Below are 72,089 nucleotides of genomic sequence, written 5' to 3'. Positions count from 1 at the left end.
CAGAAAGATTAATTTGATTCCTGGATAGTGAAAGAACCTCAAAGTAAATAACTTGTAGTGATGAGTGAAAAGGCTTTTCTTTTTCTTTTGCTCATCTGGGTATCAACCAGAGAAGGTGTTAAACAGGAGAAAGGTAGAAGGATATACCCATGCATCTAAAGTTAAGCCCGTCATCTTATTTGGATTAAGTGTTTTTCAGAGTAAATAATTGCCTATATAGATAGACAAAGCAGATTGTTCACGGCAGTACACATCAATAATGGAACCCAAACCAAGGTGTTAAGGAGTATTCTTTTGGGTGGGTTGTCTTGTATCTTACTGGTAGGTTTTGGATTGGATAGAGGAAAAGCTTACTTGCCTACATCACAGCTTGTAGTAGTTCTGGATAAATTAATTGCTTGCTTTTATTGGGGAAAAGTGGTAACTTCTGACACCAAATTCTTTCATAGTTTGGTTGCAAATAATGTCAAGTCATGATAACAATCACAAAATGCAACAACAGTGAATGAATTATGAATGCTTATTAAGCGCAGTAATGGTCATAGTTCATGGTACCTTTTTCTACCTTTTCTCCTTTTCTCTGTTCTTTTTTCTCCTCTTGATATGCACCAGTGTGAACTTTACTTTCTCACTGGGTAAATAAGTTTAAGCTGTATTCACTCACAGCCAGTAAGACCTTATTTGAAAGGCTTATGATCACACCAAAAGTTTGGAAGCTGGTAATGTGAAGACTGAATGTTGGGTGCACTCTAAGGACGCTGCTTCATTTACTTTCTGAACAGACTGATTGAAACATGACTAGAAGAACTACTGGAGAAGCAGTTGTAGTAATGGTTCATCCAAACTAAGAGCTTCATACAGGAAGTTTTTGCTATCAATGGGACCTGTCAGTATTTTAGTATAATTGAGGTTGTAGGCTGGCTGTAATAATTGAAAGAGAGAGGGAGGGAGTGTATGTCTATCTATATCTATTAAAAAAGAAAATAACAACTTAAAAAAAGGGTATGGTGGGAGAGGCACAGCTGTTGCCCTTTGCTTTTATCCTTCAAAATGAAGGAGTTAAGTAGAAAGGATTGCTTGCCACAGTGTCCCACTACTTTGTGTGTTTCTCAAGAGGCATTCTTTCCCATCCAATCTTACCGTATAACATCAGCTTAATATTGGAAAGATATTTTAATATTCATTGACTTTTGAGAAACAATACCAAACCACGTAATTTGTGAGGCTTATATTTCACATGAGCCATTTGCTTCTATTCAGTTTGCCTTTGTTCTTTTTTATGTCTTAGCTTGGTGTGAAAATTGCCAAAGCTGCTGCTTGCCGCAACTTTGTGAAAGCCAAACAAGAAGCAGAGGCTGCCCAAGAAGCTCGAAAGAAAAAGAAGCTTGCTTGGGGGTAAGTTATTTGAGTATGGAATTAAGCATTTGTCGTTTCAATGGCACTCAGTATATGCAATGCAGTATCAGTTAAATGCTTCCTTGGCTGAAATAAGCTTGGGTTGATCTTATTTGTTTAGTTTAACCTTCTCTTTTTGTTTGATTTTTGTTTAATTTTTTATTTCTTTTTTTCTTCTAAGCAGTGTTTGAGAATAAGGCCGCTTGACCAAGATTAATGTATTTGTCATATAGTAAAAATTGCCTTCATTACGTTAGTAAAAATAAATTTTGATTTTTATTGTTACTGCTAACAAATAATAGAGTTAAATACCTCGAGTTTGAGTCTCCATGTGATTTTGTTCTCTTTTTCAGGTTTGAAGCTAAGAAAAGATGGGAAACAAAAAGCAACATGGGATACATGTAGTCCATCCTGTTTTCATGAGGAGTCAAATGTAACTCGAAGAATTTTTGTGGGTGACTAAACACACATACAACCCCCCCAAAAAAACAACATTCAGAGAAAACCTTAAACATGAAGAAAATCAACCAAAATAAGCAACAACAAAAAAAGCAATACATCAAATCCCTTGTGTTTCCTCTTAATCCTGGCAGCTTACACTAGGTTGGTTTGTTGTTGTTAACAGTGTAGCAAAAATGCTTTCTAAAAATCAATACTATGTTAAGATAGTATGTGTCTCCAAAATGTACATATTGCTGTAATGCATTGCAGAATGCATTCAGAGTCTGGTAGAGAGCTGTCTAAAGATGGAATAAAATACTCGTTCCAGATGTGTTCTCTGTGCTGTATTGTTATATACCCATTGTGTGGGTACAAGGAAAGAGATAAGTTTTGCTGTTTTTTTTTCCTACTCTCCTGTACTTAAAGAATTACTTTATTTTTTGTCAGCTTGAGAGTTTTGCGTGGTGTATGGGCTGAATAAGAGAGGAAAAAGAAGGGACAGAACCACAAATGTTCTACTTGTTTAAAGCTGTTGTTATTTATGCATTCACGGGCTTAGTAAATATAAAGTGAGGTTGGCCTATAAAGTCCATTCTCGCTCTTCTAGGAGGGTCTGATGCTATTCATCATGTTCAGGTGCCATGCTGCTTGGAATGCTTCAAATTCCCTTGATCCCTTGATCCTTTCCTTCTGAAGAACTCAAATTTTTAAAGTCTCATTGAGTCTTTGAGTAGATCAAGAATAGAGTTGAAAAATATCTGGATCTGTTATGTTACACAGTAAGCTGCACCCAAGAAGATGGGATTTTACTTAAAGTTAAATGTTCTCATAGATAAATTAGGGCTTGAATGCTTATAAGAATTATAACAAGAACTGATGGCTGTGTTTTTTCAAAGTTGTTTTCAGTGAAAAGGACCCATTTGAGACAAGCAGGTTCTCTCCCTGAAGCCTTTGCATGTATGTGTATTCACTGCATTGCCTGAATTGAATCGGTAAAATAAATGTCAGGTATTTTTAACCAAGATTGATATGTTTCAGGCCAAAGGTATGGTATTAGCGTAATGATGATTTACTGTGTAAATACTTGAGGCTAAAACAACTTGCCAATAAACAGTAATCTGAAGTTTTATGGCACCAATTTGAAGAGTTTAGATTCACAGTCTGACACAGAATAGTGCATTTTTGTTCATTAGCCATCAGGATGTTTGGTGGGCTTTTAGGTTGAGTTTGTTTATTTTTTTTAGGCATATTTCTTTCACGAAGATGTTTGCAATGTGGTATCTGCAGTTAGCTGTAATTGGTTACGATGACGGAGTTACGCACAATTCAGGACTGTAAATCAGAGGCTAAACAGGTTTCTGCAGAATAACATCATAAATCTCACACTATGGTTTCCAAATGTGTCAGCTGTAGAAACTCTTCTGCGGATAGAAGCCATGATATCTGCTGGCGATTGCAAAGGTAGGTTGCATGGTCAGTGTTAGAACCAAACTAGACGAGACCATGAGCATTCATTCATCTTGATTTTTTCAGCCACAGTTTGTGCAAAATGCTCTTGTCCCAGACTTACAGGATGCAAATTTCCATAGTTTGTTACTATTCTTAAACACCTGCAGATGAGTATTAGATACAGTGGATCTTTCTGCTGCTTATATACTGAGGAGCAAAACGATGCTTATACTTTTGCACCAAAAATATCTGTATTTGAACATCCGTTATTTATACATGTAAAAATAGTGTAGATTAAGCATGCTATGCTTCTGCTCATAATAAGATCTTTAATAGTAACACTTGATATTGCTCAAATATAGATGTTTATCTGATCATAAGCATCAGCACTGTTGTTTCATTTGAAAACATTAAAGAACACCAAATGTTCAGAAAACTCCCACTGTCTGGGAACTCAACGCTTCATATTTGTCACAGCATTGCTGACCCTTAAGTAATATTTATCACTTTCACTTAACTAATTAGTTTTATGTTAGACTATTAATAATGTAATTATTAGGAAGTACGCAAAACATTTGCTTGGAGTTACTTAGGTGATTAATTGAGAACGGTACCATTCCAAGTACTTTGGAATACCTAAACTACTCTCTTAGCATGTTTACTGAATTCCTAGAATTATACTGTCTTCAAAAGAAAGCTGATTAACAGGGAAAACATAAAAGCCTAATGCGGCTGTATAGAGATAATTTAAATGCATAATAAATGAATGCATAATTACACCTTTTATAAATGCTCTAAATTACTCATCTTAGATGTTCTACATACCTGAGTTCTTTTTGTAGAGTCCTCTTACTCTGCGCTGTGAATTTTGACCAAGTAAAACTGCCCTCTGAGATCTAATATTTCCTGGTTTTGAACTGTTAGAACAGTCCAAATGCGAACTGAAACCCCTCTTATCAGCTTAACTATATAATCTACTGAACTAAATTTGAGATTCTTTCAGTAATTGAAAACATTTAACGCTCTCTCTCAGTCTGACTGGAATTATACATCCATAGGAATGTACTTAAATTATTAATTTCTGTGCAAGCATGTTGTGTTGACAAAGCCAAATATTGCTTATATGAGTTGATGATATCTTGGGATGGGCAATAGATAAGCAGATTTGTCTATGCTTCTTCCTATATCAGAAGCCTCAGGAAACCTAAATCCGTGCACCAATTCTTTACTCACCAATTTGCTTTATTCGAACTACAGTCTTGATATTCTCATGGATAGCCCAAGTAGCTTGTATCCTTTAAAGGGAAAAGCAAGTGCAGTTTTATTGTGAGCTACCTGACCTGATCAGAGCTGTGTTAGCTGTCCAACTTGCCAGTAAGGCTTCTTAACTAACTTATTATTGCAGATAAAGTGATACTGTGAGGTTGTTTGGGTTTTACAGTAGATTTGTTCAGTGTCAATGACACCCCCCACTTTTTTAATGCAGTGTCAGATGCTCTTTGTAAGTTTCTCACTCCCATGGATGTCATAGTTTTTCATTTGTCCGCACTCACGTTCCTGCAATTCCATTGTGTTCAAAGGCCTGAACAATTAAGAAATTGTTTATCAACTCCTATGAGAAAATACTGTCTGAAGTTTGACAACGGCATGCTAATAAAATAATTAATATCTCTAAATACCACATTCCTGAGCTCCTAAACCGAAGAGTGGCTGCAGGGACAGTTTGACAGATAAAAACATATATATAGTTGTTAGTTTTAATAGTTTTTTTGCCTGCAACCATAATCTGTATCATTATTTTTCAGTTTAATTCTGCTGGACAAGTTTCAAAGATAAATATGGTGTGTAATAAGCCTTTGCAACCTCTAATTTGTGAAGGAGTGTCTGTCCAGTTAATACTTGTTCATTGAAGCAAGGGGTTTTGAAATAGCTGAAGTACAAACTGTAATTACTGATGTCTGTTTCCTATACACCTATGGGTTCTGGCATTTGGTCAAAAAATGTAATTATTGCTTAATCTCGGAGCATTTCCCATTTTCAAGGGGAAAAAAAAACCAACTCACTAAAAACTTGCTTTGAGAATTGCACAGTGCTGAACAACCTCAGCAAGACCAGGGCTGGTTTTTATTTGGTATTGATCATATAGAGTTAATCCAACAAAGTCTTTTTCCCAGTTATTTCGGAATGTTGCTAGTTCAGATAGGTATCTATTTTTAATGTAGCTCCAGTGCGAGTTCAGAACATGGAAAAAATAATTAAATATATTAGTTGGGTTTTCTTTGTACTTTATAAATGTGATTTCTAAAAAAGAAGAATAAACATTTATTCAAGGGCAAACTGCAGCTGGCAGTGAAGGGGCAAATGGACACTCTTACGCTCTTCCATGTGCTGTGCAGAGTTTGTTGTAGCTGGAAGTGACTTGAAAGAAGTCTTCAGTAAATGAGGTGGGTGCCTAAATCTCTTTAGAAGTCAATGGGAGGTAAGTACCTGTCTGAGCTACTGAGAGGGCAAGAAACTGGAACACTGGATGTGACTGTTCCAAATGTCCCAAGAGTTAAAGGAAGCACCAATTTCTTTCAAGAAAACTTGTCATCCATGTCTAAAAATGACTGCATTTCTTTGTATCTGCCTACAGCTGTGTTTACTTCACCATCAAATCTTGTTTTTCCAGTTTCCTTAGAAACAGGTAACAGAGTTAGAAGGTTTTTTTTCTATTTCCTTGCTTAGAATCAGATTTGGAATAAAACACTTTGTTCTTAAAAAGCGTGGGAATTGGCTGTTCACATTTATTAGCATCTAACTTCATTATGAAGTGAGCTGTTCTGCACACGATGGCTCTTACCAAGCTCATTCTTGGATTATAGTTGATAAATGCAGACACCGTTTGAGTAAAAGAAAGCTATCTGTGATGAAAAGACGGCCTCAAGCCTAGATGGTGGTGGAGTTCCAACTCACAGAGTAATGTGTCAGGTATTGTATAATCATATTTGCTTAAATAGAGTGTTCATTGCTCTTGGATTTTCCCACTTAGACTGAACTGCGTATGGAGTGACTTCAGGTCAATATTAAGTAACTGCAGAATGAACTGAGCAGTTGTATTTCTTGTTTTATGTTTGGGAATGAACTGGCTTCTCACAACTTAATTTTTGCTGTAACTGAGTAATTTCACATGATGCAACAGAAAAGTTAGATAGGAAAGTAGGGACTGTTAAATGAGAACCAACTGCAAAGACTAAGTTTTGCTCGTCCTTTCTGATGAGCTACTGGAAATGACCAATATGTCTAGATGTGCTGCTTGTGGTATATTGACTAAAACATAATACTGTCTGTAGAGTTACTTAGCCAGAAGGTATGCATGGTATTTTAAGTCCTTCCGTTTAGAGAGTTGACTGATGACCTTGTGGGGTTGTGCTTAATACTAGTTAGCGTGAAAAATAGCTGGTGTGGTACAATACACCAGTATAAGCCACACATCCGAAGAACATTGGCATGTTGGCAGAGTGCATGATTCAGCTCGCAGAGGATTGAGAATCAAGCTTTTATTTTTCCTAGAGCTAATGAAGAGTAAATTAAGAGCAGCCTGCTGTCCTCTGTTGTCTGCTGATGGAGTACACAAGCTGCAAACAAGTGAGTCAGCTGAATGGACGTTTCCAAATTGAATACTTTGCTCTTTATAGAAATAGATTTAGAAAATATCCATAGTGGTGCAGAAGGCCTTTCTTGTGGCAGCATGTACATCACACGATGGTTTTGTTGTTAAGAATGATTTCCTTTGCTCCTCTGGCTCTGCTCTTTGTTTATTCACACAAACATCATTTTAAAATATGCTTTTCTTCAGATGAATTTTTAGAGAACTAGAAGAATGATCTTTCTATCTAAGAGGAAAGAGGGAGGGATGCAACTCGTCCTGATGTTTCATTAGGGTATATTGCACTTAGGGGCCCCATGCTTAGTCTGACAGTGCTCCTGTGGTAATCAACCTTCATGGGTTTTTGATAGCTGTTGGTAATGCTGGATGTTGTCAAATGTGGTTGTGGATTGGAGGGTGGAATGATTTGGTGTATATAATTTTTTGTTTTCTGGTTCATTCATGCTCTAGGAATACATTGCCACATTGTGCAAGTGGCACAGCTTAGCCACAGACAGGGCTCTGTACAATCACTGGGGATTGTATTCCCCATCTTCTGCTGCCCTCAGTCAAAAGGAGCAGTGCCCTTACTTCAGAACTTGTCACACTGGAGCAAATAAAGATGACAAAATTCGAATGAAAGCATACTAGGCTGGGAGTGAGTGCCTGCATTTGTTAAGGGGAGCAGATATTAGCTCCTATTTCTATGCTGAGTGGAGACGGGTTTATAAATCTTTGATCTCTGAAGGGAACTGTTAGGCAGAGAAAATGAAGCAGGCGCTGTAATGTTTGGTGCTGCTAAACCTGCTGTAGCACTGAAACGGCTCTCCTGCATGTTAGCTGCCTTGCACTTACCTGAGCTCCATTCTTCAGTATTAACATCATTGATTTTAGCATGTGAATGTTGCCAGAGTTCTATTGGGGATTTTCAAAATCTCAGAATGTAATTCCCATTGGAATTAAAGGGCTCCTAATATATCTGCATCTTGGTCTAAGAGTGTTAAGAATATTGTCTTAAGTAAGGTGAGGTGGAACAGATGATAAGAGTTTTTAACTAACAGCTGTAAGAAAATGCTTATGAAATGTCCAGATCTGGTTTCTTTGATGCAAGGAATACAGTACGCTGAATCATTACAGGAGTAATGGACATCAAATTAGGCTGAAGGAACAGAGATAGGGGAGAGTGGGTGGAAACACTTCCAGATCCACCGATGTCAATGTTGGGGTTGTTTTTTTAATACACAGAAACTAATACAAATGCCTTACATAGCAAGTCATGTGCTCTTAATCTAGGTACAGGGATATCTTGAATACTCAAGGATGCCTCGATACTGTTTCTCCTTCAGCACATGAGCTGTGTAAAATTCAGCTCACCTACTACTTGTAGTAATGAAAAAGACCTTCCCAGAAATGAGAAATGTTTGTGTGTTGTTTAATGAGAGTTCGTTGCAGCAGGCATTTCCCTTTCATTGCCCTCACACCAGAGGTATACACCAAAGGTGTACGAGTCACCATCCATAGCACTGTAGATAGGCTGGTAAGAATCAATGTAAGAAACAAGAAGACCACATAAGACAAATTTTCAGTGCCATTTGGAAGTGCACACACCTTCATCTTCAGAGTTTCTTAGCTTAAAAGTGAGGAGGAACCTCCTGGACAATGGGAGCAGAGGCACCAGCAAGTGTATTTCAGGGAGAATGTTTCTGTAATCTTCAATGTCTTTTCAAAGTATCTCCCTCTGGTCATGCAATGGGGAAATTAAAGCCACACTGTAATTTCTGCTTGTCATATCTGAGCTCCCTCTGGGGTAGATTGAACATGCACTGCTTGCAGAGATGTGAACAAAATATGACTCGAGTAGCAATTTTACTTTCATTGCCACTTAGTGAAATGTTGTTTCCTATTGCACTGGCTGTTTGCAATACTCTCAGCAGTGCTGACTTGTAAGGGCCCAAGTATGAGCATAAACACGCTTTTTCCCCCTGCCCCAGTAAAAGTGTAAGCGGGTTAGGAGTGTTGGCTGATGCCACGGGGAGTATGACTCAAAATACAGAGACCTGATCTCACATGAATTGTAACAAGAACAGGCAACCTGACGCTTGACTTTTATACAGTAAGAACCTGGCAGCAACCTTTGTGATTCACAAGTAATCTGTTATAAGTCCCTGCTTCCTACTTTTGGTAACCTCTAGGCCTTCCGTGTTTTGTGTTTGTCCCAGACTGAATACTTTCAACTCAGTTGAAACTGTCATAAGCAAATATTAACTAGAAATTTAGATCTGATGATCATATACGGGATTTTGGAAATGATTTTTAGAGAATTGACCTGCTTTCCATATTATTTGTTGTGAAATTTATTCATTTTGATGACATATCAAAGGCCGTCTCCTCAGGGTGCTAATTTGCTGGTGTGATGTCCCATTGACTAAAGATCTTCTGTACCAATCTGAACAGAAGCTTGGTTTTATTTCTTTTTATTTTCATTTATTTCTATTTATTTCTATTTATTTTGTGTAGTTGTTTCAGGCTAGTGTTTCAGATTTAGCTAAATGACATTACAAATGTTAATGTACCTCACCTGGTATTTACAGCACTGCTTAGCAGTGCGGTTCATCATGGATTTCTACTAGAAGAAAAGGAGTGTAAGTACTTAGATCACACACACACTGAAAAAAAAGAGATGTCCATCTAATAATAAATTTTAAAAAGTGGATTTATCCTGAGCATAAGTGTGTACAGCTCTATTGAAACAAGTGGTCTTTTCATGTAAGTGGAGCTGCACATGTTTTCTCCAGGGATCACTTCAGTTTACTTTGCCTTTGTGTTCTGCACTGAAATTCTTTAAGATAGGAAAAACTTGCAGAGTATTTGGATGTACTAAGTGCCTGGCATAGATCAGAGTCTTTATTTCTCACTTTTGCTAGCAGTACAATCATTTAAAATTAAAGAAAAAATAAATCAAGTAATTAATCCTGTATGAATGTTCAAACATTCTGTTACTAAGAGTTATTTTCTCCCCCTAGACCTTGGACTTCCTCTGTGTACGATCCAAGTAGGCTAGTGAAAGTTCTTTCCAGGAAAATACAATTTTCAAGCACTGTGACTGTGCTATGATACTTACTCTACCTGAATCTTTTTAGATAACAGGCGTCATGCTGTCTTTGCTTTATTTATCTCTGATCGAAGAGCAGGGGAACACAGAAGCAGCAGTCAAGGAGCATATAAGGGGTGTACACACCGTTTGTGATAGTAAGATCAAGCAGAACTTGTGAGAAGGAGAATTTGCTTCATCTAGAAATTGGGCTTCGCTCATTATAAGATCTACCCTCATGAAGGGAAAAGATCAACCTGGAAAATCTCTCTTTTCCCCAGGAGGACAGCCTGATGTTGGTTTAAAGGTGTGGGGATGGGACTCTGGATATTTTTCCATGGTCTTTTTGGATCAGTTCAAGTAATCACGCCATCCACAATCCATGCTGGCTAGAAAACAGCTTGCTCCAATCCCAAATCTGTGCAGTTCTATTAGTGTAGAGCTGCATTCACTCTATTAAACCTTCCAAAAGTCCCTAAGCTTTGTTCGCAAATGTCTGGATGGACGTTCCTCAGAAGATATTAGTTCAATATCCAGCACTGGCACCATTTCACTGTGAGACCCTGGAAAAAGTGCCTTGAGCCAGATTTTTAAACACAGGGAGACATCCCAGAGCCCTCTGTTGAAATGCTGCTGATCTTTTAAAAGACACTGCTCAGTTGCAATCTATGTTTTTGCCAGAGGATATATATATAAAGCCACTCAAACTTTGACACTGCCTCTTGGGGAGGCTGTGAATGTATTTGTGCATTAACCCCGAAGTACAGGCACACTCTTTCTGATCCAGTAGAGATGTAATTATTTATACAAACTGACATGACACAATTAGGAACAATGAATCAAGCTCAAGATACTCAGTGTCTCAGTGGCTGGGATACTTCCCCAGCGGTGGGAAAGGTATCCTCCATTCCAAAAGAGTGTTCTATGCAAGAGCCTCCCCTGACTGCAATATATCTTTGAATATGACTTCAACCAACACCTCAGCTCTCAACATTTTCAAAGTACTCGTGGATAGAGCTCTGTGCTGTTAGAAGAATAAAGGCTTTTACTACAGTGAAAGCAATTGTAGCTGCTTTTACCTCCTCCCACTGGACAATTCACTTCTTAGCAATTTGTTTCTGTTTGTTTTATTTCTCCAGACCAGCTCTCTGAACCCAGCTCTTTAAGTCTGGCCAAACCAAGCAGCCCAGTTCCTTTGGCAAACATTGTTTGTTGGTGCCTGCTACTGATTACTTTTCCCAGGACAGTAAGTAGACTTCATCTTCTTTCTTTCAGGTTTCTCAAATGGTGGGCAGCAGCCTTGCTTGTGTTTAGTATACTGAAAGCAGTCACAAGGGGTTATAAGGCCAAAAGAGATAAAGATACATGGGGAATTTGCCATGAGTTGGATAGAATGCTGTGTAAGAAAGGGGTACGCAGTCTGTTTCATATGGGCAGGTAGTTAAAGGTATATGGAAAGCTTGATTTTGAATTCCTTTTTGGAGGAAGTCTAAGAAGGTTTCTTCCAAGACCCAACTTCTTTAACTTCCAAATTTATCCTAATTTTTTCTTTCCTCGTGTGGGAAACGTGCAAGGAGTACCAAAGAGATCTGCAGTGGGTTCAAAGAAGCATATATATATTCATAGGGAGTACTTCCAAATAGTGTTATGAGCTGCATGTGAAGTTTGAACTGATTCTAAGATAAGAACCAACAAAATAATTGTTTACAGAAGGTGTTGGACAGTCTCATTCAAATACTCACCTGATCTCTGCATACTACTGTAACAAAAGGTATACTCATGGTTTAAGGAGATGAAGAAGCCTTTGGGGTGACCTGCTGTTGTGAAAGGAAGGAAACAAAATGATTTGGCTTTTCTTCTCCAAGGTACCTATTGTCATTTCTATAGAACTCGACACCTCACACCGAATAGCAGGGAGGCTGTATGTGCTAGAAGGAGGCTGGGATGTAGAAGCAGACAATTTTTTTCTGTTTCAGCATAGCCTGGAAAGCAGCTATGCAATTAGAAACAACTGCTATGGTTGGCCACAGTGTATGAGGATGGCAGCACCCCATGAGCCACTAAGCTCCAGTGCTGCCCCCAGTGCTGGTGCAGAGCGCCTTGCCTGGCTTCCCCCAGCTCACTGCAGCTCTGATATTGTAATTCTGCTACAGTCAAGCTTGCCATCTGAATTCATTTGTCATATTCTGTGAGCTGGAATTCATCAAAGCGTATTCACTGGCCTTTTAATTAGTGTTAGATTAGCATTTAAAGATATGGATAAATTCCCAAGTCTAACCTTGTTTAAAGGTGCATATTCAATACAGTAGCCAGGAAATCATGTATTCTCATGTACTTATTACTTTAGTAATGTAATGCTGTGAGGGAAAAAAGGCAGATAATGCTTCCGACAAATATTAAATGTTATTTGTATAGCTACTGTCTGTGAATTTAAACAGAGAATCTTTCCTCACGTCTTGCCATGAAACACACAAAAATTTCTTTGTGTCTTTCATGTTTCATTAAAGCTTTGTATGTGGGGGAAGAGGGAAATCTAAATTGCTACTTAATTAAAGGGATGCTGTCAGATTAAATATACTGTGAAGAAATGAACTTTGTTTTTTACCTGGGTTGTCAGCAACAACCAGGTTTATTATAAATGAAATATTTTTTACATCTAATGTACTTCTCACCATTTATCAAATCAAGTCTTTTCTTATCTTTGGCTGGTGAAACTGAAACAAGCTCTTGCTCCAGCTTCATTGTCTGGATCCTATTAACTAACCCAGTGCTGAAGGGTCTGAGGTTGTAAATAGCAGGAGATGATACTTACATATAAGCAAAAAACAACCCCCTTTAAAAACAAACAAACAAACCAGAAAACAAACCCACAAAAAATAACAGAAATAGAGGTCTGAATCTTCCAGACTGGTTTTTATCATTGATTTTACAGGAGTTGCAGAAAGCATAGAAGAGGTGTGTATTAATGTTATTGTACTTGGAAATTAGCAACATATTCTGCAGTCACAGAACTCTGCTAAATCAGAGTGCATTATTTACTGACTGGCTCCATCTATGTATAGCAGTGAAGGCCCTTTCTGGAGGTTCCTATTAATGCACTTAGCATCCTCATGAAGCTATCTGATAATACTTCTACATGGAGAGTTAAGCTCCTTAAGCATTGTTCACACCTCCAAGAAAAATAATACAGTTAAGTTCTTCCTTTAAATAAACTTTATAAGCAAGTCTATTAATAGTTATCTGCTATCTCCCACAAGGGGAAACATGTAGACAGTTCTGTACCAAGTTGTAAATCTCGGGCTGCTGAGTATTAGGTAGTAAATTAAATGAGAAGTGAGAGCTGCTTTCAATGGATCCTCCTCTTTCATTTTACCACACGGGAACGTTTAAGTTGAATGCTGAGGAAAAAATCTGTGCCTCTGAGAGATGTTCCTGCGTGCTGTAAAATAAACCTGCCATGTAAAAGGCACTTCAGAATGCTTTTGTGGTAAAGATTTACCACGTCCTAGGAATATAAAAGCTTGCCTTGGTGTCAGACACAGTTGTATTATTTTAACATGGGTATGTGCATAGCAAGTCTGCTCGTAAAATCTGACTTCAAGTATCTGGGGATGTCCACAGGCTTCAATAGCGAACAATAGGCTGCGGTTTGGCTCCTGCCAGAGAGTTGAGCAATTGGAACTCAGTTCCCAGGTCAGCGATTTCCTCTTACTGTGAGCAATTCACTCATCATTCTCTGCTCCACATTTCCCTCTCATAAGGGATGGTGAGAGGAGTGAAGGAGCACAATCCCACCCTTGTGATGGCCAGAGGTGTCTATGGTGCAAACCACACAAGTCATTTGGTGGACAGAGATTCTGGACAGGACCATGGAAGTGAACAGGAAATTCTGCCTGCTCTGAAATACTCTCAGGTCATTAAAAAAAAAACGCAACAAAACAACAAAAAACACACACTCGAAGTAAGGAATGTAATTGTAAGTGAAATTCCATAGATTACACTTTTCATTGGTGCAATGTCTTACCATTTGCCTCCTGTTTGTTGCTCTATGAATTTCCCATAGTGCAGTGGAATTTCATTTGGACGGCAACTAAATAGTAATAATAATAATGATAAACTGCAGGATTTGGATCCTAACCATAGAAGTTAAACAAGCGGAGTTTTATACTATGCCACAGTCAAAAAAATTACGTAAACAGGGAATCAGAGGTGTGCAGGCAACACAGCACGTAGATAATTCCTATTTGGATGAAGCATGTGGCCAGCAGCTGGCAGAACTCTGCAGATCTCTATGAAACCAAATGATAATGTAGACATCCTTTTCTGCATGTTCCTGAGTGACAGAAACTGGTAGGAAAGGAAAGACTGGCCCTTCCAAATCTTCCTTTTATTTATTAGTGAGACTTTTATCACTTTTGTTTCTCTTTTGAAAAGAGCAAGGAGGAAATGTAAAGGCAGAAGCTCCCTGGAAAGTATAAGCCTGTATAAAGGACAATGGGAAATCAGGCTTTTATTTTCTTTCAAAGTCTCTAACTTTCAGCATATGTCAGTATTCTTGCTGATCATGCATCAGAAGGAAAGACTTGTGATGATTATGAGTTCTTTGTATCGCAGTAGGTCCCAAAGATCAGGGTGCTATTATGCTGGTTGTTGGTAATTAGTGATTGTGTACTCCCCAGAGTGGTGTCTATCAAAGAACAAGACAAAGGATGAGAACAAGGAAGTAGCATTGTTCTCCTTTTCTAACCAGCAGACTGAGAAACTGGAAAATTAAGCTATTTGCCCAAGTTCATGCCAGAAATCAGTGGCAGGATTTGGTAAACAAAGGTTCGTGTTCTGTTTGTCTTGTAGGGAAACGTCTGTCATTTAGGTATTAAAAGAGAACACTATTTTAAATGTCAAAATAATGCCAGGTTGTGAAAAGAAATGATTTTTTTTCACCTCTAAATCTATTACAGCCATGTGCATGTGTCGGTTGCTGCGTCTTTTTGGTCTATTGTTTTTCTTTTCAACATCACCAGCTTATTTCCCTCTATATTTCTGTTTAAAAACAGGTTAGAAGGAAAGCTAGGAAAGGAAAGAGCTGAGATATATAGTGAGAAAAGAGATGGAAGAGGCTTTGCTGTGGAATAGGATTAGGTTTAGGAAGCAGGGACCTTCAGAGCTGGAACTCACATCATTGGGGATGTTTCTGTTGTGAGTGGCATGTGGCAATCTTTGATCCCGAGCTCTTGTCCAGCTCTTTTTAAACACACAATTCTGTCTCTTCCATACCTGTGTCGTAGCATCTGAAATGGACTCCCTGTAAGAATTTCCTGCACCTGACAAACCTTCCCTACGTTTGCTGGGCTCTCAGAAGCCCATTTTACTTTTCCAGTTCTTCATGTGATGTGAAGAAGTCCAGAATACAAATTAAGATCTTAATCTTGGTGCTTTTCCACATGAACATATGAAATAGAGATGCTGAATGCAGAACTGGAAGGTCTCTTTTTTTCCCATCCTTTGATCCATCCTCCCTCTCCTCTAGTAAACCGAGGTGATTATACATAATGAACTACAGTTTGTTTCGTTTACCCTTATTTCTTAGTGCCAAGAGCACTGTGGTATGACTGCTGGGCTCATCTTGAGGTCAGGAGGTTCCCCTCAAAGGCAGTGATGTGGATCCTTGGGCATCACCTTGGAATTTCTTACTGCATCATAAACAGGCCCTAAACACATTCCGAGCCCTTCTGGCTCCTCATGAAGCCCACCATTGGTGCAACATTTTGTAACACTTACCATACGAAGTGGAAGGAAAAGTAACCAAATTAACAAAACAAAACCCACCGCTAAACTTAATACTATTTGGAGCACCGAGTTGCCATAACAACTTGATGCAAAAGTCTTTGGCAGCAACTTCGTGCTTGGAGCTATTGAGGCTAAAATAACCTTAACTCTTGTGTTAATACTTTGCCAGCATAGTAAATACTATTGGTTACAGAAAATTAAAACTTTTAAATAGTGAAACTACTTTTACTGAAGTAAAAGAAACCTCTTAAATCTAAGTGTTTTTCTCCTTTTAAAAAAGCATAATTTGTCAGACATTAAAATAACAAAAGGTCTTTGAAAAAGGATTATGGTTTCTGATGTTTCACTACTAGAATGGATTTACTTTATATCCCACTGATGTTGTAATCTTGAATTCTGAGGTAATGTTTTAGCCCTTTCTTTTCACATAAATAAAGATCTCAACGATAGCACTTCATTTCTTCTGTAGACCTTTCCTTTATTTTTTCAAACTACTCATTTTCTCTCGCTTAAACCATTTCATCCGAATAACATACAAATTGGATGCAGTGCTTATTAGGAGGAGGGGGAACGGTTAGAAAGGCAAAGCATTTCAAATCAACGCGCTGCTGGCTGCTAGGTAGATTTTAAATGGAGAATTTCCATATTGGATGTTTTCCTTTCTGGTTTGCTTCTTAAAAAGCCTTGTTTTGAAAATCTACCAGTAAAACATATAGATGTGTATTTTGTTAGTACAGCATGCTGTGCTTATATGTATATATATATTTAATACATGCATATATTTAATATATACATATATATGCATGCATAATGTTTAAATTCATTTGGGCACGTTACTCTGTGGAGCTCAGTTATTTCCCATCAGTACGAAGCGCTGATCTTAAAGAATTAGAAGGTAGATTTTAACACTGCTAATCATCCCTCCTTGATAAACAGAGCCATACATATCTCTTTGGGTAGCATACCTCATAAATAATGCTGAATATCTTTAAAAAGTCAGCAATTAAATCTGCTTTTTACACTCAGTTGTGTTTGTTTTTGTGGAGCCGGTGGGAGGAATTGCTTACAAGAGGGATTTATGGACATGAGAAGCATCCATGGGGTTTCTCATTAGAAAACTGATGACAGGAACACTGGGTTTTGGTTCAAAGCTGTCGGAATTGTTCTCTGGAGGAGAACTGCTTGGTCAGTCTTTCCCCCCCCCCCCCCCTTTCTTTCTGAATGAGGTACTGAACATATGATGAGGTGCTCGTGTGTCTCCAGCAGGACATCACTCTGTGCACTGATAAAGAGCGAGGAAATCAGCCGGTCTTACAGCAGTGGGCGTTGTTGAAGCTGCAGACAAGCTGAGCATAGGATGCTGCAGGTGAGATGGGACAGTGCTCGGCTCTGAGTAGGGGACGGAACGGAGGGAGGCTGTTACCCCAGCCCTCAAGTTGCAATGCCAGCGTCCGGCCAGCAGGGGGCGCGCTCCCCTCGCTGCCTATGGGCACGGCTCGGGTTCTGTGCGGCTCCGAGCGGTGCTGGTGCTGGTTCTGGTTCTGATTCTGGTGCTGGTGCTGGTGCCTGTCTTAGAGTCCAGCTCCAGCCCTGCAGGGCAGAGATGTCCCACCGCAGGAGTCGTTTGAAGGATCTCGCCCCACTCAGTCAGATCTTTGTGCCCTCTTGTAATCTGTGGCAGATTTATTTCTGCTAATTTTTAAATACCAAGTGTATCTAGTGTACTTATTACTCCTAATTAGTGTGAGAATAAAGAATCAAAGAGGGTATTCCTCCAATGACTTGTTTTTGAAGAGTGACAAATTAATCCCCTTGGATGTGGCTGAAGCCAGGAAAGATCTGTTTGTTCCTCAAACCGAATGCAGCCGTTAAGTGATCACAACTCCTCTCGTGATAAACAGATCCTTATTTCCTTGTGTACCCCAGGGCCCAGGGGCTTTACTCCCAAAGCCAGGCCTTCCCTGGGTGATGGAGGCTGAGGAATGCACCTGTGAGATGTTACACACCATGAGATATCTGACTTGGAGCTGTGTGCATCCCTGACCCGCTGCATCCCTTTGTATTATTCTTATGCTCTTTGAGCTTTGGACCAAGCCCTCAATGGTTTGCTTGCACCGTTAGCACTGCCCACCTTCCTTGAAATGACACTGGGAGCATGATAAGGGAAAATCTTACGGCTCAGTATTTATTTTTCTTCATGTGGTTCTCCCTGTAAATGCATCGTAACATTTCAAGGGGATGCTTGTAATCTGCTTTAATAGGGATCAGGTGGCATTTACGAGAACGATGCCAACTTCAAGGCCACAACTTTAAATCTTCCCCCGTTTGCTTTAGCTAGAAAGCGTGAGCGATGCTGAGGCGATAAGCTGGAGATCAGATTGTGACAGATGCCTTTTCCAATGGGATCCTGAGATAAGCGACAGGGAGATTTCCAGCCTCAATTACTCTCCAGGTCCCAGCGCTGGGTTAGGAATGAGCGCGACGGGGAAGGCGTGGAAGCCACCTTTGTGCTCAAGTGATCAAAGCAGGGCACTGACGGCTGTTTAAATGCTATCAGCCCACGACAGACCCCCATGGGACTGCTGCACCTGCCGACCACGCTCCTTTATGGCTGTGCTGCATCCCGCCGTGTGCTTCTCTTACCCTGGGGTGATGCCGAGCTGACTGCACCAGCGGGTGTGTGCTTACAGAGGGGTAATCCTCAGCTGTTTGTTCCAGCAGCTCAGAGAGAACAGCAGCTGCTGGCCCACTGTGGATAAAGGGTGTACAGCTGCAGGCAGCCACGCTCAGGTTGAGCAGGGTTAGATGGTGGTTTTACCCCACACTGTCCTGCTGTGGGCTTCATACAGTGCTCCCACTGCAGGACAAGATAGATGGAGTAAATGGAGACTGTGATGTTTAAAACTTACCCTGACCCTTGCATGGTTCCAAAATTTGTGGCTAGCTGAATATGATAACCTAACAAAATATGCTTTCCAAGGGAACATACTGGTCTCTTGCACACTTAAGGCAAGGAAGATAATGTTTCTATTTCACTTTGGGCAGGACATAATATAGTACAATAAAATCCCTTTGCTGTGCTCAACATCAGAAAAAGTGATATTTTCACATGCTTTTCCTCTTGGATATCAGAATTTTTCCAAATAGAAGCAGGCTGTAAATAGCTGTGAAAATCATTGAGAGGGGGAATTTCTATGAAACAGAGTGTGTGCCACAGGATACTGAATGAATGCATATGAAGTTGTATGGAGTTGATTATTTTTATCTCATATGATACACTTTCAATGTGTTTTTTTCATACCCTCAATAAGTTTTTCAATTGAAATCCATAAAGCAATTTCTGGAATTACTAGAAGGAACAAAGTGGGAAAGAGCAGTTCAGGCGAGGAGGAAAGTGATGTAACTTTAAAATAAAGGAAAATTAATGCCATGGAGCACTAGGCTTGTTTTCAGCAGGAAGATTTGCAATAAAGAGCACAAATAGTCATGGCAGTGTAAGCTAAGGGTATCATACTCAGTGCTGCTGAGACAGACCCGAGGTTTATTCCCTGGGAACCAAGGTGAAGTTTGAGAATAGGTGATATGGCTGTGGGATGGGTGATAAGGCCATGGGATGGGTGATATGGCCATGGTTCTTTGAGCGTGAGACTCAAAAGCTGTGTAACTGGGAGCCTGAGAGCCCAGAAGGGAAGGAAGCCACTTCTCAGACCTAAAGAAATGGATGAGGCCCAGATGGAAGGTCTAATGCTGAGCGCTGCTGGGGGAGCAGTGAGAGATATTGGAGACAAACAGACGTGGAAGGCAGAGTAAGCCCTTTTTTCCCCTAGTGAACCATATTTAAAGAATATAGATTCCAAGACATACGGAAGCAGATTTTTAAGTGAAATGCCAAAATGTTCAAACTTGCAGTACAGTCACTGAAGGTGAGAGTGCTCTTGTTGCAGGATCTAAAGGCAAAACAGACCTGGCTGTAATCTCCTCTTTGCTTTTCCTACTCTGGCTATTGCAGATCCACATCAATTTTCACCCAGATATTATATAGAGAAGGTTGCACAAATGAAGATATTTCTTTGCTTCTTTCCGCTTCTTCCCACCTGTGGCTGCAGTAGTTCACACCGGCCTTGCCTTTCTCTCAGCACAAAATCTTGCTGCTGAAGAACACGGCTAGACTGCAGCGCAGACACTTATCACTTTATTTTCTCCTATGAGCAAGGAGTGGGAATGTCTCATCTGGTGTGTTGAACTCGGATCTAAGTGCTAAAATGTTTACTGCTTTCAGTCCGCCCAGCAGGAGGCTCTGAGTAAAAGTGATGGTTGGCAGCCTGCTGCCGTTGGTACCATCCAAGTCACAGAGGCTCACAGCAAAACTTGCACAGTGTCTGAACTTCAGACTATTGTCTACTGACTATGACTACAGACTGATGTCTATTAACATTTGATCACATCTCAGGATTTGGAATACATTTAGCGAGATTACAGTGTTCATATCTAGGAACTCCTGATCATCTTCCACCTTCCCTAATTCATGCATTCCTGCACTTAATGGCATTCATAGCAACAAATAATCCTTCTTCTCCCCTAATGATACGCACTGCACCCACTACAACGTGGGTAAATACATTTATGTTTTTGTTATTTTAGAAGAAAAATCCTTGTGCTGTGAGTAATGAATTGAAGGTTAAGTGACAATTTTTCTTTATAACCCCTCATGTCTTACAGTCTGTGAACTGAAAACTGGATTAACCTTTAATTACCCCCTGTGATCTCTCAACCCTGGAACAACATTACCACTCCTCCTACTGTTATTTGCATACAGCATTTAATGAGAGAAACATCTGTTTGCATATTTGGTATCATTAATATTATGTAGATGGGCTGAGTATTCATGTTGCAGTGGGCAATTGTGCGGAAATCCCCTTTTCTCTCATTTTTGCTCTATTTCCCCCCTCCTAACAATTCTGACTTGTATTAATTAGAAAAAGAACTGCCTGGTGCCAGTAGTCCTGCATATGTAATGCACAGCTGCTGTGTGATCTGAATGGCAGCACAGCAATATCCCGATGGATTTATAAAATACAGGGTATTCATTTTGATGCTATTAGGAAAACCTGTTGATATTTTTGGGGTTAAACTTACCCATTAATAAAACATATTACTGAACATATAATTAATACAAGTGAGATAGCTAACAGATTCTTTGTTTTCCTCCAAACTTTACTTGATTCTCTCTAGTAAGATAAAGCATTAAGTACCCAGTCTATCAGCCATTTTGTAGGCTAGGTTTTAGTTTAGAGCTTGATACCTGTTTCATTTCTCTCTGACAAACAGAAATATTTCATATTTAGTATGAAAACTGTTTTCCTGAAGTCGTTCATCAGAAAAGTCTAAGCCATTGCTGATATACATCAGCCCCCCTTTGATAAATAAACATGTATATATATGTGTGTCATATATATGTGTGTGTGTGTATATATATGTATATGACATGTATGTATATATATGTCATATGTGTGTGTGTGTGTGTGTATATATATATATATGTCTTCTGAGTTTCCACTAATCCAAAGGTAGGTAATACTTCCCACAGTGAGATTTGTTGTGTTTTCCATGCATCCTAAGTTCTCATCAGAAATGACATCAGTTTGCCCTCTTCTGCTTGAGTTGAACTACCGAATCTGTGTCAGTGACTACTGAAAGTTTGCACAGCTCGAAGTGATTCTTTATCTAGAGTTCCATGTGGATAAAGAGGAGTTTCATTGCCAAAAATTATACCTAAGCTGCATTTATCTGTCCAACCATTCCTTTGTTGAAGACAAATAAGTAGAATGACTCTGTGGTGGCCTTTGTTTATTTTGGTTTTGATAGACAGAGAATTCCTGCTAACTGCTTGGCTTAACCTGCACAAAGGTAACAGTTTGACACACAGTAAGAATTTCAGGCAAGAATGGTATTTACATTCTCTACTTGAATATATTTCTTCCCTGCTGGACTTCAGCTAAAATCAAGACTATCTTGTGGTGATGCTGTCCATCAGAATAACTGCTTGCGAGCAGCTGCTCACCACTATCACCCATCCTTCCCCTGGCTAGCTTAGAAAAAGGGAAATCAAGTTGGTTTTCTGTGTTTGGAAGTAACTTCTATGTGGTAACTGAGGATTCAAATTGTTGCATGTTTGCTAACTTTCAGTGAGGAACTAAACAGAAACTCGAAAAACTCAGGTTTGCCTGCATACCAAAACTGAGTGTATTATGGATGGATGAGGTTATTCTTTAAGATGGACGTTTCCATCTGGATGGCTTCCTTCCAAAATTTCCTTCCCAGCTTTGCCCAAAATGAAAGGAATCCCAGATAAAGCATGAACAAACTCAAGATTAATGATGGCTGATCAGATGAATGCTCAAGTACCACCTCTTTCCAGACCTGCTGCAGAATAATGACATTACTCTGTTCTAATTCATGACTTAAATTTTACATGAGGAGTTTGTGAGTGGTTTTGGTTTTTGGCTGTTTTTATTTTTGCAATGCAGATCATTTTCACGATCAGTTGCACAAACATTCTGTGAGAACATACACTCCTTGAAAGCAGATTTTCATAGTTGAAGAGTTGCTTTTTGTAAGCCAAGCTTGTATATCTAAAGGTCTGACTTGCAGATAGGATTACCGTGGTTTTGTACACAAGTCATTACGTTGGCATCTAGCAGGCAAAAAAATCCTTAATGTATGCAAACGGTTGTGCATGCAAATTATAGTCCTACGTGTGGAATTTAGGCATGCAGGCAAGCACAGTGCTTTGCCATGTAATTGCCTGACTTCTCTACAAAGTGTCTGCCTCCTGCAGTTCTCTGGCCACGTTCTGACTCTGTAACTTGGATTTGCTTGGGTGAACTAGCAGACTTAGTGGGGTTTGGGTGTGTTGGTGTGACAGTTTATTTCTTAAGTCTTTGCACTTTAGGAACTTCTATTTATAAGGAAGGATATCTCCAGTGATCGGAGTCCTGGAGATGTAAATGAAATCTGGGAGAAAGTCATATAAATCTTATCAGAGTTGGGGAATAGAATCTTATTATTCCAAAGTTGTATTTCGTATTTCAGCTACGCCAACAAATTGTAGGTTGCCAATAATTTTTGGATAAAAAGGATTTGAGCCTAACAGGGCAAGTTTTGCTTATGTGATGTTACCTGGGTATTTCAGATGTAAAGCGCATGGTCTTAATTCACTAAAGGGTCCATTTTGGGGGTGAGAACTCTCCTGGGGAAGAATTAGGAAAGCAGAGGGGCCTTTTTTGCATACACCACAAATGCCTTACACATCCCAAGGCTCTGCACATTCCAAAGCAATGTTTCTATTAGCACCGAAAGCAATGTAGTGGCATCGAGAGTGAAGTAAAAGTTGTCGATTGAGCTGGCTAAGAAGGAATATCCTCGATTGTTCACAGGCTTTTGTCAACACAAAGTTAAATACATTTTGGTTGGTATGGATGTCGTTTTACACACCGCAACCAAGAAAAACAAAACCTGTACGAGGTGAGGTCTCTGCTCAGCGCTGATTGAACTACTCTTGCTAAAATAAATGCTTTTAGCAAAGGGATTTAACTAAATGCTTGTGTAATTTTAGTGAAATACATTTTGTTGGCATTTGAGCACACCAATGCTCTCTCTTGCTAGTTTACAAAGACATTTGCTCTGCTTGTGCTTGCAGTGATATCACATTAATATTGGTACTTGAATATGAATGAAATTGTTTTGGAATCAGTGAAACACCTCTCCAGTGAACCACTTCCTTCACTTCATTCAGCGTCTTGCCTCCGTGAAGCAGCTCTGCAGGTTCTGTTTGCGTCTGTGTTCAGAGAACTGCTAAACAAGAAAAACAAGAATAAGATCAGTGTCGTAACTGAGTTTAAATGCAGTGCAATTTGTGTTAATGGAGGCTTTTATAGGCACTATTATACAGTAAATGAAATTATATCTTTATTCTTATATCTAAAATAAATAGTGAGTATGTAATATATCAGTAATAGAAAACCCTTGGCATTTAAGAAAGAATTGTGCTTTAATGTAAGGACGTTTTTATACCTCAGTAATAAATTAACATTTCAAAAGTACTTTAGCCTGCTGAGATGGATCATTCTATGAGTATGGGTAACACCATGGACTCCAATAATTAGTGTAAATTGCCTTTGAATAATACAGAGCTGGGAACAACTTTCAGTGCTTAATGCCCCTTGCAGTACATGATGAAGAGTCCTTAATGGAGCTTGGAAAAACAAGTAATACCTATAAATCAAAGAAGAAAAGCCGTTTTTGATGCATTTGTCTGAGAGTGTGAGTTTTAAACCAAATTGTTAACACTCCTCCCTGCTGAGGGTCATGGATTAGCTAGGGTGGGAGTTTCTTATAGGATCTTTCACACTAACCAGCAGAGGTAGGGGGTTTCAAATACAAGTGTTTTCTTAACCCTAATCCCTGCCTCCCTGACCAGTAGAGCTCTGAATTTCTCTCTAATTAGGTAGAGAATTAGTAGGTGGATAAATGTGTTAGTGGATGAGGATGAAGTGACTAACGTGCCCCAGACTATGATAGTGAGTTCAAGGCGCTACTGAATTCATTTTGTTTCTAATAACTTTCTCCCCATATTCCAGTGTCACTACAACAAAGTACATGAATTTATCTCTCTCTAATCTTACAGCACTGCATTCTGTTGCCTCCTTGCCATAGCTTTATCTCCCATACCTAGGCAGCAGAGCAGTATATTTCCCAATGTGTCAGTTCACATTTATGCATGCTGTTTAATTGTCTGAACAGCTTTGTAACCGAACTGAGACACTGAGTTGCAGTAAAACTGTATATACTGGAACATGAAGGAAGAGTGACATTTCTTACAAGAAAACAAGAATGTTTTCTTCAGGTACTTGCCAGCTGTACTTTAAACACAAACAAAACCTGCTTCCTTGCTGCTGCTCTCTGTTCCATGTGTGGGACATTGCTGTAGTCAAGGACATGCAGTATTGTGGCACTGTGGCTGTACAAGACTAATCTGCAGCAATGACATTTGCTGTATCTTTGCTGATGTGTCCCTGCTTACAGGGCTGGGAGTGATTTGTTGTAATGGAGGGCAGGGACAGGGCTTGGCTGCACCCTGGGATCTTGGTGGGAATCCTCGCTTCTTCACACTGAAGCTGAATCATTCCTGCTCACCTTTATTCCTCTTACTCACTCCTGCAACAGTGACTCAGCTACCTCAGCATGTTCCTGTCGATGTGGTCATTGACTTTCAGTGGCTTACCCAAACCATCGAATTCACTTGACTCCATAGAATAAAGCACGCTGTTTGCAGAGCAGCAGACCTGGCAGCCAGAGGGCAGGTTTCCCAAGGTGGCTCAGCAACACGATTCATGCAAGCTGCCATGTAGAAAAGACCTTTCCTGGAGTGAGTGTATGAGTTTTTCAGGCCAACTCAGAACTAGAGAGTGTGCTAGCAGGTGCCACAAGAGTAGACTGGGAAAACAAACTGAGACTTACAGCTTATGATACTGGATTCTGATATTAACTAATTATTAATGTTATTCAGTGTCTTTCGGAAAAGGATCTGGAGTTTCCTCAGCTTAGGTGTTGAAGGTGTATCAAAAAGGCCATGCGACAAAGCCAGACTTCATGGCTTTTCTAATGGTTTTCTAATCAGAAAAAAAGAGCCAGCTGTACATGAGAAGTAACACTTCATGTCTGTACAAGGTTGATAAAGGCTCGGCTGAAGCACCATGTTCAGAGGCAACGCACTTCTAAAAATGGAGAAAGGAAGCAAGAATGAGTAGAAGCTCAGGAAAAGTGATTAAAGAGGCAATGCTGAAGAGAAAGGGGAAAAAAAAATGGTTCTGGTTTGTCTACAGGAAGAGAGGTGAGGTAGTGCTTATGTGAGCATGCATGTACAAAGCAGAGGGGTGTAAGGAGATAGGCAGTAACTCACCCCCCGTGTCCATGGTGTCTGAGACAAGGAGTAGATTTCTCTTGAAACCCACTCCTTCCTGCCATGTGCATCACAGATGTTCAGCTGAATCAGGGAAGATTCAGTGCTGATAGTAGCTGGAACTTGCTAACAGGAAGATAATGAAGTAATGGACTAACAGACCTAGAGAGGATGGGAAGACAAAAAATAAGAGCAACTTAGAGAATTCTGTTGTTTATAATCTCACGTGATATTTCAGAACATGGTTATTTTCTTTGAAGGCCTGGAGTTTGCTGTACCATTGCAAACCATGCTCTGTGAGAAGCCAGGTCAGAGAGGCTTGGTGGGTCAGCCTGGGTAGCTCGGTTTGCATGATTGAGTCATTAGATCGGGTATTGTGTGTGTATCCAATAACTCAAGCAGGCAGGAAATTTAAAGGGAAGTATACTTTCTATGCAGAGCAATCAAAGTTGCTTATCTCAGTTGCTTGCTCCAGTGAGCATCAAATGCCTGGTTTGATACTTGAGGAGGCTGCTGGGAATGCTGAAGTCTAAAAGGGACCCAGAGCTGATTCCACGGTGGCAGAAGGCAGCCCTGTGGCAGACAGGCACTGCCTTGGAGCTGGGGGGTGCTGCTTCCTCAATAAGGCAAGGAATCTGGGCTTTAAACACAAGGCTGACCTTTAGAACCCAGTTATCTGTTCTAGATAGAACCCTATCTCTGTCCTAGATGCCTGCAGACATCTCCACAGTCTGACTACATCCAGGATATAACAGAAGTAGCATCAGCTTCAGAGATCCTTAGGGGATCTCGAACAGACTGCTCTTCTGTGCTTCTCTTTCCATTTGTCCTTTTAGTCTGTAGAAGCCTCTGCCTAAATGTCTGACTAACAAAACTCACTGAAAAATAAGGCTTTGATGTGCTTGTGTCTGTGCTTTGCACACTGTGTCCTGACAGTTTCTACTGAGCGGATAATGATGAGAGTTGTATGACTCCAGCACGCAGCTCCCTGAGATGTGCGTAAAATGCCTCCTTCCTTTTAGGCAATGACTTGCAAGGTTCAATATGTTCTGTAGGCAAAACCCAAGAATGTAATTTAGGGGCAGCTTTGCCACATAGAGGACAATTCCCCAGCCCAAGCTTCCTCAGATGTCAGGATTGTCTTCCCGATGTTCAACTGCAACACATACAGCATAGAAAAAGTCATTCTGTATTAGCCAAGATTACATTGTTTCTCCATTTTATCAGATTTTGCTCTGCTAACTACAAACTAATCTTGTGTGACATATGCAGCAAGCCAGGTATCTCTGCTGCAAACAAGTGATTCAGTGGCTACAGTCTGAAGTGACTAATGCTGTCTAAAGAATTAATCTTCAGTACAGCTTCATTAATACATTGAAATCAGCTTTTTGTTGGAAAGATAACTTCTTAAATTATTATTATTTTCACAAAAAATGCAAAAGCAGCAGTCAGAGAATTATCTTGTTTTCTTCTCTAACAGTCTCTGCTACCCCTTGAAGTAGTTTTATATATTTAAATGGTCAAGGATATAAATTGTACTTCCAAACTATTAAAACCAATAGCACGCATTATAATATGCTGTGAAGATAGCTTTGGCCAGTAACTCTTAAGCCTAAATGAGTTTCTCCTAAGAGAAGAACAGCTGCTTAAAGTACATATATTTAAAATTAAATTTCTTTATTACAAGTTACTTAGCATAGTTTGGACTTATATGTTCTCTAGCTTAATTTTTCTTTTTCTTTTCTTTAATTGCATGAAGCTGTGGAAAATAATCAGAAGCTCAGTTAGCATTACAAATTGAAAATCAGAAATTATACCAATGTTTTTTCAGGTTCTCAAGTTACATAGGTGTATTAACCCTCATTAGTCATTTTGTGGCAGCGAGAGATTTGCAAACAGAATTCCATTACGGTATTTATGGTCAAAATCTGATACAATCAAATAATAGGTTTCCCAATAGAAATGTCTATGTGCCATGTAGTAAACTTGATAATTTTAAGAATACATTTAATGCAGTAGAACTGAATACCGAACCAGGAGATTAACATTTCTGTTATATAATTACAAGTTCAAGGAGTTCAGCTTCTTATCATGCTACAGTAAGTATAGAAAGTAGAAGTGATCCTCTTTAATTTGTAATTATTTAACTGAAATAGAATGTCTCCTAGTCTTATTCTTACTCTTCTACACTGAAGACATTGGTATGCAGAAACCATGCACTAAGGAATAGTACACTATCAGAGTAGGACATGTTTGAGTATTCTTTAAAACCAACTAAGAGAAGTTAATCTCATTGAACTTCTTTTTATTCAACAAAAGAGTTAGATGTTTCCAAGTCTAATGTGACTATAATGTTCATTAAATGGACTTCTTTACACCTTTAAATGGATTAACTGTACATCTTCACACTCTAATTATTATACATGTCGCTCACAAATCACAGATCTAATTTAAAGCACTGGAGGAGCTCTGTTTATGAGCATTATAAAAGGAGCGTGTGAGTGAGAATGGAGTGTGATTTTCATCTGGGTCATATGAAAGAATAAGCATCGTCCACATTAAAGTAGAACAATGCAAGTACCTTCACTTGTTGACTTTTTCTTCAACGTTGGTCATGTGATGGCCTTCTGTAAAAGTTAAGCTGCAGGCTACGTTGGCACCTACACTCCCTCACTTGTCTGTAACCCCAGTGATCCCTAACAAAGATACCCCCACTTCAGCTGAGCTGTTAGTAATGCCCAAAGATAGTGGTCCGTCAGATAAAGGATGATATACAATTCTTCTAGTATAGCTGGGATATTTGGGAATAACTGTGATTTAGTTTGTTGTCTTAAGCAAGGTTTGCTTATCAGAAGGTACTCAGAACAGGGTTCTGGTGGGCAGATTGGTAAAAGGAGCTTAGTGCTTTACATCACAGTGCAATCCATACATAAACCCTTTCAATTTAAGAAGTTACTGCTCAATTATTTTGCCTCATGAGAACGATTGTTAGTCTGTAAAAGTCAGTGGAGCTAGGCTTGGTTATGTGGGCACGGAGATCAGGGTGATAAATTAGCTGTTAAAAAATCTCCATTTTCTCTATGGGCAGCAAGAGATTATCAGAGGGTGAAAGTACATGCAAGTACAACGCAGTCCTAGGTGAAAATGTTACACCTGTAGAATGAACCAAAAACATTTTGTTTGACTGTATCTGTAGAAGAAAAAGGATCTCAAAATTTAGGTTGACCCTGAAGTTTTTACTATAAGGTGCTATGATAACAAAAGTGTAGTTATTATGCAGCTGTAGTATGAAGTATATTGTCACAGAAATCCAACTGGGCGAAGCTATTGCTCACTGCTTCCAGGTCTGGCAGCAGCTGCAAGTCAGATTGTGTTTAAAATGTAATAAATACTTTGCCTTTTGTCTTAGCCTCAAAACCTTAGATATTCCTGTCACATCTCTTTGTAAAATGTTACAGATTTCTGTGGTGGATGACAGTTTAGATGATTACAATTCCAAAGCTGAAAACTATATAGATAATAGCTCCCTGGGGAGGCTCTCAGGGCCGGCAGCCACTCAGCCTCAGAGCGCTGAGGGGGTAAGTAGAAGAAGCTCCCATGCAAGAAGTACGGGGCAGCTTTCACTGGGAGGGGGGGCATGATGAAAAGTGCAGTTCCTTCCTCAGTCTTCTGTGTGACAAGATGGAAAGTGGCCCTTCTCTCTGCCTCCTGCTTGATTTCCCTTATACACATACCCAGGATAGCTACAGCTGCCTGACCGAAATGGATCATTACAGTTCAGTCCAAAACAAATAACTACAAATAAAACAACACACCCTTGTCTGGCCAGACCACCTGCTTCTATTCCATCCTCTTCCTCACAAAAGGATTTTGCTTCATAAATACTGTTCTTCAGGACTCTCTGCACCATCGGCTTCTCTTCCCCCAGATAGAATCATAGAATTACCCAGGTTGGAAAAGACCTTGAAGATCATCAAGTCCAACCGCAGCCTTAACCATAGTACCCTACGTTTGCTCTGCTTTCCTCTGTGTCCTATGTATGTTGGGTGTTACAAAAACTAAGCGTTCACTCACAATTATTTCCTCATTGCAGACGTGATGGCAGCAACATCTGCCACAGCAGCTCAACAACGATTTACCTGCTACCACCATAACATATTAGCGTGGCATATTTTACAGCAGACAAATGGTGCTCCCAGAGGTAAATTCTGTACCTGTGTAGCAGCATGCAACATATTTGAAAGGTTTTTAGGACCAGGATAAAAACAGAACCCTGGCCAAAATAGATAAAATAGCGCAAAGGTTTTGTGAGCAGGATCTCAGTATAGGGTGGAAAGGATTTTTCATTTAACTACTGTCTACTTGAACAAAAGGCTGGACACAATTCCGACCTGCTGGCTGTTCCCTTGACACCTTCACTGAGGTAAATCTATTTCTTGCTCACTGTGTTCCTCCAGATACACGGTGCGTGGTTGGGACTGGGGTAATTGCAGTGGATTGGATTTGAAATGCATGGGGTTTTGGCATCAGGCACACAAGGCAGGAAAGCAAGCAGCACAAGGAATTAATTTTTAGTGCTCCTGTTCTGTTTCACTCTGCCAGTTCTCTTGACTGTACCCACTTTGAGCAGATGGGTTTAGTTTGGTTTTGTTCAGATTTTGTTATGTTAAGAATATATATATGTATTTAAGAAAAATTGTGCATATATGTATATATATACATATATAAAGTTTCCTACCAGAGCAAATCAAGTTGGAAAAAATTTACCCTCCTGAGTCTGCTGCCTGATTTTCTTTTGTACATTTCCCCCCCTCCCCCCACCACCTATGAGGTACTTCTACCTACAGAGCTAAGTAAGGAAACCAGTCCTCAGGTGAGTAAGTTTGCTCTCTGTGACTAAGCTCACACAAAGAGAAAAGCCAGCAGTAGGATGGGTACTCAAGCAGAGTTTGCTGCTGTTGCTATTTTATTTTCATGGCTTTGTAAGCATTCCAGGTGTAGCAGAAATGCTGTCACAGCTTGAAGCAGTGATTGAGCACCTGGTGGGAAGGCAGGACCAGCCCAGGGGAGCTCAGGTGCATGCAATGCAGCTGAGTGATGGGAAGGGCTGGAGCCAGGATCCACCCCTTCCCAGACCTCATTTAAGGGTTGGCAATGATGGTAAGGCTATTTTGTTGGAGTTTCCTGCATACCTATGGTCTTCTGAAGGTAAGCGGCTTTTTTTATTTATCTATATTTTTCTGGCTGTTGTATTTGATCGTATTCTCAATTGCTGTGGCCTGGAATTTTGCTTCTGTCTTATTGTTGCTGTGTTTTTGGTTATGTTACGGCATTACACCAGGAAAACTGGTGCTCAGTTGAAAGCATAATCTGTTCCACAAACCAAGGTGTAGGAGCACGGAGCGGAGGGCTTGGTGTAACCCAGGGCAGGTGGGGGTTCTTAAATTTTTGGTTAAAAGATAAGAGAAAGCAAGCACCTGTATTTGTCCAGGTTTCAATCCAGGGAGGGAGACACAAATGTGTCAGTGGGTTGAGAGTAATATGAGATGTTTCTTGTGTTTTCTTGCAAGTCAAATAAGGGTCAATTTAAGATGAAATTCTGACTGTGTAACATGTTTACTGTTATAAAACAATACCTATTCTTGAACAATATATGGGAATAGTCTGTTTTCTCTGTTGTTTAGGCCATACTGTATAAATGTGAATCCCAAATCCTTTCTGCTCTATGTGATTCTGGCTTTGTCTCTGGCCAAGTCAACCCAGCTTGTGTCTTTATGATCAAAATTCAACTACAGTTGCACAAACTGTTAAATAACTTTGATCCTACACGTGTAACTGATCTCAATAGAGATGTCAATTCTATTAATATTACATTAGGCTACCCACAAGACTATGTTAGCACAGAACTGGTGCTCCAAGTCAAGCCTGGGCTTGTGTTTTGCTACCTGACAATGCTGAAAAAAGATGAATACTAAAAGCAAAGTAATTCTATTAACTCTTTCTTTCCCTAAAGGCGTATTAAAGTGTTTTGGATATTGTGGGTTCTGCTAGTGAACTCAGCGAGTATTTCAGCTTGACTTGATGTTTCAGAAATAGCTAGGAGTTTTTGGGTATCTCCAATTGCTCCTCAGTCAGTGGGTATTGTGGGAAATTTGTATCTTTACTTGTGCTAGAATTTCATACATTTCACTTGAAATTTCCTATAGCATTGAAGGTGAAGGGGAGAAAAGGGAACTACTTTTCTTCCAGACTCTGATGCTAACGGATTAAGTTTGATAGAGCTATGCGGGTAGAGAAGGGGCAGCGTGTGGAGGAAACCTGGAGAGAGAAGAGCACTTCTTCTGTGTTAGCTAAAACAGGTCCCAGAGCATTTGGCAGTGCTGAGCCACCTGCTCCTGGTGGGGCTTTGCTCCAAGAAGCTTTTTCACTGGTTGTATTGATGTGAATAATCTATTGGATTTTTATTTATTGTAAATACTGAATGTTTTCTTCTCATGTTGTCTGACAAGCAAAAGAGCAACCAGTTCTCCCATTGTGAATGACAGTCTGTGGATCTCAAATTGACTTTTCTTGCTTGTAGATAAGACCTACAGTCTCTGAGTTTGTCTTTAAGATGCTGGAGTGAGTCATTTACTTGACTGAGCATTGTTGGTTCTCATGTTGGCCTGCACGATAAAAGAAAAAGCTGGAAAAGTGGGATGAATGTTCTTAGTTTCAGAGACAGGCAGCAAAAAAAATAAGTCATTTAATTTTGTAGTTCTTACTCATTGCTATAATGTCTTAGGCTTTGTTTAAATCTTTGTAAGACGTGGCTGGCTTAAGACAAGGGTGCTGCTTGAATGTGGCATTAAATATGACTGTGTTAAAGAACAGATGAAACTCAGGAATAATTATTGCTTACATCCAAGATAATGTTGTTCCTATCACCCTTGGTTTTTGTTTTGCAAATAGTAACTAAAGATTGTCAAAAACCCTGTGGATCCTGTTCTCTATGGCCTCTCTCCAACACAGTGACTGGTTAGATACACGTTGTTGGGTTCAGATTTTCATGTTTCTCTTCCGTTTTCTGAATTATGATGAGCTGCCTTCTAGCTGTTTTGTTAATGGTGCGTTTTTCAATAAGGATTTGCATTTTGATAGGCTAATTGTGTTGATAAAATGCTTTATTTTTGGTTGTAACTTGAATATAGCAGAAAAGTAGAAAGACTTAGGTTGAAAGAGACCTTAAAGATCAAATGGTTCTTCCTCCTGCCAGAGGAACTTCTCACTAAAGATGAAAAGTTCTCTTCGGGTGAGAAGAGTTGGTTAAATCCCAGGTTACTGGGGACCCCAGTGTAGGAGTGATTTAAAAGGTCTGGGTTTGGATTTCCTCATTTAATAACTTTCCTATTTTGCAGTGAGTAGGAAGTAAATCTTCTAGTGATTCATGTGTGCCTCAGAAAAGCTTAAGGCTTTGTTTCAGTGTTGCACAGCAGCTTCCTCTGATCCTGTGCTTGCCCAGTTCTTGGAGTTTCAGATATTTTTTGGAAAGGATTTGGGACACTTCAGACTCTCCTACAAGTCTGCAATGTATTTTTTCTAAACAACCTCTGAGTGCCTGCAGATATGCAAAGGCTTTTGTAAATTTACCTTCTGGAATGCCTAGGCCTTCTAGGAAGTTTGATTTATGTCCCCTTAGATGAGGCAGGTTTCCTAATTGTTCCTCGCACAGGCTCCTGAGATTATCTGGGTGCAGGAGAACAGCAGGAGGCACAGGGAGGCAGTGTTGGGGACCTGGGACCAGCCTTACCTAGGGTGGTGGAGAGGCAGCCCTAGAGCATCCTCACTATGCTCTGAACTGTTGTGCTGTGACTGGGGGATCAAACATGCAAGAAAGGGCATAAGCACTGGAAGGACTATAAAGAAAGTTGATGTCTCTCAAGTTTTGGTCCATTAAGGTAATCCTACACTCTGCAATTGAAGCTATGGGTCAGTGAAAACATATTGTAGTTTGCTCCCCAATCAGAAAGATTAAGACACAGGAAGCTACTGAGTGCTGTAGGCACTGGCCTTGACTTTATCACCTGGCCAATTTGTGCTGCCTGTGGGGCTGCACAGCTGTCAGTGAGAAAACAAATCTTATACTGAAACTCCTCTTTGATATCATACTTCCTTCTTTTCACCTTTGCTTCTTGGGGGCTATATATAAGCCCCAAATGCTTATATATATATATATCCAAAATGCAGAGTAAATATATATATATATGCTGCATTAATACGGTATCAGCTGTGAATCCATTTGTTTGTAATTGTTTCTGAGTGTTGAAGAAAGACAAGGAAAAACATCTGAAACGAGGCTAGGAAAATATTGAATATTTGTGGTGACAGGAGGTAAAAACAAGCTCACCTACAGGCTAGACCACCTAATGTCAGCCCTTCTTCTTTAGCATTGATACCCTCAGTATTGATGAGTGACAATAGCAGGCTGATAGGTGTGGGATTTTTCAAAGGAAAAGTCTAATTTGTAAACAATCAACTTCTTAACAAGCTATAAACAGCTGTCTTAACTTCCAGCAGACCTGCTGGCTGATACTTGAAGGGCTAAAAATCACTATGTTTTCCTAAAACCTTCATTAATTTGTAGCCTGGTATTCATTAGGACAACAAGCCTCGGGGGGCTATTTACTGCTTATCTTCCCCCCCACCCTCCCAGTGGCCCAGGTTTTGCTGTTAGGAGGAGGAGTGCTCAGCTTTAGAAATGTGAGTTTAGATATGTTCCCAACACCATGGGTGTGGGGCAAGGTGGGCATGACTGCCTAAAGCAAAAAGTAAAAGAAGTAAGAGCACCAGAAATAAAAGGTTCATTCCTTACTTCCTCAAGAAACAGATCATTCATGAATAATGTTACCTCTTGTGGTTAAGAAAACTCCACACTGATGCTTCTGTCCCATCCATGTGGGAAATCAAGACAAAATAAGGCTTACATGAACCTAGAGAGTTCATGGACTAGCTGGGCTGATCTCAGAAAGTGACAGCAATACATAAACCCTTTACTGGAACACAGACTGGTCCTTGGAGTGGAAGATGATGATGAAATCATTAGGTAGAGAACAATAAGCATCTGTGAGAGTGGCACAAGCCCATTGCTCGCATGGCTTTGAGAGTGGCAGCACGTATCCTGAAGTTGCAGATAGTGCAAGGTGCTGTGAGAGGTTTAGGATGCCTAAAGTTTTCCCTAAGAGGTTGTTTTAGTAAATTATAGAGGGAGAGGAGGCAATCCTGGGTGTGCGTGCTGAAAGGTGAAAACAAAAAGACTGTGGAAAGAAAAATGGGATCGTTTGTTTTTTCCAGCAAGCCTTAGGTAAACAGAAGTTCTCTCAATTAGATTTCTTCTTTCCAATCCATTAGGGTTAATGCAGTTTTAATTAGCACTTCATGTGTATGCAGCCTGTGAGGTATAGTTTAATGTGCCTGTTAGAGATTCCCAACCAAAGTACCACGAGGAACTGAACACAAATGAGCAATTTAAAGTTTTCTTGTAAACATTTTTGTTTGTAAGTGCCTTCCCTGCCAGCTGTCCTTCGTACAAAGGTGACCCTACAACAGAGATCTCAGTTTCTTTGTGGAAGAGATACTCGGTACAAAATACTCCTTAACAACTTGTTGAAAATCTTTATGGTCTGTTCTCATGCACAAGCCTGGTCATGAGCCCCTGGTAGCAGGTGCGCTGCTTGGTCTTATTGCTTTGGCCACTTATCTATCTGCATTGGAGCTGAAGATAGCTTGTTCAGCAGCAGTGACCTTGCACTCGTGTTGAATAATTCCTTCCCACAACTATGCCTTAATTATCAACTTTGCAACTGAATACAGGATTACAGTCCAAGAATTTCTCATGAATGCAAAACACAAGAAATCCAGCATTTGCAATGAGTAAGTCTAAAGTAATCTGCACAGGTGGTTCTTATATTGCACCTGTCATCGTGGTATCTGAGCTCCTGCAAAGGTCTGTGATCGCATCGGTGTTTCAAGTTTGGTTAAGCAGACTCCTGCATTCCTTTTGTACTTCTCAAATATGTGGAAATAACAATGTCCAGGGGGAGCATTTAAAAGGCAAGAGAAAAGCTGTTAGGAAACGAGGACACTCTGTCCCAAATTGCTTTATCTAATTTGTTTTGAATGGGTGTGAATCCACTGATGGAAGTTACCATGGTAAAAATAACTTAAAAACTAAACTTAGTTATTTTGGCAGAAAATTATTGCCCCCAGGGCAAGAGGTAATTTGGAAGTGGAATACAAGGTGTCAGTATCATGTCTGATGCCCTATAGTCACTGTTTCTCCATAGGATCTGTGGGTATCTCAGATCTTTGCAACCTCGGCTCTGTCGATCTATCCTCATCAACCCAGCTGATCCACCTCTGTGAACCCCTCCTCACATCAACCAGTGAGGTCTCCTGATAGAAAGAAGCTCTTCCCCTCTGTGTTCTTGGCACAGGAGTGCATCGTGCAGGTGGAGGACTGAGTGCTTTGCTCCTGCCAGATGGCCACTTGGCTTTCATGTCGATTAGACTTTACTATGGATTACTATGGATTGCTGCTGCTCAGACTGCACAACAGGATCTCGTTAATGTCAGTGGAACTCTGCACAGGCCCAAAGGTCTATCCATGGGGGTCTTGCTAGCTGCAAGATCAGGTCCTATATTTGTAAATAGTGGAAAATGATGAATGAGGCTAAAAGTGATGGGGAATAGCTTCAGGCAAGTAGTTCAGCTGAGCACTTGGCTAAGTATGTCTTGGTCTGATAGAAAACAGTGTACTAGTTTAGGAAAGAACTCCAGTGGATTGAAAAATACACAGAGTGGTTCTCAAAATGTTACATGGTCGTGTTCCTGTTGGGTATGAGAGCCTCTAGGTCCAAGCAAACAAGTAAGTATCCAAAGCCAGCCCTCTGAGCTAATGTGTTAGAGCTGAGATTTGCCACCCATTGTCAGCCACGAGCTGGCCCCTGCAGATGCATAGCAGGGCTTGAAGTCGCTGTTTGTCGCATCACTCCCTCCTTTCCCAATATAAAAGACTTGCAGCAAACACAAAAGCAAGGCGTTGGGTTAGTCAGCGTGCAGGCTTGGGCAGCGGCGGAGCTCAGCGTTCCGAGGTCGAGAGCCGCCTGCACCGCGCTTCGCAGCCACTAGATGGTATTTGGCAACCGCTGCAAAAGCTGCGCCCTGCACCTAAACTGGCCCGGCCGTTGCTGCCGGGAAGAAAACTCTTGATTTTTTATTATATTTTCCCCCCCCATTTATTATGCTTTTATAGGGCTCAGGTGAACAAAGCTGCTGTTGTGGTAAGCAGCTGAAAGAAAGCAAAAGGTCTGGAGAGATTAGATGTGACAGTAGTTGATCTCACTTGAAAAGCACAAAGCATCTTCCCTTTGGCATCTTCCCTTTGGCACTGTTGATGCCAGGCTGTATTTTTCCCTCAGTCATCGTTTTGGTTTGGCCTTCTCTTTCCAGTACAGAAAAGCAGGTCCTACCACACCCAGGGCTTACAGCACTTCCCAGCATTCCACTATTGATGTTAAAAATGGATGCAAGGACAGCTTGGTGGTGTTGAGCAGCACAACGCAGCCCAGTAAGGGGATGTTGGTGGGGAGGCTAATGAGGCAGCCCTGCTGCTGGGATAGCAATGAGAAATGATTCCTGCCTCTGGGAATGGATGTGGACATCTCAAACCACAACTTTTGGGATCCAGCTCTTCATACCTCTGTTTCAGATGAGCGTTTCAAGCTCTCTCTGTTTTTGCTTGTTGTCACTATAGAAGATGGACAGCAACCTGCCTCGAGCGCCCAGACTCTGATCTCTCCTACTTTAATTGGGTGGTTAGTTGTATCTTTTCTTCCCTAAATTATTGGCAGGAAATTGCGATTTAATCCATTGTGCGCTTAAGAAATTTAATCAATCATTAGAAATAACTGCCAATGATAGGGAGGTATGGTAATTCGTGTTATTTCTGCAGACAAAGCGCTGATATAAACAAAACATAATTAAACATGCCCTCCTTATACACTTCATAAAAAGCCACAGTCCTTGGGTATTGTAAATCCAAACTTATTTCTCTGATCTTGGGGCATAAAATGTGTTCTGTGAATTGTGTTACTCCTTGTAGGAAAACACTGATAATATTTGCCTCGCAGGCAGCATAAAACACAAAATGTGAAATAAAAATAAGTTATTAATCAGACTAACGGGCAACTTAAATGGAGAGCTGTCTTCTATGTCACATTAAAAATGATAATGAGCAACATTTCACAAGGCAATATTATTCAAGGAAAAGAGGGAGAGGTGGGGGGGGGGGGGGGAAGAAACCCATGTTACACACAGCCTTCTCAATCCATATCGGTGCTGTCGTCTCCAGGAAGCAAACAAGAAGGACAAGTTTTGTTGCTGGTTACCATGGGTATGTTGCCCGAGGAATACCTGCCTTTCAACATGGCCATACCTAAAACAGGTGTTGCTTTTTTATCTTGCAGCTAACGCAGCCCGCGGCAGCTGTGATCTTGTTTTTCCAAATTTGCATCTTAGTAGAAACAAAGTTTTAGCTCAATTAAATACCTGTCACAGAGGGGAGGAAGGAGTAGGAGTATGTTGTGACGCATAAGAACATGTTGTGTTTGTGAAAGCGGGCTGGTAAGAGCTTTATTTTAATGATCTGTGACCAAAAAAAATACAATGCAGGAAGAAAAATCCTGCCCTAAAGGCCTCTATGTTGCTCACTGCTTCTAACTTGGAAGCTGAGAGATAGAGTTTTAGGGAGAATATAAAAGTGAGGTCTGTGATTTAAATAAAAAAATAAAATACAAATTACAGTAGGTCCCCTAATTCCTCTCGAGGGCCCCTATGTGTTTGTTTTGTTTATTTCTGCAAGATATGGGCCAAACTCCCCATCCATTTGCAGCACAGTTTGAGTTGAAGGTTCAATCACTGACGTTGTTACCCAGAGGAGCTGTGGGTGCCCCATCTGCAGAGGTGCTCAAGGCTGGACTGCATGGGGCCTTGGGCTGCCTGGTCAGCTGGGGGCCTCTCATGTGTCTCCACCTCCCTGTTTAGCTCTGTTTGCTTTTTTATTTATTTGCATTCTCATCTTGTTTCTTTCCAAGCTGAGCTCGTAATACATCAGTTTGGGTGTGTATCCTCCTGGAGGAGTGGAGTTTGGAGAGCATGTTTGCTATGCACGGGGACATAGGTCTGATAAAGCCCTGCTAATTAAGGCTGGAAGCATGTGGAAAGTGGTGGGAAATCCATACGTGAGGATCAGTATCTCAGTATTATTGCACAAACCACTAGAAATGTGTCAGCTGAATGTTCTTACAAGGATGCACGTGGAACCTGAAATACCTCTCACTGCTGCTGAGTTGCCTCTGCAGCCCCACAATGTCCTTGTACTACCTTATGTTTGAGTTTTCTTGGACAACAGTGAAGGTAATAAATGCAGCCCAAATGCTGCCAAAGACATTTTCAGTAAGAGGGTTTATTGTGCTTTCATGGACTGACTATTATAGGTGCATGGTAAGATTATTTGGGAGCTGAAGAGTCACAGAGCATGTTAAGATCACCTTTGCAGGCTCCCACGAGAGCTGGACATTAGCTAGGAACAGGTTTGTGGCTGTACAACTGCCCTGGATCCAGCTGGGCCAGGTGCCTGTAGATCAGCCACCACTGCATCTCTGACCAGGTGGTCTGGAGGTTCAGAAATTTGAGGAGACCTTATTTCTACTGGGGAAAAAATAAATAAATAACAAAGGAATCTCAGAGAAATCAGACAGGGGAAAGGGGCGGGGGAAGAGTTTTGTTGAGTGCCTGGGAGGGAGACAGGATCTGTCTGTGCCTCCGCTCATCAACAAAACAGTTTCTTGTCTCCACCGGTACATTGCAGTGGATATTATATATCATGCAAGCCACTAGTTATCTTTAGGGGAAGGTATGTGAGGAGAACGAGAGTAGCTATTTGGGTGCTTGGTCTGTAAGTGAATGTGATGGCAGGTATAAATTAAGGGTCTGGGGCTGAGTGTTGATTTACACAGTCCTTGAAGGGAATCACTCTGAACGCAGCTTGTAGGAGACGTGCCTCAAATCTGCATTATATTTTGTGTCTCAGACAGGAAGAAATGCTTTGTTTTGTTGCTGATCAAAAAGCCAGACAGGACTAGAATCGACAAAAATGTGTCCTCTAAAATCTTATTTTGAATTGTGATGTATCTTAATGGTCCACGTTTTTAATTGATGAAAAGAATGCATATTTTTAATGAAGGAATAAAGTTGTCTAATCAGCCCATCCCATCTCCCCCACTCCCTGAAATCTGTTTTCAGTTGGGAGATTTGGAACATGGACACACACACACGTGTGTGTGTGTGTGTATACGTCTTGGTTTTCTTCAAGATTTCACATTTCCCAGGCAAATGTAGTAGAAGCTGGTTCTTCTTTCTCTGATACAGGGTCCTGTATTGAGCAACTCTGGAATCAGCTGAGCTGAACACAGAAGAAACTGGCACATGATATCAAGTGCCTACTTCAGATTTAGTGAACAGTCCTTTCATATATATGAATTTGTCAAATGCTGTAAAACGCAGAGGGGAAATGCTAACCCTGATCCCACTTAAATGTACTCATCAAGAGCTAGACAACCAGAATATTGTTATTTTGCTCAAAATAGGTAAAATTAGAAGTGAAGTCTGCAACAAGCCAGGTGGTTAGAATGTACAACTGTGTGCTCAAAGTACTTTCAGTCATGTACTACTTCAACTTTCTCCTCACTTAGCAGAGGTTTCTTATCACAGGTTCTACCTGTATTTTGGGACTTGTCTTTTTGTTTTTCTGAAGAGTGGTATTACAGCCTTTCCTATGTTTTTTTAACACTTTTTGTTCCAAATCAGGAGAAGCACGTTAAAAATTATTAAAGAGAAACAAGTAAAGATGGGGTCTGGATTGAATAGGGAAAGGAGAAAGAAGAGTTTGAGCTATACACGAAATATAGGCTCCATCAGTGACATACCCTATAAATGACTCAGGCCTGACTGATCTGCTGCTGTAGAAATGTACTTCTTGAAATGAAAGAACAGAAGAAACAGGAAGGACATAGGTCCTCATTTAGTTTAGTGATTAAGATGTTCAAGTAAGAACAGAGAACTCTATGGCAATGTAACATCAATAATTTTGAAGCAGTATTTATAATTAATGTTGTTCATGTTTTACTGCATCTTCTTCCAGGCCCTCTTATGTGTGAAAATAGCTGGGACTCATGAGAATAATCTTTTGTATTTAATAGGAAGCAAAAGCAGATAATCTGAAACCAGAGAAAGAAAATCTGAGCCATGTGCTTCCTATTTACACTGTTTGTAAATCTGTATTTGCATGACAAGAAGCATAACTTTTCATTATATCAATCTTTCCACTTTGAGTACTACAAACACACTGCAATTGCTCTTCCTTTTTTGTCTGTTACCAGCCCACCTAGCACTTGGTAAAGTGGAGGAAAAGCCAAAGTTTTCATCTCTAGTTACTTGTAATTGCCATTGGTGTGGAGTGGAAGCTGTTGCTGTGGGAGCTCCAGGCACCCTGCTCTGCCTGGTCAGGTGCTGGTCCTTGTTATTGAGAGCTCATCAACATTGGCTAGATATGTTAATTTTGTTCCTTCAGGAGCATTAGCAAGGCCTTTACTGCCACACCAAGTATCTCTTTTTCAGCTAAGGACCCAGAAATCAGATTATTTTCTTTTTTCCCTTACTATGGAAACGTCTCATTTTGTGTGCTGCTCTGTCTGAGTGTGATTTATAGATCATCTGTAATGTAAGGAGATATTTGGGGCAGATGTAAGGCTAACTCGTGTGTTACAGGACATAGGACATGAGATTAGATCTTGAAAAGAGGTGAAGAGAAAAATAAAATAAGGACATGACATTCATTTCCAGAAATGGAAACTATCCATATGCCAATCAGAACATAGTAAATATCTGTCTTCTTCTACTACAAAGGACTGTATAAGTGCACTATGAAAGGGTTCCCTTGTGCAATGCATACATCGCTTTGTTAGTGCTGCTTACGTGCATCAATATTACACATAGTTGTGCTGATATAATTAAGTAGTACAGAAGAGTGAGACTAGAGGCAGGGGTAAAAGAAGGAATGAAGTAGATCAGACATGCTTTCAGGACAGGATTTTGCCAGAATCACTATTTCCTGTAGCCTTCAGCATTGCAAAGAGTGGAAGAGTATCTCTGAAACTACAATTACCTATAAACTTGATGTTGTCTCCTGTACTAATTCCAGGTTGGGTTAGGAAGAGCTTAATTTCATTCAGACCTAGATTTTGTTGCCTTGGTTTGGGTAGTTTGTGTATTTTTGCAAGGCCTGCATGGCTCCTATCTACAACTGCATAGAAAATGAGACATCATTCCTAAGTGAGATTGTGGTTGATGTATCACAGCTGAAATTTTGTGGTTCTTTGTAAAGGTTTTGGATTTTTTATTGTGGGAGTTTCAGTCAATTGATAGCAGTAGTTTTATGACAGCAAAATTTGAGTAGTTTTGAGTTGAAGATCTGGAGGTTTTGATTTAATGATTTCTTGCTGGGCATTTCTCAACAGCTAATGTAGAAAATTGAGGCAATTGTTAACAAGTAGTTGGGAGGATGTAAAGCCAAACTTACAAAGGTTTGTGTTTTATAGGAGGCAGCTCATTTAGCTCAAAGTCATTCTGACAAAAGAAAAGTAATTGTCCGAGTTGCTGCAATTAAGGAAGCGATCAGTGTTGGTTCTGTGCTGAACAAACCTCCTGCAATGGGCAATGCTTGCTCAGGGTTTACTGGTGTAATCCCCATTTTCCCTCTGGGAAACCAGGAGGATTTTTGAAAACACAGAAGAAATCTTTCAAGTAAAGCTACTTCACATCATATCGGTATAAAAAGCTCTCTTATTGTACAAAAGGTAATATTGTTGTATTGTGCTTTGGAGAGCTGAATAGCTTAAGGACATAGGACTTCTTTCTTCTTCCCTCACTGGTGTAATTCTATTGACAAGCATAATTCTGTCTGATTTCCACCACTCAGGTCCTGATTTGTTTGCACTGAATCATTTCAGTCTCTCCCACTTGTCATTGTGGGTTGGGGAAAACCCACGTTGGGTCCAACCAGAGCCACCCACTCATCATCCAAAGCAATCCCTTGGAGATGGGAGCACTGCCAGCACTTCCCACAGCTATGTCCCATTGAACAATAAAGGGCCCCGTGCTCTAATGATAATTAATTACATTTTCTCATATCTTTCTATCAATCAACTGGAAATGTTTCTTTGTTTAAATAATTGTCTTTTGGTAAATAAATGCGTAAACACTACTTAAAGCATTTTGGGGTCTAATTATACTTATCTGAAAGTTAACAGATTCAAGATGTGATTTGTGTCCTAATTGTTTTAATTTGTGGTAAAACATGGTGTTGGGTGCTGATTTTTCTGAACAAGCTGATCTCTAACATAAGCAAATGAGGAACTACAAATGATTCTCTATCAAGCTCAACTACTTACTGTGCTGGGACATGTTTGGATGGTTACCTAAACCAACAATGCAGTGAGAGGAACAGTTAGTACAAATGTTAAAAACAGCTTAAAGATGCCCAGACCTGGCTGTGGTGCTAAGGATTGTGGACCCAGCATTTCCACACTGTCATTTGGGCTCCAAGCTGGACCCATGGGGCTGCTTTGCTCCTTCCATCCAGTTTTCCATCCCATTTACAGCCTCAGAGATCGCAGCTCATTCTCAGTAAATGACCTGGAGGTGAGACAGATCCCATCTAAACCCTGAGATCTGATTGCTCCAAGCTTTTGGTCATGCTTACCTTAGACTCTTTCATCTGCCTGCTCTCTCTGATAGCAGAGGAGCAGGATGTCACTGTGCTTTGTTATTCTCATTAGTTTCATAACACTGGGGCATGCATGGTTTAGGCAGAGCCTCTGGCCAGTCCTCACAAAGATAAGGTGAACTGCCCCTCACTGCAGATTCAGGGCACATAGAGCAACAGAGGAGACACGGATAAGAGAGTTGGTGGTTTCCTAGAAGGAGGCACCTGAAGAAGAACCGTGTGCTAGGGGGTGCTCTGAGGAACTGTGTACAAGCGAGTGGGGTCTGCTCACACAACTCCGCCTGATCAGATTGAGGACCATCTTAGTTCCAAAGAAGCATCTTGTCTATGGTTGTTGTGTGCATCTCCCCCTCTTTCTTCCCTCTAACACCAAAGTAATGTCACTGCAGTTCAGAGCAGTGTTAGGAGGTTAAAGTTGCAAATCCTGGGAGAGGATCAGGCAGTGCAGAGTAAGGACAGCGATATAAAGAAAGAAAACAGTTTCCTTCCATGAAACATATCTGTGGGATTTTCTGTTAGGCTTTTTTCAAGATAAGGGGAAAAGGAAAGGAAGAAAAATCCTCCCACGCGTTCAAACAGAATTTGCATTCTACTGCATTAAAATTTTTCTTAAATTGCAATTAAGCAATAAATCTTCACCAGTTGCAAAAATAAAGAGAGTGGGGTGGGGGAAATTTATTAGATAATGTAATCTTTCAGGCATTTTTTAATTTCCTTTTAAGATCTAGAATATCAGCCGGAGTCCCAGGTAAAATAGGATTCTAGTTTTCAGCCACAAGTTGCGACTCAACATGCTTAGCTAAATTAAACAGAACAGATGTGAAAAATAAGATGAGAGCTATTCATACAGCTCCCAAGTGCTCTCCCACTGCCCCCATTGAAGAGCCCGGGCTAATTCCCCTGTGTTGACCAAAGCCTGCAATTCGATCCTAAAAGCTTGTCAGAATTAAGTACGATGCTTAATATAAGTTTACATTTTTAACTGTTTTTCTTTGATATTTGACAAGGACATGGGAAGTAGCTCCAGAACTTTCTCCTGGGCCAATTTGCTCAAGGTTGCAGTGAATCATGCTTCCCTTAGGGCTGCTTGCCCCAGGGACTGTGCTTGAGACCCGGCACCTGTTAGCAGGCAGAGCAATTAATAATTAATTAAACAAATAGCCCCCTTTATGTGGCACCGTGAAATCAAAGCCTCAGCGTAAAATAGAATTTTAGCTTTTAGGTTTCCAGGAGTAACCTCTGCCCCAGCACTCGTGTGGGAGGTGGAGGGGCAGATTTCTGCTTTTCCCTCGAAGAGCAGTGACTTTTATTTATAAAAGATATTTTGAAAGAAATACAAATAGAAAGGATTGGAAAGGTCAGTCTTGTTACATCCTTGCTAGTAAACACTGCTCCATTGCAATGCCAGCAGACAGTGTCTGAATATTTAACAGCCACAGAGAAAAAGAAATGCTATACATTCTTGTGGGAAGTGGAAGCTTTCAGCTCACGTTGCTTTATGCACCTTCAGAGACGGAGCATAGCATGTCTTCCTGCTGATATTTTGGTTTCATAGATGACAAGTGCATTGTGGCTTTCTTTCCCCCCCCCAAAAAAAGTAGCTGCACATTAAGGAGATAAGTGGACTTCAAAGGGCTAAATATCAGAAAATGGAAGATGGCCACACATAAAGCTGTGCTACTTCTGCAAACCCCTTTAGTAGCCAGACAAGGTCACTGATCAGGGTAATTTGCAGGAAAAGTCAATTTCTCAAGTACCCAAGGCAGGTGTTGTGCCATTCTGTGACAATTTACTGAAACTAAATTGAGGAAGTTGAAAAAAGCAAAGGTCGTGAACCAGGGGAGAAACGAGGGAAGCAAATCTCTTTGACTGTAGTTTTAACTCCTTTTCAACCGAAGGGTATTTACAAACTACTGAGCCTGTTTCCACTTTATCTAAAATCACACTTGAGTAACTTGGACCTTCTTATAAAGGACTGGGCTAAAATCTGTGTTCATGACAAGGGCTCCTTGTAGGTAACTCTTAGCAAAGTAAAGGCAAAATGAAGAAGCAAACCTTCTCACACTGAAACATTTCTTAATCTTCATGGCAACAAATACCTGTATGAAAGTAGGTGGGATGGAAGCGAAGAGATAAAAACACAATTAAGAGAAGGAAGTCACCAAAATGACTGCAGAAAGAGAGTTAAGGTCTCAGAAGGCATCTGATTGCATCCGTGCTTTAACTGCACACTATAATGCACTTTTCAGTCTTGGTAATTCATTAGAGAACGTAGAATCGTTAAGGTCACAAAAGACTACTGAGATCACCCAGTCCAACCATAATCTGACCCCCAACATGCCCTCTTGAAACAGAGACAGATCCAAACACAACCTCCTCACTTGAACCCTTTCAGACTCTGAGGAGCTAGACAATCTGAGACTGTTAGGTGTGTTAACTCAAAGAAACCCACAAATTATGAGGAACTGCAAAGTCAACATCTGAGAGCTTAATTAAGGTGTTTAGTAATTGTGCTGCTTTAGTCGCTTGGTGTCAGTAGGTTGATACAGCTGTCAAAATAAGGTAGGATAGAGGTGAATAGGGACTGGTTCCTACCTCATTTGAAGTCTGTTTTAAGATAATCCACAGGAGCAAGTTGGGAATAGTTCACAACTGTAAAAATCCAAAAGATCTTGGAGTTACAGACCAAAATCAGATGATTTGTTTCCACTCCCTCAGAGAAGCCTTAATGTTTCCATGTTTCTTCTTATGTTAACACTCCTCAGTCAGGAAAACGTTTAAGGCCATATTTACGCTTAGGCATATCTTAATCCCAGCATCCTTCCAGATCAGTCTGGATTTTCATTTAGACCTGGATCTTGCCCTGAGCTCTGGTTGGGATACACTCTGCGAGAATATTTGTTTCATGCTATAATTTCACAGCTCATTGGTGATGCTTAGCTATGCCTCTTACTATGAAGTCTAGGAATTTTATGGGGTAGCAAAAGACTGTTCTCTCTACTTGTCTTCAGTGGGCAGGCATCCAAATCTAATGAGGATAAACTTCCCCCAATCCTTCCTTGCAGGGAGTATTTCAAACTACTTAAAATTATTTCAATTATCAGGTCCTGCTTTGAATAGGTAGACAAGGAGTTGTTGACATACTTGTGTCAGACCTGTGCAGGCTGAAAAGACAGGGAAGCACTGCTGGCAAACTTGCTTGAGTCTGTATATGTACGCACAAGAGACTGTCCATGTGAACGGCAATGAATAGAAAGTAGTTTTGAATGTCATTTCAGTGCTCTTTTTTTGTGTTTGCGGAGGTGAAAGCAGGAGTCAAGGCAATGCTTGGCTCTGTGGAGGGTGGGTGTGAGCTCAGATGTTCAGCTGCTAATCCTCCAAAGAGGGTCCAGAAACATTTAAAGAACAGTATCTTGGTGGGATGTGCACAGTCCAGGAAAACCACAAAAGAGGAGAAAACTAATCCTACCAGAAACAACCTGCAGAGATGAATCTCAAATGTCAAAGACGAAGATGTTATTTCAGGAGATGGGCATTGAATGGGTGAATACAGTAATTTATAATAGGGTACAATAGTAACTCTGCACTGTAGATACCTGGTGACAATATGAATTTGTAACAGCTGTAGAAATAGCCATGAGAATCTGGGAGATGTCTGTGTTCTGTTAGATATGTAGTCAAGGCTGGACAGAGGGCTAAGAAAAGACAGTGAAAGCTATTGGTGCTAGATGACAGCTGCAAGACTTTGGAAATGAAAGCTGTTGAGTAATCAAAGATTTAGCAACCACATTACAGCAGTTCCTGAAATGGAACTCAATTGTTCCAGCTTCTGCATTTCTAACTGCCTTTTACTCCTTTCCTTATCTGTGGTGACCAGCACGGACCAGCAACATTGAGCTCCCTGCACATGCAGTAGAGGCCAGTAAAAGTCAACCTCTTTTTGTCTGTGGCTCTGCTCAGAAACGATCTGCAGTTAGGAGTGCACTGAGCTGGGAGCGATTGGCCCGTTTCCTGACTTTGTTTCTCTCCCACAGTACAGAGGTCTTAGTAGAAAGATTCGTTTAAATACCAAGAGGATGTAATTAACCTCCCAAATGACTCCAGCCCCAGTGCTGCATCACTTTGGCTGGCTAAAGATCTCTTTATGACAGAGCAGGTAACCGCTTTGTGTGCGCTGGCTATTCCCAAGTGCTGCTGGTCATATCAGCTTCTCGGTCAGACCTGCTAGAAATACAATCTGTGAATTCCTTGTAAGTGCAAGACTATTTTTATTTAGCTATTTCAGGGCCCCACTGCCTGAAAACCAATACAGTTGTTTAACTTTGAGGAAAAGAGCCCTAATCTCTCTAGCTTCTATCCCATGTCTTTTACATCCTGAGACTGGAAACAATCTATATCCTAAACAGTCAGAGTTTCAGGAATGTTAAATCAGAAGGCTCTATCTGCAGTGGGCAAGGGGACATGAGTTAGTTAGTCAGGCAAATAAACAAACACAGTTAAACACACAAATAAAGCCACCACACCTGCAGGAATGTTAGATATGTTAAAAGGGGTTGCATCCCTAGGCGAGCTACACTGGTTCACTTTTCATCACCAATGACCATGTTACACATGCAGCTGGTGACATTACTTAGCCTCCAGCAAGGTCAGAGCACGCCGCAGAGTGAACAGAGGAAGAACTGTTCCCCTGTTTGTAGCAAAAACATGGTCAGAAGTGATTTGAACTCCAGCTGCAACTTGGCCTGCCTAATGATATCTAAGCAATCCCTCTGCTAAGGGCTGACTTCCCTTTCTTGTAGCAGCATCTCACTTCCACAAGGCTGCCTTTAAAACAAAGATACGTTTAAAACATCTTTTTATCTCCTAAAGTTTGTTTTTATAGGTCTTCCTGAAGTGGGCTATAGCAAAATGATTATTTGGTGATGGGTTACAATAGAGGTCTCTGTTACACTTTGCAGTTCTTAGAATAAAGTCACCAGGCTGTGTGGCAGACTGGATTTAAAGGAGTAGGTTTTGAAGATGCTCAGCAGGATGTGGTTCACTCCAGTGCTTATTGGGGCACTCTGAAATGCCTACACACCCTTGCTGAGCCTGTGTGAAGGACAGCTGCCTGACTCTTGAATACAGAATCATAGAATGGCCTAGGTTGAAAAGGACCATAATGACCATCTAGTTTCAACCCTCCTGCTGTGTGCAAGGTTAACATCTAAGTGTTTTCTATATCTGGACAGACATGTTCAGTGATGCCACATTAACTATCAAAGTGAACCTCAAAAAGCAAGAGATCTAAATGAGGAATTGAAACACAGGCTGATATCTTCAACCTGTTTGTGTGAAATAAAGTTCAATATACACAACATACCTTTAGCACAGAGTTTATTTATTTTGATTTCTGCTAATAGAAATGCATAAGAATTATTAAAGCAGTTTGTTGGTTTGCCTGAATCTTAATCAAAGGCACTACCAGAAAAGCTTTGCTACTTCAGAAAAACTTTAAGTTTTGGCAATCGCTAGAGGGGTTAAAAGAGGCTGTGCATGGGGAAGATAACCTAGGTTTAAAAAAACTATAGTCATCATTGTTCATTTATTCTCTTTATTGAGGTAATTTAATTATCATATAGACACAAACATTTGCTCCCATGCTGGGCTCTTCACATCTGTTAGTAGAGATTTGATTAGGTCTACACAAATGTGCTAGATTATACCATCTAGTTGGTGAAATTCAAGCCACCTGGATATTTTAGCAACATCAATAAGAATAATTCTCTTTTTCCAAATCAGTAAATCCAAGATATATTAAAAAGAATTAATTAATGAGTACCAGATAGGCAAAACAAACATTTGACAATGAATCATATTATCAAAGGTTTTGTGGGAGATCCCTCTCAGCTTATGTTTAGATGTCAAATTATATTACCAAAACTAAACAATCTGTTAAACCGATCTCTTAATGCAGTAAGTCTCAGCACCATACTCTCTTTTTTTTCCCCGAAGTCCTCTGTGATAACCAGCAGTGCAGCATTTAAGGACAACAGTAGCCCTAGCAATAACGATGCCTTAACATGTTTTTAGTGTCATGCACTTTTCTTTCCTTTTTTATTTTTATTTTTTGGCTTGTAGGATCTGGTGATGGAAAATGTTAATCACTCAAGGAGCCATTAGGCAAGCAAGTCAAGCCAAAGAGAACTAACAACCTAAGTGTGCATTTCAGGGTTATGCTTTCAGAAAGTGAATGACCAAAAAAAAACTTGCATGGAATTTGTAGTAAATGCAGCTATTAAGATTATGCACAGTGATATTAAGATAAAAAGAGGAGAGAGAAAACTGTGGTTGTTCACTAGGACTTCTCTCAAAAGTAGTTTAGGGGCTTATGCAGATGTGCCGTTCTTCTTTATTCTTTCTTTGGAAATGAACTGCAGGAATTAAGTTAGGTGGAGTATTTGTTTGGAAAAGAGAACTTTAGGCTGAAGTTGGATAGAAGAAGCCTTTGGTCTGGAAGCATTTATGAAGTATTTATGAAAACGCTTTAAGCACTTATGCAACCACAGAAGCCTTTGCATTAAGTTCTAGCAGTTTCTTCAGAATGGGAGAGGTGAAATGCATGGCAGTCGAACTGACGTTTGGGAGCAGGTTCATAGACTGCAGTATTTGTGATACCTGTGGGTTCCTGGGCATGCATATATTGGTTCTGTTCCCAGTGGGCCTGTCACTAAACCTCTGGATGAGCAAATATGCCACTGGTTTGTTTTCATCCTTGCCTGACCAAGACCAATCACGCTGAGCAAGGTTCAGCTTTCTGGATGAAGGTCTCTGAATGAAGGCCCATGGCCATGACCAGGTTGCGCTGTTTGTCTAGGCACAGTCTTGTCAGAAGTGGTGTTAAGGCTTATGCTATAACTTGTCACTGCAAGAGTGAGTTGGAGTAAAAGCTTTCTAAATCCATATAATCGTACGTAATTGTTTACTTAATGAAATTATTTTTAAAAGAGAACAATTGAATGACGATGATTCAGTCATAAGAATTTGCTTCTAAATCTCAAAAGTAGCCTCTTCTGGGAGGATTTATTATCAGATGGATGTGTTTTTACTCTCAGGTGATTAGACGCTTATGAAATGTGCCCAGTATATAATCATACCTAATGCAGAGAACAACAACCATATGGCAAGCGCATCCTCTCACAGCCTTGAGAACCCAAAGGAAGTCACTAGGCTTCCCTTGGCCTGCCATTATTTGGACAGAAATTGGAGTTATGTTTGTGAATGCATGGGCTTTGACCAGTACTAGAGACATTCATGGGGCTGAAAGCTTTGGCAGAAGCTGTTTTCATTGCTGATCAAATGGAACTTGGGAAAGGGGTTAGATTTATGGACAGTGAGATATGCTCTTGGTCTTCTGCTGATAGCAGGCTGGAGTAGAGTCCAACCAGACAGCTGCTTTCTGCTGGTTTTCTGTGAAGTTTCTAGAAGGTCAATGGTTTAAGTAAAGCAGGATTTTTAGAAATGCTCGAGTAATGTAAGCAAAATTTTCTATTTAGAGGATGCTTCACAAACCTTTCTCCAAGTCAGTATTAATATGGTAAGAAACCATAATGCCCATGACTGCTTAATTCCAGTATCAAAAGTGACCTAAAGAATTATCAGTTTGATTCACATATTGCATTTTGAGTTGCATTCCACAACATGGCGAGCTGGGTTTAAGGTTCACAAAATTGCTGGAGCTTTATGGCACCATTTCAGGTTCTTTTTCCAACTTCATTACAGACTGGAAATGACGTGAAATCATATCTTATTAACCTTAGTGCAAATTACATGGGGAGCAGCATTACAGCAGGACTCGGCAATGGAAAGGCAGACCCTCCGGGGTGCTTACAGAGTCTTGCTTTGCTATGTATGGTCGCAAAGTCTTCCCACCCTGTTCAAAACAACAGTCTGTAAGTGTTGAATATGATCACACACATTTCTTGCCTATAGGTGTGTCCTACTGCAGCATTACTGTAATTCCAGTAATAACCATAATGGGAAAGTCTACAGTTTAAAGCTTACTTTTTTTTCTTCCTTTCTAAGTAAGACTAAAAAGAATTCTGCAGGACCTTTTATCTGTAGGATTCTTCTCTCTGTTCTGACAATAATTACACCCTTATTCCTCCCCTCTGCATTTGAACACATCCATGGACAGCCAAGGAAGTAAAACATCAATGCAGATGCAGTGTCTTTTGTGAAATGCTGCTTCAGGCTCATGGGACGTGTTGCATTTGATTGATATATGCAGTGTCTTATAGCGGCTGAAGGTTACCTCGTTTCTAAAGAAAGATAAGGATCAATTGTCACTAGGACACCGAGAGTAAAAGAAGCTGAAAAGTACACTCTACAACAAAGAAAATGAAATGTGAATGGGCTTGGAAAGGTGCAGCTTTAACGGGTTTGATTGATTGCTCTCTTGCTCACCAAAAATATTACAGAAGTATTGATTGGAGTTTCTTCAGCGCTTGAACCCAGAAATGAAGGGGTGTGATCTGCAGATGTATCAGGTGTCTGTTCTGCTTCTATGGGCAAAAACTATGCTGAGGACATGCATGGGTTGAGCTGTGCAGCAGCCATCTGGGTGGCTCTGGGGCTGGGCAGACCTGGATGCTCCCAGACAGTAATACAGTGATGACTGTGACACATGGGGTGGGGCTGGGATCCATAAGAGATAGTGGAGGCTGGTGCCCAGGGAAGGCTCAGTGCCTGTGCTTTAATGAAGTACTGCTAATCAGAGTTGCTGCACAATGAAATGCAACTAGCCCAGTGGGAGTGCTTACTTTTCTAGATGTGCCTCTCCTGAATCTCACAGAGGCACTGCCCTAAGCTTGTCTTCTGTGCTGATAAAGCATTCTGTTAATACAGACTTGCTGATTGTCCATAGCAAGTAGGTGGTTGATGGGAGCAGAAGTAAGTCTGGAGTATCTTTAAATGTGCTGCATATTGAATTCTATAAATATTGGGCTCTCTGATTACAGAGGATCAAAGGCAAAAAGAACTGGTTGATACTGAGCCCTTAAAAATCAATTCTTTAGGAAAATGCCTGCCCTTCTTTAGTCTTTTGGAATAATAATGGATGAAGTGATTTCAGCTGCAGGAGACACATTGCAGACAGCTGCTGCTTTGTGGGTTCAGAAGTGTTATTGTGAAGGGGTAACAACAGCACAGATTTGACAAAACAAAAGAAGAGTTAAACATCTTTATGAGAAACAACAGACAGGAACAGTCTGTTCACCAAACAGGACACACCTAACCAGGAGCTCAGGTTCACTCTTAATTCCAATAATATGGGATGGTTTGCGAAGCATGTTTGTCCACAGAATGATTCATATTAAATATCTTTTATTGTATTCCTAACTATTTTTAAAAGTAAGCTTGAGAAAAGCTTAGCTAACTTGATAGTAATCTAGAAAGACAGAAAACAGGCCTTCTTGCCAGTTTGTGGTTAATTATGGTAAACTTCTATCTGTAATTTACTCCTGCCCATAATGGAAAAGAGAGTTTTGTTTAAATGTGCATTATATTACATGGGGTTACATCCCACATGGTGACACGGCACAGTGTAACTTCATACACGCAGATAAAATGTGGCATATTTTTTCAATGTATCAGAATAGAATGCAGAGATATGCTCTGGTATAAAAGATGTTTAGAGAGGACCCATTTCTACAAGCCTGCTTTGTGCCAAATAGCAGTCTCTAATGGAAATGCTAATCACCATGTTTTTCTGCAACCCTTGCAGAAGTAAATCCAGAGTATCTTTTAATTGGGAGCCTTTCTTTATGGTCTTCAGATGTTTATAAATATGCACAACCTAATCTGATTAGGGCCAGACTCTACATGCTGCCTGCTTTAACAAAACAGGAGAAAGTTCTTGCCTGCAGCCTCTGAATTCTGCTCCTCTCTAAGTCTCCTGCATTCTGGTATTTCAGCATTTGAATGCCTGTAATAGAGCATTAAACAACAGCCAATCCTTTGTTCACCCCCTCTTCTGTTGGAGAAAGAAGGAACTGCACTAGTAAGTGGGTAAAGGTAATAAGAACATTTTTGAGGGGCCTATTTTTCTTGTTGCAAAATACGCTTTAGTTGTAATGAAAATATTTCATGCAATGGTATCATTTTTAATGAGAATATAGATCAGAAGGAAAAAGTAGAATGGGACTCTTTACAAAGCTTGCAATGCATAAGCTTTCATTTCTGAAGCAGAGTTCTTTAGAATTTATGCTGCTCTAAGAATTGCAATGACCAAGCTGAAATTTTTCAGTGTAGGTGAATATAATATTTCAGTCGCTTAAAGAAAAGTCATAGGGAACTTCTAAATTTTCTGTCTTTCATACCACATCTGAATTCAATCACATTTTAAGGCAGCGTATTGCTTCAAGGAATAGAAGGCCTATCCTTCTCACAGGTTCAGCTTGGGGAATTTCACTTACTGCTAAGCAGCTCTGGGCAATATTAAAATTGCCTAACTAACTTCCACTTAGGTGTCGAATCTGTTCTTGGCTCTGTGCCTTCCAAACTGGCTTGCTGGTAGGAAACGGTACACTTTGAACACAAGCTGAAATCTGGACTGTCTGAATACATCCTTCCATTCCTTTCATGAGTTTCATTTTGTGGCTCACTTACACTGACTGTGATTAAGTCTGGTAACAGCTTCCAAGCGAAATTTTGGCTCATTTGGCTCAATGGGATTTTATGAAACAAAAGAGGACAGATTTTTAGGTGTCTATATGTGGTCTGGGACCTCTTTCCACCTCCTCATTTCTCCTCCCCAAGGGGTACATATTATGACCAAGTCTTGGTGGTGAAATCATAAAAATTCATCACTCGTTCACAGTGTGCAAGCCGTGATCAGGAAGACAATTTTTTAGTGTAAGGTAATGTTGACCTTAGCAGGAATAATTTGTGCCCTTCAGCATCTGCAGATGTGTAATAGTCTCTGGAGTGTTGTCTGACTGAATATATATATAATATTTTTTTAAAAGTGTCAGCCAAGTCCAAGGTCCAAATGTAAAATGTATTGCTCATGATCACTAGGAGGATTTGTGTTTCTGAAGAATTGTGGTACAGAGAGCAGCAAGAGATACAGATGCAATTGGAACGTTTTCAGTTCCTGATGAGGACAGTCCAATACTGCTCAAGTTGGGGAAGAGAAAATTGCTCTCTTTCTCCTGGACCTAAATCTGCAAATTCACAAGCAGGGACATATCTCTAAACAGAAATATGCTCAAAATCTTCTATAGGAAACACGTGAGTTTCCATCCGTGCTGAATTCTGCAGAAATACGTGGTGCTATTGTATGATATAACGTATAATGGAATCGTTTTGTAAACTTTCATTAGGCAGATAAAATGGCCTTTGCAATATTATGTATAAAAAGAAATGCCTGTTTATAAAACAGTATAGTATCTCTACATGAGCTGGTGATGGAAGCCTTGTCTGTGCCTTGGAATGTCCTCATCTGTGGCTTTCAAAGCTGTAGCCCAAACTGAGTCTTGGCATGGCTACGCTGGCTTTCACTGCTGAGTTTGGCACCTGAATGTGCCGGAACCACAGAAGATCTAGAACAGGACATAATTGCTAGGTAGGGCATATAATGAGATGTCTGTCTTTACAAATACAGATGTTTTCTCTCTTGAAACCCACATGTCTGTGGAAAGCTGACAGAAGACTGTGTGTGACTGAAACATCCCTTAAGCCTTGTGACAGTGTTAGTGAGATTTAGGCATAGCGTAAAAACAATGCAGTGGCTGGATGCACAAAGCTGCCTCATCGTTTCAAGAACTGCAACACCATTTCCAAGAGAAAACTTGGTAACAAAATCCCCCCTTTTTGGAGTTTGGTGCAAGATGCAAGAGATCTGGAAGATGTGGGTGCAGAACTGGTAGAGACATAAGAGACAGTAGAAGTGGTTCATCAAGTACAGTGCTGTGCCTCTTCTGCTCTACCCAGAAGAACCCATGAGACATCAGAGTGTCATTAATTTATCACCCATGTAATCCAGGCTTGGTGAACTTCCTATTGACTCCATACAGATAACTTTGGGAGGATGCCAGTTTGTGACTGTGCTTGCTTTTGTGCAAACATCCAGTGTGAACCACTGATCCTTTCTGATATTTAACAAGCCTTACTTCTTACTCACACTTGTGATCCACTTGCTAAATATGTCCAACTTATCCAAGAAAAATTAGTGGGCTACATCAGCACAGGATGGTTTACACATAGAGGCTGTTTTTAAAAAAGAAAATGCAATGTATCCTGTTTGCAAGCGTGTATGCTGGAAAAATTAACACATACATATTTGCATATATCCTTATAAAGGCAGCATGGTTATTCAGAATTGTGACAGGTCCCAGTCATGGCTTTTGAAAAAGTGTCAGCTGTGTATTTAAAGCAGATTTGTAGCTGCTGTAATTGAGATTTCACTGAAATTAATAGCTATCGTCTTTCTCTTTCTGTAGCCATAAAATACCCGTATCCTTGTGCAAAACAAAAATTAATGGCGAAATACCTTCACGTGAAACCGAGTCTCCAGTGTTCACAGGCAAAACTGTACATCCATTTCAAGGCAGAATTCAACCACCCTGTATAAACAGAATCCAATATAAATATGAAAACGCTTCTTTCTCTTCCCTTAGTTGTTCTGCTGAGACAGAAATTCATCAAAAGGTGAATCACTCTTGCAGCTGATACGTGCCAAGACATGAAGAAATGGGGATGGCCTGTGAAATAAGAGGCAATGGGAATAAGAGTGAAAACAAAGGAATTGCTCAAAAAATACTGGATGCTATTTCACGATAATGGAAAATAATTATCAAAACCTATGAATGTTGCATCTGAATTGCTGTCTGCCCTTGTGTGGAAATCATATGGGTCTAAAGTGTTGTGCTAGAAATTAATGAAGATAAAATTAAAACACTTGTAATGTAAAAAAATTACATGCTTTCTCATAGGATTGAGACATAACACTCAAGAGGATTAGCTTATAAAAAGTCAGATAATCCTCACTGGCAGGATAAATATAACTTATAGAAATTTTTGAAGCATGCTGTCCAGAAGCGTTTCACTAAAATTAATTTAGCAATGAAATTACAATTCCTTCAGACATTTTTCAGAAGTTGTTAAAGACTGAGCAAAAATATTATTAGAACATTATTTTCTCCTGTACCCAAATTTCTTCTCCCTCTCGGCAGCATTAGGTGGCTGCTTACAGCTCTGCTTATCCCAGCAATGATGAGAGAGGAGAATAAATGTGATTCTGTGCTAGGATTTTTCCTTGTATTTCACAAGGAAACTTCACAATACTCTTCACATGGGAAGAAGAGAGATTTAAGTACGTGCATTTGTTGTTTAGTGTGAAAAAGGAGTCAACAAACAGTGGGAAAGGGGTTTGGGTACAGTTTGCTGTCTTGATGGGATGCCTCAGTGTGTGAACTTAGCTGGAGAAGGAGGGATAGCTGATGGTAGAAAGGTAAGAAAGGAACCTAGAACTGAAGAAATGCTGAGGTGAGATAATGGTTAGAGATATTTAAGACAAGACAGAAGGAAAAAAAAAGGAGGTAAATATCAGTCTCTCAAGGAATGTTTTGTGCCAGTTTGTCTTTGGAAAGTACATGCAGTGAGATGGTCTAACATGATAATTCCAAGGTAGGGGCTGACCTAATTGATGAGATCTTTAAGTTGAAAGCAGGGGAAAGAAAACACAGATAACAATGCTGTAAAAGGGCATACTGACTGGTGCAAATGTCTAGCACATGGCTAAGGATCTAGGTTTGAGCAGTAAGAACTAAACTAACTGTATTGCTGGAGAAATACCGTGGTTACAGTGGCTAGAATTGGATCAGATTCAAACAACTTTCCTCATCAATTGTAGAAATGTTGTATTGGCAGTATACTGGAGACTGACTTTAGACCTCCTCTTTGTATTTGAGTATGGAGTAAATTCTTTGTCATGCTGAAAAAAAAACATGTTATCAGAAGTGGCCACTGAGAGAATGTTTAAACCAAATGTGTACTGAAGAAGAAACACTCATTATCATAGCTGCTTAATGGTTCCTGCGGTGGTAACAGATGCATTCCCTCCTCGTTGGGTCAATGAAAAGATGTGATTCTATTTTAATGATGCTTTTGATAGATGGAGAGGACTTTGAACTGTTTTTGGAAGGCAATCGTAGGGAACAACCCAAATCCAGTTATAATGAGTTTATGGAGTTTCAATTCAGTAGTAAGGTAAAAATTAAGCAACTAGCAATTTCTATCTCAAAAACACCAACATTAACATACCTGCTTAATAAAGAACACACAATTGCCAATCAGTGTGAATCCAGAGAAACCACTCTTTATTATTTGTAAACTCTATTTAGTATGAAATTATAACATGCACAAAATCATTTTATTTGTTTTTAAAACGTGCTCACCATTTTTATAAGATAAGAATTACTTTCTTTTACACGTCCTGAGCAATGGACTCTTTAATATACTACAGTAGCATGGAAGGAATGCTTTAAACAGAATCAGGTCAGAAAAACAGGGTAGATGGGAAGCTGTGGCTGCACTAAACCCATACATTAAGGTTATGCATTGTTATTTTCTATGACACCAATCTTTGCAGCAAGTTTATCACTGACATTCATATGCATTTACTGCGATCCCATGGCCCAGTTTTCTCAGTTGTCAGTTTAATATAGATATCCCAAACAATGGCAAAATAAAATTATTTATAATGACTCCCATATGTCCCATACAATTATTTTAAGATCTCTCTGTTTGCTTACATCATGACCACATCACCTTTGGGGAGTGTCAATGGGATGTCTCTTACGCAGGGCTGAATAATTTCATATAAGCGACAGATTCATGTATATTTTCCCTAGTTATAATGATACTCTATTCAGTCAGTAAAAAGCTTGCAGACTCTTTTTAGGCAAACCTTCTCCCCAGGCTGAGGAGTGAATCCCACAACTGAGTAAATATTTTATTTTCATATATCACCACTAGCACTGTAATACAAACTTCTCAGAGTAAACAGCTTCAGCAATTGCAATTGTGATATGTGAATGGCATGCCTTGCCTTTGAAGTCAGCCTGTGCAGTGCAGAATCGAAAGTAAACAGTGAAACCTAAAGTGCTTTGGGTTTTTCCAGTCCCTGCAATTTTGGTTTGACAGCCCTGGCTGAGCAGCAACTGGAGACAGCCTTCCCTGGGCACTGAGCTTGTGTACTGCAGCCCTAATGGGGACGACAACCTCTTGGATATGTGACACTGTTTTATGAAGGAGAGGTTTGGTGATCTTATATTTAATGTTTTAAAAAAAAAAAAAAAAAGGCCAGTTTTTACTTTCACAGAGTTTAAATGCATGCAAACTTTGTGGTTTAGTCACTGAAATCTGTGATACATGGAAAAATACCTGAATTTTCTGAGCTGGTGGAATTTTGGTCACCCTGTTTTTTGTTGATGTTGTTATTTTCAGTAGCTTCTTGCTTGTCCCTTGAGCTTGAGTCACTGATGACCTCCCTGGGAGAGCTGCACTGCAACCATATGGATGTCATCCTTGCACAAGGGACAGGGAATGGCGCAGGTGTTGTGGTATGGGAAGTCTGTACCCCAGTGGGTGCCATTGGTGAAACTGGTTTTGAAATTGCCATTGGTTTGGGAAAGAGACATCAGGGCACATGGTGCCCTCCTGGAAGACACTTGGTGTTGCAACACTGCAAGAGCAGAATCAACCTGATTCTCAGAGATTCACCACAGTAAATGAAACATAAAAACAGCTCCGCATGCAATGACTAAACCTTTAATTGCCTCTCTGAATGATGGAGAGAGGCTACAATCTGATAAACATGTTTAATTGCTGGCAATTACAAAAAAAAAAGAAAAAACAAAAGACAATCTTTTTGAAATGCAGCAAGTATTTTGAAACATCATTTCAACACAGTAATGACAACTACGCTACTCTTAGGAAGTGGGTGACAGGAAATTTCTTCCATTAAATTTAATGGAGCGGGATTAGGCTCAGTGTTGCATGGAATGGACACCTGCAGCAAAATCATGATGTGGGATTGGTGAGAGACTCATGCTTGGAGGTGTTTATTTTATCCCTTCTCTTTTGGAAAGGATAACTCTGTAAGATGTTGCCGTTCTTGTGGAATGATTGAGTGACTCCATGTCATTCATGGTTTGTGTGTATGGACAAGAGGAGTCCCATCCACTACCCGCAGAATTTCTCATAGTTGAGCCAATGCTCAAAACTCTGTTTATTCTTATTAAGTACATATGAGAGAGTTCATGAAAGTCTGTTACGTAGTAATGGTTAGAATTGGTGGTCTTAAAGGCCTTTTCCAACGTAGGTGATTCTGTGATTTTATGACAATACTCTGTGAAGACTGTTGGCAAAACCTGAAAAAGGTTTTTGCTAATTTCTCTGTGGGCGTGTTTCCTTTAAAGCTGGCAAAGCAGAAAAAAAACCACCTCTCTTTAAATCTCTCTGCCAAGCCATTGATTTAGTGCCCCTAAATCCTGATTGGTAATGTAACCTACCAAAATCTTATAGCATGCTGCCCAAAAGTGCAGCTAATTTTAGAAAATGGCTGAAGTGTCCAGGGATTTACAGGAGGGGAGAAGAAGCCCTGATGAGTGCTGTGACTTCAGTCTGCATTCAAGAGGAGAGGTTTGTTAGGGACTCAAGCAATTCCATGCCTGATTATGTGAAAAATAGATGCAGTAATACACATATAACCAGCCTGTCTTAGGTGTTTTCTTATATCCCAGTGCTCAAGCATCATCTGAGAACCTCATCATCTCCCAAATATATTTAGTATTTCAATGAAGTGGAAAAGCACTGTTATCTCCAGATGAGGACGGGGGGGAAAAGGGTTCTCAAACAATTAATTTGCAGGTGGGGAGGAAAGGCACAGAAAGAGTAAGTCGATCAGGAGAAAGAAGTGAATCCAGGTGTTCCTACTCTCTTACCTCGCCCTTCCCTTCCCGCTGTCAGTCAGCTGGGAGATGAAGTTCACCCAGCACTAAAGCTCTGCACCCCCAGGACTCTTCAAGAACTCAGAGCCTGATGGTAGTCCAGCCCTGATTCCTTTCCCCTTAGGTCACCTTCAGCAACAATGTGATGTTTGGGCATGATCTTTTTGGATGTTGTGTCGCATGAAGGACGAGACAGACCCTGCACTCAGATGCAATTAGTTAAACCATCCCAGGCGGAGCAAGGTGGGTCATTTGGTTTCTAGCACTGTTCACTTGGTTGTGGAGGTTGCCAAGTCTTGAAAATCTACAAACAGCACCATGCTGGTGTGCTGGGTATAGTTATTAGGAGAGTGATGCTGAAAGTTTAAGTAGTTGAGATATTTTGTGACGGGTGTTGCGTTAGAGGGCCTGCAAAACACTCAGCGTGTGGATAGAAGAGGACGTGGTTGGTGAGATGACTTTATGTATTTTGTTCCATGATAAAATAAAGCTCAAAGCCTCAGGAGAATAGTTGAAAGCTTCAAGGAGAGCTTGTCTCTGGGCATGAGCTGTGGTGATATTGGCTGCTACAGTTTAGGTTTTGGCTGCTCATGTACCAGTAGAAGTTGATAGTTTGGGGTGGTGGGATTTCTTTTTGCCAACTGCTATTTCCATCTGGAAGGTCTGTGTACCCCACAAAGCAAATGCAGCAATGAGAAAAGCATAAACAAGCACAGAGACTTGCATATTAATTCTTTAGAGAGTTCTTATCTACCTGCTTGTCTTTTGTTTTACTTATTTATTATTTTTTTTTACAAAAGGTGATTTTGTGGGGTACCTGTGTGCCTGTGTCATTTCAAGGTCTTGTTAGAAACATCAGCCAACAGTCAGACTGTCGATGTCCTTCCTTGACACAGTGCATACAGCTGTTTCATTTATTCTGGGGCTACCCTTATGTGCCTATTCAGTCAATGGTGTGTTTGTTATTGACTGATAAGAGAGGTACCACTATTCCTTCTTTTCCATCACATACATCTGGGTGTAGGTATGTATGTGTGCTATAAGCTGCCTTAGCTCACAAGGTCATGAGAGAAGTGATGAAAAGTAACTTCAGAATGAGGGATGATCTCTTTTTATTTTTAAATTACATTTTATTTCATTTGATATATATATATATTTATTTATTATTTTTTTTTACAAGTTGCCACAGATTACTTCTGGAGTCTTTTTTATTATATACAATAATAAATATTTACCTGACATCAACTGTGCCACACACTATACTGTAACTCATGCAATAGAAATATCAAGTGTCTTGGATTTAACCACAGTAAACTCTATATCCATGAGATATTTTTTATTTCCCTACATGCTATGGAAGGTCTTGTATTTCTTTTAGGACCATAATGGAAAGAACAGATTCACAGCTTTGGAATTCATTCCTTCTTGATCTGAAACTGCCTGAATTTCATGACATTCAGACATGCAGAAAGTTCACCTTTTCTCCCCCAGGCATTTGAGAATGACGAATAACTGTGGTGGTGGTGGGGAAATCAATTTTTACTGTTATTATTATTACCTGTCTTACCAGTAATGGTTTATATTAAATTCTGCTGCTTTTCTTAAGTTATTACTTGAGATTAAGGCTGTGGGGGGGAAAAATGTCTGAAAATATGGTTTAGATAGAACCAAAAGCATTTAAATGAAAACCAAGTAATACTAATACTGGTCAAAGAAAACTTTTTACTACACTAGTAACAAATTAGTTTCCTCTCATGATGGGCATATGTAATGAAAGTAAAACAATGCAAACCAAACCCCAGACTTAAACACCTTTCCTTGAATGACTGAGCAATAATGTCTTCTGCCATTGAAACAGTCCAGCTCACCAAGCACACATTCTGCAAAATCAGGTCATAAAGATGTGGATGGAAGGATGAATGGGAGTCCTTACTACCTCTGTTTATGTTAAATCTTTCCCCTCAAAAAAGATCTGGACTAATTTTAGGCTGACTGTTAGGCTACTGCTTAGTAATTAGACTATCAATAAGAAACAAACAAACAGGATTTTAAGGTGATCTTTAAATAGCAAAATGATTAGGTCCATATGGTTGGGTGTTGCCACTAAATTTCATATAAATCACATGAAAACATACAGCTGTATTCAGAAGCTATCATTAATACTGCAGTAATGGTAAAGAAGCCCTGGTTATAGACAGAAACCCATTATGCTCTGCACTGTGCAAATACAGAACAAAGAGTCAGTTTTTGCCCTTGGATGCTTGTAATCTAAGACAAAAAAAAAAAAATCAAGCAGTCTTACCAGATAGATAGGGAAGCACACGGAAATAATTAGGTAAGAGTAATCAGAATTTAAAGTAATTGCACTTACTATCAGGTGTCTTCATGCTGCTATCAGAGGGGAGGAGGTGTTTTTGGAGGCATTTGAGAGAGAACAATGATCTGGGTTTGCTGATATTTATGGGAGCTTCTTCCATGCGTGAAGGCTGGCATAGGAGAAAGGGCAAAGGTGCTCACTGGTAAACATAACAAATGGGTGATGACGGCAGGCATCGCTGCCTGATCAGCAGAGGGAGTTGACATGTTGATAACATAGGAAAAAAAATGGTAGGTGGAGTGTGGATAGGTCATGAAGGGCCTTTAGAGTGAAGATGAATAGTGTATGCTTGATGCAGTGCCAAGTTCATGGATGATTCACTGTTCTTTTTTGAAAGTCTAAATTTCTACATTATTTTTATATGATTAATGTTATCGAGTACTTTTGACTTGTTTTCTCATAATAACAAACATTCCATTCATTTTACAAGGAATCTATTCAATGTAATTGATGGATTCATTGAGCTCAATGAAGCTGATGTCATGACGTGTTGGTACATTACTATCAGTTACAATAGTTCAGTGCACAGTAAAGGTCAATTAAATAACTTAATATAAATTGCTTGATTGTTTCTTGGTAAAAAGAATCAGACAGATCACTGTAGTTTTGAGGCAGGCAGTATTAATTGCCTGGAGAAAGTATTAAAAGCTATAGTTAAATATTGAATGCTGCCCAAATGTGACATCTGGTAGTGAAGTTTTTTGTGTGGATGTGTCTAGCTTTTTATCTTGTGATTATACATGATGACTTCTTTTTATGCCTTTCCAAGAATTGAAGTTTGGAGTAGGGAAGCTGATCCCAAGGTGCATTTTCAGTGACAGTGAATATATTGAAGAAAATACCAGGTATGCTTTATTAGCATAATTTAAGCTACTCAACTCCCTTCTCTGTGGAAACATGGGCAGATATCTACATAACGAAATGATCTTTCTCCCATGCAGTGCTTCAGAGCATTCAAAGTAGCTAGTCACTTTATGCCTGCATAATTCTACAGAATAACAGTAAAATAACAGAATAACTTCCAACCCCTCTTCAGACCCTCTTTAAAACCTGAGTTGTATCTGGCCTATCTATATTTACAGATCCTCAAGCAATGTATCTTTGCCAGAAGCATCTCATTGGTACCCAGTAGTGAAGCATCTGAGAATCCTAGTTTGATCGCATAGGATGTACCTCCTTGTATAAGCAGCAGACAACATTCCTTGCAAATGGGTGACTTCCTTTTTTTAAGAATAGTTCAGCTTTGGCTTCCTATGGCAATCTTTTAACCATCCTACTTAAGTTCCAATTGCTGATAAAGTCAAAGAAAATGTTAAATGCCTTCATCTGTGTAGGATGAAGCCTGTAATCCTGAATGAAAACTTATGCAAATCTTGGTGAAAATGTGCTTGCCAGCATTTTCATTGCATTTGCTTTGTTCGGGGCACTGCAATCAACTGGAATTCATCCATGAACTGTGTTTATTAGAAGAATGGGAAAAACATGTCTGTGAAGAGAAACTGGATAGCGGGTCCTGTATCTGTGCATGTATATTACATGAAAAAATCTTCATGTCATTCATTCTCATCAAAAGTGCCTGTAGACCTTTAGCTGTACTGGTTGTGGACAGCTAAATTCTGCTTCCCTACATATCTACAAGATGTGCCTTCTGGCAAGGGAAATCGGGGGCATGGCATATTTGGAAAATCCATGAGAAAGAAACTACAAGATTGTGATGTCTAGAAACAGAGATGAATATTCTTGAGCAGGGGAAGGAATGCTTTCTACTTTAGGAATATGTATGAATGCAGAACAAAACCAAGCTTTTCCTCTAAAACCAGTGGACTGTCTTCAGCTACTACTGTAAGTGGTGGAGTGCCACTGCTTTCCTTAGAGCTAAGGTAGATCCTTTTGTAAAGGTGAATTCATGATCTTTCCTTGAAATAAGATATAAATATCAGAGAGAGGACAGCCAGCTTTGACAATTTTAGTATACACTTTCTTCTCTCTGGACAGCCACACCACCCCAGAAGTGAACAAGCATCTTCAAGAAATGTTTTTGAAGTATTCAACACTGAAAGTGGGTAAAGTGGGTGTTTTTTTCTTTCTTTCTTTCTTTTTTTTTTCTTTTTTATAATATTTGCTTTTAGAGGGACTTATATATAATCCCTTTTAAATTACTGTGCCTATGGAAACTTCCATGATAAGACACTTCATAAATTAGACTGCATTGTACTGTACTGAAAGTGGAAATATGAAGCTTTATAGGTTAGCTGATATCTTCTAATTAGAGGTTGGTTTCACCATCTAAATGGATGTGTTGACTGCATTTCATCACAGAAATACTGCTCTTTGCTTAATGTACATCCCTCAGTCTTAACACTCCTTGTATTTCTAGGTAAGGTTTCTACTATTTGGTATTTGAATTTTGTTATCCTTTTTTAGGCAAATGAAGGCTGAATGTTAAATTAAATGCAAGATATTAAGAAATCGGGGGCTTAAAGTTTGGGGGGTTTTTGGTCATATATATATAGCCTTATACAGAAGAACTGGATGCTATGTGATGCCCTTAAGATACTGGGGAACTGGTTCACTTTGTTGATAATGTACGCACAAAGATGACCTGTACTGGCAACTGAATGGTTCACCTGTGTTAAAGCGAATGTTTCCAATCAAAGTTCTGCCCATCTGCAAGACATTTTGACACCTTTTCTTTCTGTAAGATTTCAGTGTAATTATATATTTCACATATAATGGGCCACTGCCAGGTTTAATATCTGACCAGCCTCAGCTGAGTCTTTATAAAATAGGGCTAGAGATCAGCACAAGTATGAAGGAAGGAAGAATACTTAATAAAGAATGAAAAATACTAGAGGATTTTGAAGGCCACAGATGTCCATTCTCATGCAAAGTGGAACCAGTTTTGAAACTGGGTTAACTTAATAGGCTGTGAATTATACAAGCTCTTTAAGTTAATCTGATTTCATAGCCACCTTAGCGTATCCGCACTTAACTGTCTGAGGACCAGAGCACAAGTCCTTTGAAGTGTCAGATGAGGTGGATATTTCAGCAAATTTCCTTGCCACTGGGGGATGTTGCTGGTGGGATCTGCTACCGAAAGGTATTTGAGCCTCAAACTATGACATGAATTGGTTGGTGCAGAAAACGTCATTGCCAGCACTTGTTTTCTTGGAGTGATGACAAATGATTATGCTGTTTCTTTCCATTGTGTGCACAGTTCTCTGATGTTATTCCATCCTCTTTGCTATATCACAAAGATCATTCAATTTCTGATTGAAGTCCCTGGCATCTTACTTCCAATGCCCTGCGGCATTAACACATTGCATGATTCTGTTTCAACATCCTTTGCTTCTTGGCAGAGATTTCCTTCTATATTCCAAGCCTAGACAGTGCATGAGAGGATTTCTGAGCTTTATACAAGAATCTTGGCTGTTTCTGTTGGTTGTTTGCTTTTTTTTTTTCCCTGCTTTTTAAAATTTGTTATTCTTGAGGTAGTGACTAGTGAGTCTATCTCCCCATTAGCTATAATGAAGACATGAATTACACTGAGGTTACATGAAGGTAAATATCCCTGTGGGACTCAACACAGCTGTTGCCAAAAGTGAAGCTTTTGGGTAACAGATTTCCTTGATAAATGGAAAATATAAAACCTCGGATTTGTTTTATCCCAAATCAGTTGCAAAACATACATACGTGTGTGTGCATATTCCTGTACAGGAATGTATATATAACCCCCCGTGCACTTTTGCGATTGAACTTTTCATCAAAGGCAATGTTACTTCTTAAAGCAAATGTTATTGTGAGGTGGAATTTTCCTTGGAAAAACTGGTTCTTCAAAGCTTTTCCTACCTGTCTGGAGCAGAACAACAACAGGCTGATTCTTTCCTTGGAACTGCTTGGGAGGCATTTTATACCAGTGCATCCCAAATGCCATGTTATGAATGTGCAGTGCATTCAGTTCTTCTGTCAGAAAGGACTAATAAATTTACATGTGCTCAAAAATCTCCTGAATAACTGATTCCGTCTTCCCCAGCTTAATGCAGAGCACATTAGGTAATGAAAGTAAACAGCAAACACACACACCAATATTTCCTGTAGCACATAGCTTCATCCTCACCTAAATGTTAATCACAAGCTGATACTTGCCTGCATAAATCTAATCAGTTTCTTTCAGCGTTGTATGAGGAGTGATTCCTTTCATCCACAGGGGAAAATGTCTAAATCAAGTATCACATTCGTGTCCTTAATAATGCTGTTTTCTCTGAAATACATAGGAACGGGTTCTCCCCTTCTCCCAAGTGTCCTGATGGCAATGTGCTCATGCTCATTTTAATTTCCCAGGTACCCTGCTCTAGGGGCAGGAGGGTTTGTGAGTGCTGTGACATATATCCTGCCAGGTACTGAGCAATTCATGTCAAGGAAGGTGTTTTGTCACTATGTGATAGGGCTGCAAGCTCATGTTAGGTGTGATGAGATAGAGGGGCAGGACTCTGAGTTGATACAAGCTGGTGCAGCTCTACCTGAAGGAATAATTCTGCTGAATGCTAACTATAACAGCCGTGTTGATTGCTTGGGGATTTCTTTTAAAGCAGGAAGGATTGAGAAACACTGACTTGGCTGGGGTGTTAAGAGTGATCAGTTTTGTTAAGTTCTGTTCCCTGTTTGCTGAGCCCTTCCTGATGACTTTCGATGGTCTTTAAGGGTCTCAGCACAAGTGCATGTGTTGTGTGAATCTGGAAGTTTTGGTTATCTGTAGGTTTTAGGATGAGCATCTCAGATTCTGAGCTCCTTTCATCTCAAATGGATCCAAAACTGAGCTTCAGTGCCTTTGTTTGCCCGAGCCCAGCAGCAATCCATGCCCTCATCCTGTATCTGGCTTTGAGTCTCTGCCTCAGTTCCCCTAACCAGGGGAGCTCAGGCTAAAAGAGGGGAACAGTAAGAGAAATGTCAGCATACTCTGATCTTGTGGCTGTGGAAGCTGTAAAGGGGCTGTAGAAAAAAGGTGAATGATATTTTGTCAGCGTTGTACTTTTATATCAGATATTTTCCAACACTATTTCATCTCCTTCAGGTACACAGCAACAAAGCCAGAACTTTTACGTTAAAAATTTAGTAGAGGATTAAAACTAAAATAAAACAAAATGTGCTTTGTGTATTTTTTTGTTAAACAGTTTTAAAAGTTGTGTGGCAGGTTGGCTGCTGCACATTTTTTCTTGTCAAACTCCCAAAAAAGCAATTATGCAAGTCCTCATTACAAATGAGTCACTGGCATTGTTTTGTTTTATGAAATGGAAATTCTTCAGCACTGAATTGCCTCTGAGAGTGCAAAAGAGCATATACAAAACTCAAGCTGCTTCTGCTTTACTCCTTCATGACTCAAAAGCGGTGAAGTACAGATTATAAAACTGGTTTTAGTTTTAGCAGAAATGTAAGGTTAAGGCTTATCCATGTGTAGCTAAAACAGTGTTCTTGAGTAAGCTTTAATAAAGCATTGGAGGTAAAGTAAAACTTGAATGAAAAATTGTTTTCCTTAATATTTACCAGATAAAGTTATTCCCAGCGTCCTTAAAGCTAAAGTGCCTGAAATCTAACCTCCAAACTTCTGCTCTAAGAGAACTTGGAAGAGGTCATGTTTTGAGCATATGTGTAAAATGGCATTCCATAATTGATTTATTAACATATGAGGTCATATTTTTGATTTTCTTTTTGATATATATGAAAGCAAGCTATAACCATATAATCCCGTATGATCTATTCGACAAAAATCTGCTTCAAAAGTCCAAGAAAACAGTGAAAGAGGGAAAAAGAGGCAAGAAAGCCAGTGGAGCATATTTTGTAAGGTTTACAGGTTATTAATTTGTCCTTTGGAGAATAAAATTTGCATTTGGTAAAGATGGTATTGGATACTTTTAATTGCATTCTTTCACATCCCAGGAGATGTGTTACGAAATGTGTCCAAATAGGATACTATATATATATATATATATATAGTATATATATATTATTTAAATGTGAACACTGCAGTTTTCAGGCTGCAATGCCATAATGTCTATGGGGTTCCAAAATATGCTACCTTAAGAAGAGCTGAGATGCACAAAATCTTTGGTTTTTTTTCTTTTCTCCCCCCCTCCCTTTTTCATCTGTGAAGTCTTTTTCTGCATATCATTTCTGAAATGTGAAGCACATGCTGGCTTGTTTTGTAGCACAGGTCCCTCTCCAGCAGCCCCTTCTCACTCTCTATCAAAGTCAAAGTTCCCTTTGAAGTGCTGAGTTTTGCCCGAGCCCCGTGTGCTGCAGAGTCAGTGCCTCTTCCATTGCATCTTCTGATGGTCAGGGACATGCTGTAGCATTTGTGCATGGGGCCAGTCACACTGGGGACTCACCCACGGACTGCTCTTGTCCTAAGCACAGGTTAATTAGTATTTAATGAGTTAAGTGGACTGTTCAGTCCAACAGGTGCTCCCATTTCTGGCTTCAGTGTAGTGGCTATTTCTAGGTTTATATCTCAGGTTCTCTGGGATGTACACAAGGTGTGACTTCTAAGATGAGCCAAACTCACATCAGCCATTAACATGTGCTTTTCCAAGGCTCTGCATGATTATAGAATAGAAGAATGGCTTGGGTTGGAAGGAACCTTAAAGATCATTTAGCTCCAGCTCCAGTGCTGTGGGCTGGTTGCCACCCACCAGCTCGAGTTGCTGTGGGCTCCATCCAACCTGGCTATAAACACCTCCAGGGATGGGACATCCACCCACATCATCTGGTCTTCTACTTTATTCTGGTTTGATATGACAGGAAGACAATTAATTTAACATTATGTATATGTATATGAGTGTGTGCAAATATATATATAGCTTAGCATATGTCCCTTCTAACTACAGGATGGCTTGAAATCATTCAAGTATTAAACACGGTAGTAATCATGTTAGCAAACACAGAAATATCCTGGTAGGCACTGCTTCCTACACTGAGCAAAACCCTGAGAATCCAAAATTAATGAGTTTACCCCACCTGCACTCCAGAAAGGGCAGATGGAGTGAAGTCCGCTGCTTGTAGCTCATGCTGCCTCCTCATCATCACCTGCTCCAGTAGTGGCCTCTGATCTTGCTCACATGCTCAGCATTTCTGATACTCAGGGACCATTTTCCATAGGAGCTGAGGGTTGCACAGGGCAGCAGACCTGCATCTCACTGGTAGTCCTCCAAGGGAGTGACAAGTGTCTCCCTTGGGCAGAGCTGCTGTCTGGAATGTTATTTAATAGGCTTATCTTGGGCAAGTTTAGGCATGAGTCAAGCACATAATATGAGCCAGAGTTTGTAATTTCATACAAACAACCCTCTCTCGGTTACAATCTACTCTCAGTGACTGCTGATGGATTGAACTTGATAAAACAAAAGAGGGAAGGATGATATTATGCGAAGGAGAAAAACTGATTTACTCTGAAAATGTTGCAATAGAAGATTTGAGCTCTGTTGAAAGACGTTCCTCCAGCTGTACAGTTGGTTAAGAAAAAGCCTCACGAGTCCCCTGTTTTGTTTCAGTTTTTAAGTAATTTTTTGAAAGATTAAATGTGATTTATTTGCTACCCGAAATATTTTTTTCTCTCAGAAAACTCATTTCAAGCATGGAAACGTTTCTGTGTGAGAGCTAAATTTCTGGGGGCTTAACTGATGGTGGAATTTTCCATTGTGGAAACAATTAATAAAAATCATAATTGTGCATCTCTATAGAGATATTCGATGGCTTGGTTTCAATGCTTAGCTGTTTCCAAGAGATTCCATTTATGCTTAATTATCTTACCATTTCTGGAAAATATTCTGATGGTGTTCTGAGCACAGTTTGTGTATTGGCTCCCATGGAGAATACTGTGATATTTTAAGATGCTTGTGTGTGCTTCGGCTCATACCTTCCTCTCCTACATACTTTCCTACCTTTTTTCTGTCCATCTTCTGTGATGCTGTGATTCACTGCTCAAACTAACCATAGCTCTAGACTAGAGGAGAATAATACGTGCATGGCTGTACGTGCCACACTGTGCCTTACAAAATAGGCTCTGAAGATATTTAATGGCCAGTTCCCCTGAGAAAGCTCTTAACCAGAGAAACCTATAAACATGGGATGAAAGCACTGGTAACAGAAATCATTTGTAAAACCACAAAGGATGGAGAAAGGACAAGAATAGAGAGAGGGAGAGACCCCAGGGACCCATGGATGAGTGCTGCAGCCCCAAATCCCAACCCAGTGTCAGAGCCCTCCCAAAAACTGCACCTGGAGCCGGGTGTTGGGTATGCAAGCATAGAGCAGGACGGCTGCAAAACTAGGTTTGTTTGCTCGTGGCAAGTGACAAAGATAAATCTTACCCAGAGCTTCTACAGTTGTTCTTGAGATCATACAGTAATCGTGGATATCCTCTTTGAAGAAAAAGTGCTTGTTTTTTAAAGCCGTGTGCTGGCCTCTGGCAAAACATTGCTATGGGAAAAAGATCCTGACAGACAGATGAAAAAGATTTCAAGTTGTGTTGTACTGTAATTATCTTCCTGGAGTTAGGCATTCACATAATTTTGGTATGACAGTGTGCTAGAAGTTTTTTCCTTCCCTATGATTTTGATAGAGTTCTTACTGAAAAAAAGAAAGAGGAAAAAAGAGCCTTGGCATATTTATCCCCTGTCCTCAGCCTGTTATTTTTAATCACTGATTGAATGAATGACTAATGCATTAGAATGGAAACAAGAATTTTTAGTAACTTGTACTCATGAAAATCCTTTAAATGCCCCAAAATTGTTATAAGAAGGGACTGTCTCATTGTGTGTATTCACTCTTAGGTTTCATTCAAACCCTGATGGTTCTTGTTGGCTACCCCCATGTCTGGGGGTAGACTGGTTCTGCCGCAGGTGTAGGATTGCTTTAGAGACTGGATGCTCCAGTAGTTGGAGTTGTACTGAGTTTCTGTGTGATGCAGAATGAGGTGGTTTATTTTTGAGAGGACAAAAACAAGAAAAAGAAGATGACCTAAAATCAACATTTTCTGAAGGGAGGGGCAGATTTGGTAGTGTTCTTACCAACCTGTATAATATAACGAACAATG

General features: G+C 40.0%; 1 protein-coding gene and 1 long non-coding RNA gene across 12 annotated transcripts in view; one reads left to right on the top strand and one right to left on the bottom strand.

Annotated features, from left to right (window-relative positions):
- FAM204A (family with sequence similarity 204 member A) overlaps positions 1–2,165 on the top strand; it is a 15,749-nt gene extending 13,584 nt beyond the window's left edge. For all 10 annotated transcript variants that reach the window (XR_014948967.1, XR_014948965.1, XR_014948966.1 and 7 more), the window contains 2 exons: positions 1,289–1,395; positions 1,749–2,165. Coding sequence is in view for 7 of the 10 variants with exons in the window: in XM_085555316.1 (XP_085411442.1) it covers positions 1,289–1,395; positions 1,749–1,800 (159 nt within the window). In the remaining 3 variants the exon portion in view is untranslated. The remainder of the gene's footprint in view (positions 1–1,288; positions 1,396–1,748) is intronic.
- Positions 2,166–19,232: 17,067 nt separating this feature from the next.
- Positions 19,233–63,045, bottom strand: LOC146760006 (uncharacterized). 2 transcript variants are annotated; one of them, XR_014948968.1, is made up of 3 exons: positions 62,999–63,045; positions 25,753–25,914; positions 19,233–23,645 (listed from the first exon to the last, which is right to left on the bottom strand). It is a non-coding gene; the product is annotated as an uncharacterized LOC146760006 (long non-coding RNA). The 2 variants fall into 2 exon arrangements; XR_014948969.1 differs by having other exon boundaries at positions 19,233–23,642.
- Positions 63,046–72,089: the final 9,044 nt, after the last annotated feature.

This window comes from Coturnix japonica, chromosome 8 (assembly GCF_054131305.1).
Source record: "Coturnix japonica strain WE chromosome 8, WE-NBRP24, whole genome shotgun sequence".
Classification (NCBI taxonomy): domain Eukaryota; kingdom Metazoa; phylum Chordata; class Aves; order Galliformes; family Phasianidae; genus Coturnix; species Coturnix japonica.
This window is presented reverse-complemented; position numbering and strand designations above follow the sequence as displayed.